This window comes from Solanum pennellii, chromosome 10, assembly GCF_001406875.1.
Source record: "Solanum pennellii chromosome 10, SPENNV200".
NCBI lineage: Eukaryota > Viridiplantae > Streptophyta > Magnoliopsida > Solanales > Solanaceae > Solanum > Solanum pennellii.
In genome coordinates this window covers 68,104,366-68,171,277 of record NC_028646.1, presented here as the reverse complement: position 1 = coordinate 68,171,277, position 66,912 = coordinate 68,104,366, and the positions used below count along the sequence as shown (strand labels likewise).

The window sequence follows — 66,912 nt, the reverse complement described above, 5'->3', positions numbered from 1 at the left end:
TAATTTTCTCTTCTCCAAATTCTCTTTGTTTTACCCTAATTATCACATAGTTTATTATGATAAAAGTAACCCACTATTAGGTTTAAGTTGTCTCCTTTAACCCCCAAATAAACAATTTATTAGCATTAACCCACTAACTTTATAATTATAATCATGAATAGTCCAAAACGCCCCTTTAAAAACTTTAGCAGAATTCCGATCCGAGTGGACTTACGGAGCCTGTGACGGTCCGTCATGACTGTGACGGTCCGTCCTGCAGGTCCTTCACAAAGGTCAGAGAGTTAATTCTGTGGAAAGATTGGTGACGGTCCATCGTGCCTACGACGGTCCGTCCTGCAGTTCCGTCTTGAAGTTCAGAGAGTCGATCTCAGTACCCAAATTTCAGATTCTAAGTGTTTTGGAACGACACCCCCTCGACGGTCCGTCGTGCCCATGACGGTCCGTCGTGGGATCCGTCGACCCAGACAGTTATTACCAGAAATAAACTCTACTGCTCAAAACGACTAAACAGGTCGTTACAGCTAACCAAGTTAAAATATGTTTCATTGTTCATAAAATAAAAAATGGGTGAAACCTACTTTATAATATTTGTCCATACCAACTTTGTGGACCGTTTCATTGTTGATATTTGTCCATACCAATGTTGTGGACCGTTTCAAAGTTTAAATTGCATTTTTGGTAGTCATACCCTTCAAAATGACATCTTTTATTTTTCGGTAGTCATACCCTTCAAAATGACATCTTTTAAATTTAGGTCGTCATACCTTTCAAACTGACATCATTTTAAATTTATGCCCAACATTCGTCCAAATAACTTTGTGGACCATTTCAAAGTTTAAATTGCATTTTTTAGGTAGTCATACCCTTCAAAATGACATCCTTTTATTTTTGGGTCGTCATATCCTTCAAAATGACATCTTTTTTATTTTGGGTAGTCATACCCTTCAAAATGACATCTTTTTATTTTTGGGTCGTCATATCCTTCAAAATGACATCTTTTATTTTAGGTAGTCATACCTTTCAACATGACATTTTCTTAAATTTAGGGCGTCATACCTTTCAAAATGATATTTTCTCAAAATTGATTTGTTATCTCAAATAAAATGATTTATTTCATATTGGTTTGTCATGCCGTTCAATATGACACTTTTTTTATTCCATTTTAAATTGACATTTTATTTAATTCATGATGTTATTAAGTTTGAATCATTTCATTGGTTAATACCTTGTTCATATGGTCATGTTTGCATAATTTATGTTATATTTGCTACTAACATTGATATTGCAGATTTTGTGATACGTCATGTTAAGTTCAAGTTGGGTCGTCCGCCTCTCAAAGAGACATGATTGGGTTGTCATCTCCCTTCAAATGACATGTTCAAGTTGGGTCGTCCGCCTTTCAAAGAGACAAGATTGGGTTGTCATCTCCCTTCAAATGACATATTAAGTTCAAGTTGGGTCGTCCGCCTTTCAAAGAGACATGATTGGGTCGTCATCTCCCTTCGAATGACATGTTAAGTTCAAGTTGGGTCGTCCGCCTTTCAAAGAGACATGATTGGGTAGTCATCTTTCTTCAAATGGCATATTAAGTTCAAGTTGGGTCGTCCGCCTTTCAAAGAGACACGATGGGTTGTCATTTCCCTTCAAATGACATATTAAGTTCAAGTTGGGTTGTCCGCCTTTCAACGAGACACGCTGGGTTGTTACCTCATTCAAAGTAACATGTTATTCGCATCATCCTTCTTTCAAAAGGTACATCATCTTCATTGTGCAATTTTGCAAGTAACATCAAAGGTATGTGAATTTTCTCAGTTTGCAATCAATCTCCGTTTTTTGTTTATTATTTTCATCCCAGTCGATCAATGTGGAGTCTTGCTCAAAAGTTCTACTAACGTCTCAATTGTTTTGTTCAATGTTTATCAAACCAAATTTGGTTCGTCAACTTTGTTTGACCAAGATCTCTTTCATCGATCCTAATCAAACAAAGGGGCAAGTTGTTGACACCAAATTTTGGTCCGATGGTTTTAAAATTAATACATTTTGAGTCAAATACAAAAAATAAATAATAAAAAAAAAATCTGCCTTTCCCACATCTTTTCTCAAACAATTTTCAATTTTGCAACAGTCCCACATCGGTATTTCATCCTTTTTGAGGATCTTTGGGTTTCTATATAAACCCACTTCATTCACTATTTTTAGAGGAGGATTTTGGAGGGGAAAACCAAAGAGTACCCATAAATTTTAAGAACCAGATAAATTTTTTTTCTTAGCCTTGTTTTATTTAATTCCCAGCTCTTTTATGTTTTCTGTTTATTATATGTAGCTTGTTTTATTTATTTTTTTAAGTTTAATGTAGTTCTAAAAGTCAATTAATATTTGTGTTTATTGTAGTTTTAATATTAGCATTATTTTACGGTTTGATGTTTATTTATTTATTATTGTTATTATTTTAAAATTGTTAGTCAACTATTTGCTATCTTAACTTTTCAGGGTTTTGTTATTATTCTATTTTAATGTTATTTTTAATTTTTATATATTACGTTATTGTTGTTTCCATTTCTAATTATGTTGTTTTAGTTTGGTTGTTGTTTTCCATATTTTCTTGCGATAAGTTTGTTATGTTTTGTTGATGTTCAGGTTATATTAAATATATTTGTTAAAATGGCCAATGAAAAATCTATCCGTCGGGTTTAGAGGCCTTTCCATGTTAAAAGACGGAAATTTTAATTTAAGTTCATATATGTTTATTTGTTAAATTGGCCGATGAAGAAATTACCGTCGATTTCCAAGGCCTCCCATGTTAATAAGACGGATTTTTATTTTTAGGTTGGTATTTCATATATTCATTTTTATTCATATTTATTTATTTATTACTAACACTTTTACTAAGTGTGTTTACAGGTACACAGAGTTGCTTCCCATGAAGTCATTCGAAAAAGCTCGAATTATATTTTTATTTCATTATTATGTAAATATTGACGTTAGGCAAATCTTAGGCCGATAATTATTATTTTATTTTATTGTGTATATTGCATGTTTATTATATTTGTATATTATTCTATTCTCATCCTCAATTTGAAAAAATGAACTCAGTCGGGAACCACATTGTGGATTTCGAAGGGTGCCTAACCCCTTCCCTTCGGAATAACTTGAACCCCTTACCTAGAATCAAATTGGTTTCGTAGACATTTCTTTCGGGTTAATTAATTAATCGGTTTCCTAGTTTTCCCAAAAAATTAGGTGGCGACTCCCTTTAATCCTTTTAAACTCATTTTACCACTTTTTAACCCCTTTTACCCGTTTTAAAAATTCAATTAACTTATTTTTTTTAATTGAGTTGCCGCGACGTTGCTCCCATTCAAAGGATGTCAACCGATGTTTTAAAGAAACATTTTAGGATGTATATGTTGCCACGTATGATATGTCTGTTGCAATTTTTCCAATAGAACGTGCATATATTGTCACATATGTCACTTCAAGGTTGACTTAATCGATAAATTGAGCGATTTAGGATTGAAAAAAATGTCAAATTGGATCAAATTTTAGTACTTTAGACCATTATTAAACAATAAAAATATGTTATAACACTTGGAGCAACAATTTATATGGGTGTTATATAATCATCATAGGCTGAACCCATAGGTAGCCCCCTAAAGTTAGCATCAATTTTCACTTAGACACTTCAACTAGACTTTGTTCATTTTAGACACCTTAAGTTGAGTCCCGCTGTGTCATTTTGACACTTTTTGCTGACTTGACATATTGTGTGTATTACACCCATTTTGAGCGCGTGAAGGGTCTTCTTTTTTGGGTACTTTTTGAATTTGTTTCCTTCTTCTTCTTCACTTTTTAGCCCTACCACTTATTCCACCTTCCACATGAAAATTCATCATAAAAAACCTTACAAACTATGAAAAAATAAAATAACAAAACTATCACACTAATTTTAAAAACGATTATAAGAACAAATTTTTAAAAATCATCACACTAATTTTGAAAAGATTTTTTAAAACAAGACACATTTTTTTCAAAAAAGTTAGAAGAATGTCATATATAATTTTCAAAATCAATTTTAAAAAAAACTAAAATCTAATGATTTTTTAAAAAAATTTGGAAGAAGAATCAAGAAAATGGTTGTAGAGTTGGGGAGGCAAAAGGGACGTAAAGCAGATGGGGTAGGGATGGGGTGATATAAAGTGGGGTGGAATGGTAGAAAATAGGTAATTTTATTTATTTATTTATTTTTTCTGAAAATTATTATTCTTACATTCAAATGCTACATGTCAACTTTTATTTAGTCATCATGACATGTCATTCGCAAGTGTGTTACACACACTTTGTAATTTTAGCTGATTGGCAAAAAGGTATCAAAATAACATAGCGGCCCCCTACTTAAGGTGTTTTAAATGAACAAAGCCTACTTGAAGTGTCTAAGTGAAAACTGGTGCCAAATTTAAGGGCTGCTGATGGGTTCAGCCAACCATCATATGAAGTTACTTGTCATGTATGATGAACTAGTGATATGATAGTCTTTGCAAAAATAAAGAGAAAAGACATAAAGTCACCACTGAAGTTGTTTCGAATTTTCAAAAAGACACATTAACTTTGCAGGTGTCCTATTACCCCATGAAACTATCTAAATTCACAATAAATATACCTTTTTGACTAATTTTAACACCACTCGTGTTGTCACGAAATTTGGGCGCGTGAAGGACTGTTCATACTGCTTCAGACCAACGTAAAATTGCCATGTGGCACTCCCAATTTGACTTATTTTGAAAAAAATACAAAAACCAATGTATTAATTTTTTTAAAAGCTTTATTAGGAATAGTTTTTAATTTTCAAATTTTTTTTCTCATCTTCCCTACCATCATTAGCTTACCCATGTTTCTTGGGCATCTATGTCTTCCTTCTTTTTTTTCTAAACTAATATTATTGTGTTCATTCTTATTCTTTTTTATTTTGAAAAAAAAAACAAATTAGTAGTGATTTTATTCCTCCTACAAATCAAGTTTGAAATTAAGGAACAGTGAAACTATGGAAAACTCGATTTGGGAGTAACAAGTTGGAGAAGGAGGTGATCTAAATGTCAGATTTTGACTTGATAATATTTTGAATATTTAAATTTTAATTATTTGACGATATTTATTTTCATAAATAAATTAATAGGTGATAGTTTGACAAATAATTAATAATGTTGTCGAAAAATTCCATCCCACAACAGTGGGTATGACGATTGTTCTTCTAGAAGAAGGAATGACAAAAGCTACAGGAGTGAGGCAAAGAAGAAGAAAGAGAACTAGAAAAAGAAGAAGAAAAAAAGGAAAAAGAAAAAGAAAAGCAAACAAATTAAATAAAAATAATTAAAAATTACTTTTAATACGTGTCAAGTGATTATTAGTGCTGACTTACAAATACTTTTGTACAAGTGGTATTGGCTGAAAAATGGGTATAGATACTATTGTGAAATTTGTTCAATGGGGTAATAGGACACCCGCAAAGTTAAGGTGTCTTTTCAAAAATTCGGGACAACTTTGGTAGTGATTTTATGTCTTTTCTCCAAAAATAAATGATAAAATTGATGAAAGTTGTTGTATTAGATCATATTTTTATGCTTAGACATGTTGTATGACTATATATTAGTGTTACATGTTGAATTAGATGACAATTTATTTGAATTAACCCCCAAAAAATCATTTTATGATATACATATGTTGCCACATATGACATGTCTTGCAATTTTTCAAACATGACATGCATATGTTGCCACATATGTCACTTCAAGAATGGGTTAATTGATAAATTGAACGATTTAGGAATGAAAAAAATGTCAAATTGGATCAATTTTAGTACTTTGGACCATAATTAAGCAATAAAAATATGTTATAACACTTGAAATAATGATTTACAAAGGTGTTATATAACTATCATATTAAGTTACTTGGTCATTGTATGATGAACTAGTGATGTGATAATCTTTGTAAAAATAATTGATAGAATTGAGGAAGGTTGTTATATTAGACTATAATTTTGTACTTATAAATGTTATAGGACTATATATTAGTGTTACATATTGAATTAGATGACAATTTAATTGAATGAACCCCTCAAAGACCATTTATGATACACATATTTTGCCACATATGACATTTCTGTTGCAATTTTTCCAACAGAACGTGCATATGTTGTTACATATGTCATTTCAATAATGGTTTAATCAATAAATTGAGCAATTTACAATGAAAAAATATCAAATTGGACCAAATTTTAGTACTTTGAACCATAATTATACAATAAAAATATATTATAACACTTGAAACAACGATTTATAAGGGTGTTATATAACTATCATATGTAGTTACTTGGTCATTGTATGATGAACTAGTGGTATGATAGTCTATGTAAAAATAATTGATAGAATTGATGAAGGTTGTTGTATTATACCATAATTTTGTACTTAGACATGTTATAGGACTATATATTAGTGTTACATGTTGAATTAAGTGACAATTTAATTGAATTAACCCCCAAAAGATCATTTTATGATATACATATGTTGCCACATATGACATTTCTGTTGCAATTTTTCCAACAGAACGTGCATATATTGCCACATATGTCACTTCAAGGATGACTTAATCGATAAATTGAGCGATTTAGGAATGAAAAAATGTAAAATTGGATAAAATTTTAGTACTTTGAACCATAATTAAGCAATAAAAATATGATATAACACTTAAAACAATGATTTACAAGGATATTGTATTACTATCATGTCAGTTGCGACATGTAAGTCATATGTTGCTACATGTCTAGCTTATATGTTGCAGTTTGTGTAAGTTATATGTTGCAACATATGTCTATTCTGTTGCTATTGAAATAACCTTTCTGTTGCTATATATGACTATTATTTGTTCCAATAGTCAATTGTTGCAACATATAGCAATCTGCTGGAAACGCGAAAGCAAATTATTGAAAAAATTGCAGGTGCCCAGATGATGATGAATGATTTCAAAGAACTATTAATTTTACATATCAAAACAATGGTGTGAGACTCTAATTATTTATGAAGTAATTTCAGTTGATAGCAAACGAAATCTGGTCCACTGATTAAATTAGTTAAATCTGATTCAAGAAGAAGAAAAGAAGAAATCTCAAGGACTAGCAGCCAAGACCAATAATGTACGAAAAGAAGAAGAAAAAGAAAAAGAGAACGGGAAGAAAGACAAGCAAGCAAGCAAGAATGAAGAAGAAGAAGAAGAAGAGGAGGAAGAAGAAGAAGAATATGACGAGAGGTGGAGGGAAAATATTTTATTTCCCCTTTTGGTACAGCTTGTTGGTGGCTTCCTCCATTTTTAATTCCCACCAAAATTGGTTAAATTAGGTTTTAGTCAATTTACCCTTTTACCCTTCATTTAATTTAATGGACCAAACTGTCAACTTATAAACTTGAGGGCAACTCCACAATCCTTAATCATTAATCACATAATTGTCATCTACACTCAATACTTAAGACTTATGTCACTACTCATTTATTTTGAAACCTTGCTATCACTTTTTTTTAAAAGTCCCAACTAAATAACATCTCATACACGAAAAATGATAAATAGTCAATGATAAAGAAGCACAAAATGAAATTTTACTTAGATAATATATGTCATATATATGTGTGTTTAACTGTTTATACACCTTCAAATTATAATTATTTTAATTCGTCTATCAATGAGCACAGATAAACGTCAATTAAACCTTGATATTGTGGGCGATCTTGGACAATAAACTTAAAAATATGTACGAACTTGTTATACACATCTCGAATGAAAATAATGCACAACAAGGATAGAATGGAGTAGAAATAAAGGTGTGAAATCATCTACACACAAGTCCAATCAAATATTTATTTAATTGCAAACTTAGTATAAAAACTAGTAAAATGTTTCTAAGCTTTTCCTTCCGATGGATGACACATAACACTAGGTAACCTTCTATTTTTACGGTGCCTACTCATATGAGGAGTGACATTCATTGATGCGAACAACCTTTGTAACCTAGATATAAAAAGCCATGTCCCGAGCCCATATCCTAGACGTGACCGGCACACGAGAATCATTTTTGATCCCCAAGCTAATCCTTGGCCTGGCTGACTACTTAGCGGAAAACTTATTCAAGTAATATAAACTTAAAACGGAATCAAATAAAACTCAACTCAAATATTTGAAAGTACTAATTGCAATAATTATAATAGTTTGCAAAGGAAATTTAAAGAAAAAAAAAGTATCGAGAGACTCCTCGATCAAAGAAGGGTCTAGCTGTTGGAATAATGGTATCCAATGCTATTTGAGTCCTTGTTGTTAGTAAAATTGGTGAATTAAGCGAAGATACGGAAAGAGAGGGATTCAAACTCAATCTATCTATAAAGCTTCTATTATTAAAGTATAGGATGTCGGGACAAGACCCACGACATCTCAAAACTATTTACTAGAAAGTAAATGTGAAATACTCCGGAATACAATGAGGCTCACCAAAAGCTAGCTGAGTGTTGAGTGATCTCAGTGAACCACTTTTTGATGATCATGAAAACCTGTGTCAGCATCATAAAAAGATGCAATCGAATGACATTGATACATTCGAGTGTCTGTATATGTAATATAGCCGAAGCGAAATAACTGAATGAAAGGATTGCAATAGATTAAAATATATTCAAGATGAATGTAAAGAAATAAAAGAGTNAATTACAAATCAAACGTCTTACTACAACTTATTTCCTAATTTCGCTACCAAACATTAAATAATTTATATAAAAAAATTAATACATAAATAATTTGCTTCTTTTGTCATACGTTCTAAAGATTATTATACCATTGAATTCTTTAAATGGAAAGTTGAAATTAAAAAGTTATTAAAAAAAGATATTTTTATAGGAACAATATTTTTTTTAAAAAAAAAAATAAACAAATTAAAACATAAATAATAAAATTTAAATGATAAAATAGTATTGATGAATTACATAAATGAGAACAACTTATTAATAGCACAATAAAATGCTAAAACCTTCGAGAGTTAATATAATTTACTTTGCTACATTGTAAAGAATAGAGATCCATTTTACAAGAAATATAAATTAATCATTGTTATCTGAAAATTTCATTCGCGCATTGTTCAAGAATCATAAATCATAAAAAATGACAATAAAGTCCTTTTTTTTATGTCGCCCCTAAAAAAATACTCAACCCAAAGCATTTAACATAGTTAAAAAAGGTAAATTTATATATCAGATAATTGTTAATTGATTATCGAATCAACTCATATTTTACTAATTAATTAGTGAATTCATATACTTAAAAACTAATAATCAATAAATCAAATCGTTAAATATAAATATATATAGAATCCTACGATAAGCAACCCCGTAAATAAGTACTTTTCTATTTTTTTGGTCGAAGGTGAAAAATTGAAATGATCGGTAATTGAATCGAAAAATTGTTATTGAGTTATTGCATTAACGATTTTAATGGTTTTACTAAAAAATAATCGGACTATTGGTTTGGTATTGATTTTTTAATATTTGGTTGGATTGTTCGGTAATCGATAACCTATAAATACTAGTAATTTACTACATTATTTGGACATAAACATTAACATATTAATCTCAATACCTTACTAGTTACTGTCTTTATTATTTAGCCTTCAATTCACACATTTAGTTCGCAACTTTATACTATACAAAATGTCAAAATCTAAAATAAGAACCTTATTTCTCTTAATTTTTCTTTGTGTTGCACTTATATAGTTTTTCATTAGATTATTCTGTGTTGCGTCAAATTTATTAAATAAGTCATATATCTGTTTGATCAGTATTTTCTTATTGGTTAAATCGAAAACCAAATTGTTATGGAGCAAAACCGATAAATCGAAAATCGATAAAAAAAATTCTTCTTGATTGGATTATTGATTTAATATATTTAAAGATCCAAAACCAAATCGATAATACCTAAAATCAAATCGAAGCGATCAATCCACACCCCTAGTTGAAAGTGGAACAAGATTATAAAGTGCTTCTCCATTTTAGTATAAGTACTTCTCAATTTTATTAAAGGCGGAATCAGAATTAAGAGATAATTTTTTCATCCTTTTTTTATTACTAAATTGTCAATCAATTTTTTCAGAAATTCATAAATTAATATCCATATATATTTATTTAATATTCTAATATAAATGTAATTTTTTTTTAAAAAAATAAACTAATAAATTCTTGAGAATCCACGAATTCCACCTTTGATTTTGGTGGATCTTGTTGATGGGGCCGTTTTAAAAATAAGGAGTGCAAATTAATACTACTGAAGGGGTAATTACCTTTTGTGATGCGGCAGCTTGATCGGTTTTCCTTTCACAAACTAATTCTTCGAAATTATCCAAATCTTCTTTATTTACTCATAATACAGACTAATTAATATTTTTTATATTTACAATTTTTAGATATAAAATAATAATAATAATAGTAGTTTATTTATCCACAAGACTAAAATAATTATAAAAGCCAAAGGTTAAAAGGGAAATCAAAAGCTAATTAAGGTTTAATTAAACCCAGAAAAGAGAAGTTGAATTGGATAGAGAAGAATTGCTTCCTCAAAACCACTGCGCCCCTTTTTTTTCCTTTCTACGGTAATTTTTGATTTGTGGTTTAAGAGTTTTGGGCACATTGGAGAAGAGAGAGTTGTTCAAATGGTGATGGAGGATACGGAGAGTTGTGGTAGTAGAGTGGTGGATACAGCGCCGGCGAACAGCCGGCAACACAGAAAAAAGTTGGAGGTATATAATGAGGTTCTTCGTAGACTCAAGGAATCTGATAACGATGAGGCTCAACAGCCTGGGTTTGAGGATGAGCTTTGGTCTCACTTTAATCGTCTTCCTACTAGGTAGCTATCTTCCTACAGTAATATATCATCTCTAATGTATCTGTATATATTTGGAATTGAGTCAATTGTGGTGAGGTTATGGTTGATATTTGTACTTATGCGGTTGGTATTTTTGAGGCTATTAATTTTTGTTTCCTTTAGCTGGTGAATGTGAAAAGTTATAGATCGAGATAAGAGTTTGATTGAAGTGTGTCAATTTGCTTTTGTTGATGATTCTTCTGGTTTGTTTTATAGATGTGTGGTTTGGATGCAGGAAGTTGCAAATTATAGTTTGTAAATAAGCTGCTGCGTAGTTTTACAATTGATTTACTGATTAATTTGTTTTTCTGCATTTAAGGTATGCCTTAGATGTGAATGTAAGTGCTGAAGATGTACTCAGGCACAAGCGGTTACTACATCTCGCGCATGATCCAGCTAATAGACCTGCCTTTGATGTCCGGCTAGTGCAGGTTAGTTCCTTTTGCAGGATAGAATCTTGGTTTCGGTGTGGTGTCATATGAATGGCCACTAAAATGTTCATTTTCCTAAAGTAATGGAATATTAATAGCTCAGATGTTAGCATATTGTTATCATAAGTTGACGCATGCTGTGTAGGAATATATAACGATTGAGCTTGTAAGGTAAAACATCTGCATCTGGAAGATTATAGTTTATCAGACATTTCATTGAATCAGATTCTATCGTCTTCTTTCATCTATACACCTTAAATGTTTAATCTGCATCCAGTGAAGTCGTTAAGTTTCAGGTAATTTCACTTCAAGTTTCATTCTAACCGGGTTGTCTGAAACACTGTCTATAGCATGCTTTTTTGTTCTTCTATTTGCCTTGTTATTTGTTTCATTTCTAACTTAAACTACTCGTAGTTGCGTGTTGAATCAAACGTGGCATTATGTAGGTTACTCAAGTTCCTGATGGAAACTCAGCAGATCCTGTTCCGTTAAACTCTGCAACCAAGGAAATTAGCCGAAGGTTCCTGAACAAACTGTCTCACATGGGACATTTTTACTGCCTTTTAGTACTGTTTATTTGATGCTTTGTCGCATCCTTCAAGTATTCCTTCAGTACAACCTCCGATATTTGATTATGCTAATATGTTCCCTCCATCTTAATGTGTAGTGTCCTTCCTCTACCTGCCTTTGGTTCTTCCCCTAATCTCGAAGCGCTTGCTCTTGAAGCTAGCAAATCTGAAGTTCAAGATGAGGATGTTACAGTCACTTGTGGAAATTTGTTACGGTATACGATCTTGAGATTTAAATTTGTTATCTTTGTTTATGTCCTGAACTATTTTATCCCTATAACATGATGATGATCCATAGAGGGCACCTGCAAAACGCTTTAAAAAATCTGTACCCACATTATTGCTGTGATCATTCTCATTGTTTTTCCGAAATCTATGTTTTTAACTCATTCACTGTAATGCGTATGCATGACCATCATTCGTTCAAAATTATGACTACATTAATTTAATCAAGATGGAGCATTTCAACTCTGTTCCCTTTTCCTGTATGCTATTTCTGCTTATATTGTGGAGCTCACTACTAAACATGGTACATAATTATGACAGGCCAATGCATGAAATTACGTTTTCAACTGATGACAAGCCCAAGCTCCTCAGCCAGGTAGTTGGATGTGCTTTATCGTTTGATATATCTTAACAATTTACTAGTCCGTTTGATAGAAAATGTACACCCATGCCGGTGTAGAGGTGGAATAAGAAGAGAGCTTTGGATTTGACAGTTAAGACTGCTCATATTTCTATTATTAAAACCAATGTCTACCAACCATGTATAGTTTTAATTGTTTCTGAATCTTAATGATTCCTTTTCTAGGTGTTGGGATTTTTGTGGGGTGGGTAGGTGTGGATTTCGTTATTTGATCAACATCTTAGAAGGTAAAGACTATTGTGGTTTTATGTCTTGATGTTTCAAGAACCATAGGTGAAGTATACACTTGGTTTGGGGGACACAATAATTCATGAAAGCCTGCTTGAAGACTTCATTTTACAATTTTAAATTTTGCACCTTATATTAGTTCACATACTTCTAAAATTTGAAAACTGTGAAGTATTAATGAATGCGTTCAATATGTGACAGTTAACTTCATTACTAGCCGAGCTTGGGCTGAACATCCAGGAAGCACATGTATTTTCCTCAATTGATGGCTACTCCCTAGATGTTTTCGTTGTTGATGGTTGGCCCTATGAGGTATATTTTCTGTTGCTTTTACACTGTTGAAAAAATTCACTTGGATCCACTCTTAGCTTAAGGTCCTATTATAGCTTTTCACCTAATACAAAGAACTCGTAGATAATGTAGCATCTTTTATCTCCATTTTATCTTATTCTTCTGTCCTTTCATGAATATGAAGTATATAAATCTCTCTAATCAAAGTTATGCAGTTGTTTCATGTAATTAGTTGAAAAGATGAATTTTGATTACTTTTCATCTTCAATCTCCAAACTAGGGAGAAGAAAGTACTGGTCCAGAAAGTGCTTTTCCTGGCTCATGGAATGGTGCATTTTCTGCAGTTGCTTACTAAGTAGTTGCTTGGCCATGTGATACTATATCAAGATATGGTATTGTGTGATGGAATTGGCCATGCGATTTTACGCTGATTCCATCTCATGATTCCATATCACGAGATGTGATACCATATTCTCCAAAAACCATGATATGGAATCATATGGGAATACCATATCATGATTTGAGTTATTTTGATACAAAAATTGATCCACGAGTTTATATTTTGTTAAAACAATCCCACATTTATATCTACCAACCATTTATCTCACATATAAATAAAATTTATAATCACATCATTACTTTTTAAAATTTGTTATTCTCACCGACAAAATTTATTATTTTCACTAACATATAGTCACTTTAACTCACACTTCACGATTGTTGAGTAATAAAATCTTGAAGAGCCCGTGAAAGGTGTTTCATTTTTACTCAAATATATTGATGAAACAATTACTTAACTGGAGAAAAAATAACTTTGTAACAATTTATTATACGGTTTTATGATTTTTTGTTTATTTGATAATATTGAATAAACAATTGGGGCTATTCTAATAATTTTAGAACTTATGGGATTTTTATGTTTATGAGAAAATATACAACACCAAAATTTCTTATCGCCGGTCCAAACAAAACTTCAATTTCATTTTATGAATCCATATCATGATACCATATCATAATTCTATATAATGATAGCATATCGCATGACCAAACGGGCCCTAAGTAAATATTCAATGTCGTATTTCAATGTTTTGGCGAGTGAGTGTTATCTTCCAAAAAGAGTGATTAAGTGGCAGTTATTAGCATTCTAAAATAAAGAGAACAAGTAGCATGATGCTTAGTTCAAATGCCAACTCTATCACTCAATTAAAGGTAAGGATGCTGATGGATGCTTGTTTTCCTGTGATTTCATTTCAGGAAATTGAGCAGCTTCGAATGGCACTGAAAAGGGAAATTCTGAAGATTGAGGTATCTCCTGGTTTTGCCCTACCTGAGTTAAGCCAACCAATACTGATGCTTCAAAACTAGAATATGTATCAATTTCATCAAAATGCTAAAAAAAATTGGCAAACCTGTTTTATTAATTGGGTTGTTCTTAGTCCATGGTCAAATTTCGTTCCTAGTAGTGGTCTTTTTATTGGGACAAGCTTTTGAATTCCTATGCTAATTTTATGTGTTTATATGTTTTAAGTTTCGATTTGCATTAGTAGGAAATGCTACAATCTAATTAATTGGGTTCTCTTTCCATATGAAGCTCCCCATAGATGTACTTGTATTTGTTGTAAAAATGTCTTGAGGTGTAGATTATTTGAGTGCTACATATTTTACTGTTGTTTAACTGGAGTAATGCGATGCAGAAATCTTCACCTAGTCAAAGTCCATCAGAATCTTTTAGAAAGGAGGACAAAACACTCATCAAATGTGAACTTGATCCTGTGACAATACCTTGTGATGGTGTTGATGTCTGGGAAATTGATCATCAGCTTCTCAACTTTGGCAACAAGATTGCTTCTGGGTCATATGGTGACTTGTAAGTTTGTCGTGCACTAAATCATATCTATGACCATTTTTGGTTTCAAGGGAACTTAATTAGTTGTCTGATTGTTTCAGATACAAAGGTACATACTGCAGTCAGGAAGTAGCTATCAAGATCCTCAAATCTGAGCGCCTGAACACAGAATTGCAAAAGGAGTTTGCCCAAGAAGTTTATATCATGAGGTTTGTTGGATATCATAGTATCTGTGGAGGTTATAGCTGTTTTAGATAAACCTTATCTTGTTTCTGTGCAGTTAGCCTTTTAGGATCCGACATCTTCATTCTTAGTTACCATTCTCTTTTCTGTCTCTAGTTTTGTTTTGTCATGAGATCACTTTTGTGTCCTGCGATGGAGCAAGATTTGATTTGTTGGTGTAATGTTGGGAGAACTGCTTTTACCTCTATATTGGGTGAGAGCAAGCATTCATTGTTTTCTACTGCTTTTTACTGCTGCAAGTACACGTGCTGACATGCAAATGTTCTCATCTGATTGATTTGTGTTCCCTTCTTTTGCTCTTAAAACTAGTTTAATGAAATAGAAGTTCTCTCATAAGAGTCACTATGTTTCAATAATACTTTAGCTATCATCCCTGATCAATCAGCCAATATATTATTTTCTACGTGTCTGTTCTATTTTCCTTTCTGGGAGGCCATAGTGTGTTGGGTACACACAGACTATATATTTCAAGATTTAATTTCTCTGACGCTTCATTCTATCTTCCATACTTGAATGTAATTGGGTGTGTGTTGGTTAGGCAAGGACGACATAATTTCAAGATTTAATTTATCTGACACTTCATTTGCCTGTGCTTGCAGAAAAGTTCGTCATAAAAATGTTGTTCGATTCATAGGGGCATGTACCAGGCCTCCAAACTTGTGTATAGTAACAGGTATATTAATAGCTTAATTAGGGAAATCAAACTACAGACAACATATGGTTTTCCTCTACTTGCCTCCTCCAAATGAGTTTTCTAACTAATGACCTTACATTAATTTGCTGAACTGTAGAGTACATGTCTGGAGGAAGCGTATATGACTACTTACACAAACAGAAGGGCAGTTTCAAGTTCCCTACTTTGCTCAAAGTAGCAATTGATGTGTCAAAAGGGATGAATTACCTGCACCAGAATAACATCATACACAGAGACTTGAAGGCTGCCAATCTACTGATGGATGAAAATGAAGTAAGATGTGCTTAATGTAGATGTTTGTTGTCTATGTTATTGGTAGATGTTTTCAGCTTTCAATTTGCAGAGTAAGATTTATTAATTGCATAATCTGTACCAGTACACCTTTTATCATTACTAACTGAATATGAGACTGAATCTTGCTTTAGTAAGTTGTTTTGTGCAACTTATATTTGACTGCAGATATGAAGGAGAGATAAATTCATAAACCGAAGGATTAGTTCTTATATTGGATAGCCATTAGAGATGTCATCGAAGAATTAATTGGACTTCTTAGCTAAAATATCTCAAACTTGTGTTTTTTTTCTGACTCATTTGCTAAGTGAAATTATGTTCATCTTATTGATGACCTCTTGAACTTGGGACATAACCAAAATAAAGATATGACAAAGATAACTTATGTTGGGGTTTTGGTGTTCCCATAGAAATTTCCATCCTTAGATTGTAAATGTGATATGGTACTTAGCAAGAAGATCATCTTTTAGTGTGAGCTTTATCATGAAATTCAAGTTTCATGGTATAGGCAGAACCAAAACTGCATGTTATTTAAAGCTGAACAAATTCCGGGGGTCTTTCGGAAGTAGCCTCTCTTCTTCCATGAAGTAGGGGCAAGTTCCGCATACACTCTACTCCAGCCTCCGTGAACCTCACTGTGTGGGACTACGCCGGGTATGTTGTTATCTTGTTCAAGAATGGGAAGGGAAAGAAAGGATGGTCTAAACTCTTCCCAACACTTTTGGGGATAGGGGAGAATGCACTTTTCTCGGTATTTTCTATGAATTTAGCAAGTAAGATGTAAGCAGTTTCGTAGTTTGAAGTTAGACAAAGAGGAATGAACTAATACTTCAAGGCTGATTATTACTGATTCACAATATACAATAACATGGAAAACTGAATATGACAAAGCAAAATCTTTACAGTCTGAAGCCTCCTTTAGTAAAAAAAAGGATTGGAATATTCAAAGAGGTTGACATGCTCCATGTCTTATAATGTCCACCAGCTCTGCCTACAGTCCTAGTCTAAAACTGGAGACGGAACTGTGTGAAACGGATTTAAGATGCCAAAATATTCTAAAGTTTGTGGCATGGTTTGCTTGGTTGTAGCATTAGTAACTTCTCTTGGACTATAGTTCGTCCTCTCAATATCTTGAAATCAGTTGTTGGTGAATTTTGAAGGTATTAGTTGGATTTTCAGTTGTTTGTAGTTGACAGTCTGTTTCTGTTTTCGGACTTATAGCATAGAAGGTTTTTTATTTTCTAAATTTCTTGGAAATGATATGCATCATGTCTCTCCGCAAGGACCTAAATTAGCTTGTCAAAGCCATGCAATAGCAAAAACTGTCATTCTTCTTGTCGGCTTTCATTTCTAAGGCCTTTCATAAATAATCAGTTTTTTTTTAGTTTCATCTAGCCACTGTGCTAACACAACATATTCTGTCCCATATCATGTTTTACCCAGTACTTCTATTATTTCAGGTTGTTAAAGTGGCTGATTTTGGTGTTGCCAGAGTGAAGGCACAAACTGGTGTCATGACGGCAGAGACAGGGACTTATAGATGGATGGCCCCTGAGGTATGCTTTGGTCATCAACATTAATATCAACCAGTATATTTGGTCTTAGAACTACCTAAGCTAGCACTGAACCTTGAGTAAGGACTGAGCTATGCAGATCTTAAATTAAAAGTGTGCATATTAGATACGACACCCAAAGAAGGTGAAGTTAAAAGAGGAAAAACATACAGAAAGGGAGATCACAAATTGGTTGAAATGCCAATGTGTGCCGGAATATGACCGAACACCTCTAATTTAGCTTTAGTCTGGTATTTGCTTCTAATGGAAAATTCAGATTTTTAAGGTAAAATTAGACTTTTAGTTCCAGAACTAACTGTGGCTTCAGTTGAATTTTATCATTTTATGTTTTAGCAGTTTCAGTACTCATATTCATGTAGAATATTCTTCAGTAACTTGTGTGTAATCCAATTTATGCAAGCAATTGTCCCATTAACCCAGCAACAATCTTTCCTTTAATCTGGTATATGATTTTTCAATAATGCTCCTCCATTAAGTTCTGGTACATCCATAGTTTGTCAACCTTGATGAATTTTATCAAGAGAGGTTCCAGCCTATAGACCAACTATGGAAGGTTTTCTTTCGTTTTCTTTAGGTCGTCTTTGCTCTACCCAAAAGAAGATGTGCATAAGCATTTTGTTCTGAGTAGGCCAAAAGTTGGGTCAATACCAAAAACCCGACATGCCATCTATTTGAGAAGTTGACCAAATACCATGTATTTTTCCCAAAAGAAAAAGTATTTTGGTGGGTTATAGCGTTAGTTAAACAGCTCCTTCTGTCAACCTGTAGACTTATATGCAGAATAGGTCTCTTTCTTGTAACCGTGGCGTCCAGAGTCCAGACCAACTTGTGGGTACCAAAATAAATTTAGGGCATAAAATTGGAGGGACTGGACGGCTTAATCATTTTCCAAGTCTGAAGTTTTGTTTGCCTTAATTTATTGTCACTGTACATGCATTTTCTTATAACAGATATTTGTTCTTGAAGATTATAGAACACAAGCCATATGATCACAAAGCAGATATTTTCAGTTTTGGGGTTCTGTTATGGGAATTTATGACCGGAAAGGTATTTATCTGTGGTTATTTTGATATTTAGTCATTTTCTGTTGTTGTTTTTCATTTTATTTATCTCTTTATTTGATTATCAGCTTCCATATGAGTACTTGACCCCACTACAAGCTGCCATTGGAGTTGTTCAGAAGGTATGATATATTATTATCAAATGTGACCATGATCGCTGGATTCATACTTGTGCTAACAAGCATGTAGACACATATTAAAGAAAAATACACACATGGTGATAGTTCTTTTCTAATGGATTTCAGGGGTTGCGACCTGCTATTCCCAAACATACTCATCCAAAAATTGCTGAGTTACTGGAGAAATGCTGGCAACGAGATCCAACATCAAGGCCTGATTTTCCTGAGATAATAGAGACATTGCAGCAAGTAGCAAAAGAGGTATATGCTTTTCTTTTACATTACCCAATCAATCCTATCTTTATTGAAATGTAAATACATACAACACGAATAATTGATAGATTACAAGACATGACTTGAATTGCCTAGTGAAAACATACATCTTTTAGACCCATAATGTGTCAAGTTCCAATGCATAGAGGTAGGTTGCATTAGTTTATTTTTTTATTCGCCAAGAATGAAGTGGGCAAAAGGAATGGTCACTTTTGATGTAGTTCAACAAATTTGACACCCACAATGTGAATTTGTAATGAGTGGTTAAGTTGAGGGTTCTCCAATCTTCAGCATCCTGATTCCAAAATCACTTTCCTTCTTTCCAAAATCTTCCATGATGGAGGTCTCAAGTTCGAAACCCCTTGCCACCGAAAGCAAGGGATTTGCCTTTTGGGTCGAGCTCGTCACACCAGGCTTGCCTAGTGCGTGTTACCTCTCCTATGTGGTTTGCGAGCTATTGCAGAGGAGTGCAGGTTTTACCGTGTGCGCACCCAGAGAGTAGCGGGCTGCTGATTTCCCTTGTCATAAAAAAAAATAAATATATCTATTTAAAAGCACCCTCCCCGCTGTCTGGCCTTCCTTGTATTATTCGGTCATGCAATACTTGTTAAATTCAAAGAAGAAAATGCATTTTGACCCTGTCGTAGTTATCAATCATTTCGTGGCACTGGGCATGGCTGAACCATCTACGATGGTGGAGCTAATGCACAAGGAAGAAACTTAGATAAAAGAATTTGTTGCTCTACTTATTGTTTCTTTGATTTTATATTTCAAGAGTTCTCGATTTCTCCTCGTGTGAAGACATGTTAAAACGTTAACATTCTATTGTATGGGTCAGGTTGCAGATGAAGAAGATGATCGCCGCAAGGAGAAGCCATCCGGAGGATTCTTTTCAGTCCTCAGACGTGGACACCACTAAGTAGATACAGTTATAGAGAATGTTGATAAAAAGTTCTAATCTGATAACACACTTCTAGCTTATTTATCCCATATTGTACAGATTTTTTCCCGTTCAATGTTGCCATTTTCACTAGAATGTTTTTCGCGAATTATTTTAAGATACCCTTGTTTAGGTGGTCATTCTTTGTTTTAGCATTTTCTTCCTTGTGTTCAAGAAGCGCTAACCAAGAAAGAAGCTTTTGGGTTTGAGCTTGTAAAACTTGAGCAAAGTTTAGCAGGGAATGGTTCGGTTCACCGCGGATCTTCCTTGGTCTAAGATGTTTGTTGAATGTACAAGAATATTGTTCTTTTTATGTCTCTTAACAAACAAAGCTTTTTCCAGTTTTCAGTCAGTCGTAGGTCCTTTGGTTTCTGTTCTCTTATAATGTGTTATTGCATCGCCAGAATACTCAGTTCCTTGCACAAAGTACCACATTAATGATTCGAACCGTTATAAAAACACCTATGTCAACTGTTTCCCTTCTCTTTTTTGTTATTGTTATATTTGTTTACTCTTCTAATTTGCAGGGAAGTCGACTGATATATTAACCTTGGAAAGAGAGATCAATTCACCCCTCTTCTTGAGTTTTGCTATAATTACAACAATAACTTACATAATAGTGACATCATGAATCTCTGTATTGAACTTTTAGTTGGGAACTTAGAGTGTGTTTAGCTATGGTTATGAGTAGGTTAAATTAGCTTATAAATATTTTTGACTTAATTATGCGTTTGGTAAACATTAAAGTAGTTATAAGTTAAAAGTCGTAAGTTGATTATACTCTAATTAGTGGTTTTATAGTTTATAAGTATTTTTTGGTTTGATGAATCATTTGTGACTTCTGTCCCTACTATCTCTCTATTCTATTCACACAATTCATCTTTTTGGAGGCATTTCTATGGCGTATGCAGGGGTGAACAAGGACATGTACGATATAATCAAGATCCGAATAAAGACATTGGGCCCACTTATAGCACTTGTCAGTTGTGATGGAGTCGCACCAATATGATCCATTTTAAAACTAATTAGAAACATCTCATAACTTGACAATTTGTGAATAAGTAGAGTTGCTACCTAATTTTTATGCAATTAGAAAACCATTTTTTTTTTTGGAAAGATATTAATGGCAACCCTATTTTGAAAACCTAAAAAAAAAAAGTTAGGGTTCCGGCATCTTACCGATGAAGATGTTAAACATTTGGGGAGATCTGCAAATGCAATTTTACTGGCAGATTTAAAATATTTTGTGGTTAAAATAAGTGCAACTTATTTGTAAAGGAAATTAGAAAGGACTTGCATGAAAGAAAATGTTGAGCACTTATTCATATTACAAATTTTACTTGCGAGTAAAAGTTTTAGATGAGGTGAATTAGCTTATTTCATTTCAATTTTAATTCATTTTAGACCGACAATGATAAAGAAGGAGATCTATGAATAATGAAATTCAAAAGTCAGGTGCGACAGTCAGCTCAGTCAGAGCGAAAGCGATCATGTAAGGTTATCATCAGGTAGCGACGTAGCGCTTGCCACAGATTAGCAAGCCAGAAAGCCTAATCTTATTTATTAATTAACTCAACCAATTTTGATTTTTGACAATTTCATATTCACTTCTCTTCATTTAACTCATGTACTCGCAAGTTATTTGCATTATCACTTATTTGTCAAAATAGTTGACAACTCCTTTTTCTTCAATTGCTTCGTTCCAAAATCCACAAATTTAATTTAAGAGAAAGCAAGCAATTGCTTTGTTCAATTACCAATTATTTTTCTTACTTTTAGCTATTCCATATTTGTCTAAATATTATTAACATTTTTCTATGCGTTGATGTGACATGATAATTTTTAGGTTGAAGATTTGAACTTGAACTAGAAAACCTTGCTCATGTGCTGCAACCCAAAATGCTAACTTATCGCATATTTGAAAGAAAAAAAACATTGGATAATTAACCTCCTCATTTATCGTTACATATACCATTTGTCAGATGCGAATAAGTATTTACCGTGTTTCTTTTTTCTTTTCTTTTTCCCATGTCAATACTATAATTAGTCAAAGCCCAAGAAAACCATATATATATATTTTTAACATCTCTCAAAATAACACACAAAAGCTTTATACCCCACCATCAATATAGGATTATAACGTTTTCCAATTGCAGCATTTGCCATAACCGAAAACATGTTTTTTTTTTCAAGCTGAAAGATTAGAGAAAATTAATTAAACCTCAAGAATACACAGGAATTATAAATCATGGATCAACTTTCTTCCTCTCTCAAGAAATCATTAACACCACATGGTTCTTATAAGAAGGTCTCCGCTGCCCACGATATTGAAAACCAACCTATATTGGCTCATCGAAGCCCAGAAGCCCCGTCTGCTTGCTCCTCCATGAACTCCTCCTCGTTGACAACAAGGTCTTCCATTGACCTTAATGACCGACGAGAGGTCATTGTAAAGATTGATGGCGGAGAAAAAAACAATGGAAACGAACATAATATGTTATGGCACGAGACGAGTTATGAATTTTGGAGAGAAGAAATGAATAACGGGCCCCAAAACAACGTCGCGAAGACACTCCAGCGAGGCAAGGACATGTCTGAGGATCCACCCTCCAGACTAATTGGACAGTTCTTGAATAAACAAAGAGCTGTTGGATGTGAAATGACATTGGACATGGACATGGAAATGGATGAGCTGAGGACTCATCCGAAACCTGAAAATGATCATAGCGCTGCTGGATCCAGTCCACTAATAAATTTCCCCCCTGATCACACACACAATCATAGTCATACAACGTCAAGAGAACTTAGAGTTTCATTTCAGGATCCGTCACCATCTAGTAACGTGGTTGACATAGAGCATGACCAACTTTATAATAATGATTCATCGAGCGATGAAGAGGATGGTGATATTAGTGATGCAACACCCAATGAGCAAAAGCATCTTAACAGAAGAAGGACCATAAACATGAATAATTCTCCAGATGACAATAATAACAGCAACACTACTTATTACACTCCTAAAAATGGTGGTGGTGAAAGTGAACAGGTGCTAAGGTGCACCTCGTTTCAAAGAAGAGCGAGTGTATTAGGGAGAGCAAAGACAAAATCAAGGCTAATTGACCCGCCGCATGATATACCTGAGAGGAGATCAGGAAAAATAGGAAAATCTGGTCAATTAAAATCTGGAGTGTTAGGAAGAACTTCGGGGATGCTAAAGCCACCAGAGGAGGAAGATGACGATCCATTATTCGATGAAGATCTTCCAGAAGAATTCAAAAAGGGCAAAGTTGATTGCTGGACACTGTTACAATGGATAAGTCTTATTGTAATTGTTACAGCTTTAATCAGCACACTTACTATTCCTTTGTTGAAGAGCAGAATATTAAGAGGACTTCATTTGTGGAAATGGTTAGTTTTGGTTCTTGTTTTAATATGTGGGAGATTGTTATCAGGATGGGTGATTCGGTTAGTTGTGTTCTGTATTGAGAGGAATTTTCTATTGCGCAAAAGGGTACTATATTTCGTTTATGGTGTTAGAAAACCTGTCCAGAATTGTGTTTGGTTAGGGTTGGTTTTAATTGCTTGGCATTCCATGTTTGATCAGAAAGTTGATACAAATAACCAGTTCTTGGGGTACATCAATAAACTGATGATATGTATGCTAATTGGGACAATGTTATGGTTGGTGAAAACTCTCATGGTTAAAGTCCTAGCATCTTCATTTCATGTTAGTACTTTCTTCGATCGAATTCAAGAGTCATTATTCAATCAGTATGTGATTGAGACATTATCAGGTCCCCCTTTGCTTGAAATCCATCGATCTCAAGAAGAAGAGGACAGAACATTGGCTGAGGTTTGGAAGCTACAGAATATTGCAGGGGCACAGTTGCCACCAGAACTTAGGCCCCCACTTGCTCCTCGATACAGTAGTAAAGGTGCAAGTGTTAATGGTGGGCAAACACCAACACCAAAACCATCAAGAACAGTAAGTATCGCCATTTCTGGTCCCTTGTCAAAAAATCCAGATGAACCGAATCAAGGGATATCCATTGATCATTTGCACAAATTGAATCCCAAGAACATTTCAGCTTGGAATATGAAGAGATTGATTAAAATAGTAAGATACGGGGTAATATCTACGTTGGATGAGCAATTACATGATACCAAAAGAGAAGATGATTCTACTACACAGATAAGAAGTGAATATGAGGCCAAAGTTGCTGCCAGGAAAATATTCAGAAATGTTGCCAAGCCTAGGTCCAAGTAAGTATTTCATAATTTCCAAGTACATCTAATTAATCCAATACCATTTTTCTAGAACTAGAAAGATATCAAACTTCTTAGAGGTTAAAATTAAGGTAAGAGAGCACATTATTTTACTAGTTTTTGAAGACTTTCAAGGGCGAAACCTTCTCTTATTTGCCTATGAGGACGAAACAAGTAGATTTATTTTTTAGCTGAAAAAAGATACATGAAAGTGGCCTCGCAAAACAAGAAAAATAACAAAAAAGAAAAGAAAAAAGGAAAAACAAACCACATCATTTGCAGTATCGCGTTATTCATCAAGTTTCCTAGCTTGTCCTGCTGCTTCTTCCCCCTCATCTTCTGCTAATACAGATAACACAAAAGAAAACAGTATAGAAAGATACATATCTGTAATTTTCCACAGTTTGTGATCCTTTTACGTATCTTTCTTGTTAAATAATAGTACCTAATATATGGAGACAACCATTTCATAGTCCTGAATCATTTCCAATCTTGGAATTACTACTGCTGTACTGCATACCAATATACAGCTTTGGTTTAGCCAGCTACCTGGCGTAGTGTGACTTCTATTAATCTAAATTCTTGAAGTTTTGATCAGTTACACTTCTCCATATCTTTTGATACTTGCTATGTCAGACAAAAGGATAATATACTTAAAAAAACAGTCAAATGGTCATATTACTTCAGTAAATTTAGTCCCAAATTTTGTTCTTCTAACAGGTTCATCTATCTGAAGGACTTAAGTAGCTTCTTGCGAGATGACGAAGCTCTGAAGACTATGAATCTTGTGGAAGGATCACCAGACAGAGAAAAGATCAGTAAAGCATCACTCAAGAACTGGGTGGTAAGAAATGATCATAGAAGCAATGGATTTAACATCTAAATCACTTTAAAGGAAATAAACCCCAATCAGTGGAACTAATATAACCTGGAAATAAGACAAGGACCCTTCAACAACAAGTTAAATTGCACTGACTGTATGCCAGTGGATACAAGATATATCCGCAAGGAGTTTAACTGTACCTTTTCACTCATTAATTCTTGATGAAGTTGAGCACATACTCTTGCGATCTTATCAAATTGCAGACACAAATAGGAGTATCAAATAACTATCCTTAATTTTTGTAGGTGAATGCATTCAGAGAACGGAGAGCTCTAGCTTTGACGCTAAATGATACAAAAACAGCAGTGAACAAACTTCATCAGATGGTGAATGTTTTAGTCAGCATCATCATTCTGGTCATCTGCCTTGTGATTTTAGGGATCGCAACCAGCAAGTTCTTGCTCTTCATCAGCTCTCAAGTCGTCGTTGTGGCATTTGTATTTGGAAACACATGCAAAACCATATTTGAATCTATTATATTCTTATTTGTGATGCATCCTTTTGATGTGGGCGACCGATGTGAGATAGATTCAGTTCAGGTATATAGCATACTTTCTTGATCTTTTTTCCCTTTGTTATGTCTATTCAACCATAATAATACTCCATCCTTTTCATTTTACATGACAGCGTCAGATACGTCATATAACTTAAGACTTTTGACACATACCAAAAGCACCATTAGAGCTTGTGACCTTAAATGTGTCACGACAATTCTATGGTTATAAGAGCATATCATTAAGGGTAAACCGGGAAGTTTATGTTAAAAACTTTCCAAATATAAAAAGGTGCCATTCTTGTTAGTGTATTTATGTATCATATAAAAATGGAAGATTGGGAACATTATTGTTAGTGTATTTATGTGTTTAGTAAGGCTTGATTTATTTATTTTTTTCATTTTTCAGATGATTGTCGAAGAGATGAATATTTTAACTACCGTCTTTCTGAGATTTGACAACCAAAAGATAATATATCCAAATAGCACTCTTTTAACACGACCTATTGGCAATTACTACCGCAGTCCTGATATGGGAGACTCGATTGATTTTACGGTCCACATTTCTACACCAGCAGAGAAAATTGCTGCTATGAAACAAAGAATGATCAGGTATATGTTTGTTCTTGTCATCCAATATAATCTTTTATCACCACTATGAATACTTTGAAGTTTGAAGAAAGTATGTAGAACCTGGAAGATTTAAACAAGTATGAGTTATGATTGGACATAATCTTTGTGGCTTGCTATTGCAGTTATATTGAGAACAAGAAGGACCACTGGTATCCCTCTCCTTCGGTGGTGTTGATGAACCTAGAAGATCTAAACAGGTTGAAACTATCTGTATGGATCAGACATAGAATTAACCATCAGGACATGGGAGAGAGATGGAACAGACGAGCTCAATTGATTGAGGAGATGATTAAAATTTTCAAAGAGTTTGACATTGAGTACCGGTTGTATCCCATTGACATCAATGTTCGTGGTATGCCTCCCATTACATCCAACAGGGTTCCCTCAACTTGGCCTACTGCTGGGAATCAAACATGAAAATCTAACAGGAATTGGCTCACGGATGCTCCAATTTCTAGAGGCGAGAGTTTTATTGTTGATGTTCTTTCATTAGAATAGGACATTCAGGCCACGGGGTTTTTGGTGTCTTACCCTTGATGGTCAAGGCCGAATTTGTTTTCCACTTTTGAAAGTAGACAAGTTTTCTACAATTAGCAGTTTTTCCCTTCTAACATAGACAGATTCAGGATTCGCGATACAAAGTGCCACTTCATCCACATAGTGATAATGGAAGTAAAGTCAGTATAAATGCATATAGGATTTTTTGAAGAAATCATGCAATTATATAAAAGATCTTGAACCGAAAGTAGTGAGTATGTCGCTATATGCCATCGAGGATGCACATCTATCAATGCCTATTATACCTACTATACACATCTATCCCTGCCTACAGAAGATGAATATACCAATCAAGGGGAGATACCAAGGATATTCTTATAATGTACAATGAAAATGGATTACAAGAACAAACAATTCGGGGATAAATTGAGATCAAGTAGGATTGTAATATTTGGAGGATTTTTTTTTAAAAAAAAAAACTGAAAAAATAAAATAAAAAATCCTCCAATATTACAATCTCATAGACGAGCCCATAAAGCGCAACATTTCTAGTAATGATAAATTTTATAGGAGCTGACTTCAGCTAAATTACTTTGAAGTGAGATTCTTTCGATTAACAGTAAGCTAGCAAGTCCCCTTGCATTGAATATCGCTTTCGCAAGAAGGAAGTGATAAGTTGAGTGAATTGCATTCAGTTGCCCACCTACTGAACATTGATCTAATATTTATTGTCATACCACGAATAAAATAATGGGACATAACTACCTGCTGACCTTGCTTAAATCTGCGTCTGGACATCAGAAATACTGAAGCACGGCTGCACAGAATTATTGTTCATGTTGGAGCTACATCATTATTGCTTCTTGCTGCGGAGACCAAGATTGTTCTTTGATACTGGTTGGAGAGTTTCCTACTTGTTGACCCAAAGAACTTGTAAATACTCCTTAGTCCACCATTGGTCTCGCAAATCTTGCAGAGTGGTGGATGTTAAATTATTGCTGACAGTTATTTGGATACCATCATGAGACAGAATAACAATACTTTTGCTACCCACTGTTTCTCTATGAAGCTGTAGACATTGTAATGTGATTAGTTAGGTAGAGCATTCTATGCTGCAAATTGGTTTTGCCCTCATGTTTATCTTCCACTATTATGAATAATCACACAAACAAGGACCTCGATCTTTAAGAATTTGCTTATAAAGCCTGTGAGAGTAATGATTTCATATATTGCTAACACAGGATATCTTGCAACAATTTGTTTCTCCATTTTGGGTGCAAAACGCTGTGATTGCTTACTTCTGAGCTGCATTGAACTGCTTATGCAGCTCAATTTGTTTGTTGGACTTCTATGCAGGAGTTTTGCAATTGTGAAACACAGGTAATTTAGGCCAATAACCAAATATTAAATGCTAGCACGGCTCATGATATTCAGCAAAATTTTAGATGCTTCAATAGCTGACGATAATTGTTCNTCAAACCCTAGCTACTCCATTTATTTTAGGTTATTAATTTGCTATTATATACAATTTTCCCATTTTATTATTACTCTATTTTATTATTACTTTAATTTAGTTCTTAATATTTTTTCAATTTATTATGCTTATAAAAAATGTTTACTTTTTATATAAAAATTTATCATGAATTAATTACTTTCATTTTTATTCTTGGCCAATAACTAAATATTAAATGCTATCACGGCTCATGATATTCAGCAAAAATTTTAGATGCTTTAATAGCTGACGATAATTGTTCAACAAAAAGCGACATGCTTCAATAATTAATGATGATTTACCTTTCTCTTATCAGCTTTCTCGCTATTGTAACAGAAAAGTGCATGTTTGAGGATATAAGATGATCGTGTTTCTACTCAATCATAACCAACTGGTATGATAAGGATCAATCCAATTCAACCTCTTCAGCTTCTTCTTGCGGTCTTTCATGATACCATCTTAATGTATTAAACATCTTAATCATGAGCCGTGATAGCATTTAATTAAAATATTAAAAAGTAACTTTACAAATAAAAATGAATAAGATGATCTATTTGAATTAAAGACGACCAAGAATAAAAATATAATTTCATTCTAATAAAATCTATCAAGAATAAATAATTCTAGCAACATCTTTTTATATATGAAGTGAATGATGATCAAAGGTAAAAATGTAACTTCATGCAAATAAAAATCTATCAAGAATAAATAATTCTAGCAACATCTTATTATTATTTGTATTACCTCATTTTTGTTTTCTCCACTTTTTATGAATTATTGTAATATCCATTTATTATATGAAAGTAAATAAATTATGATTACACTTAGTTCTTAATAATTATATATCAAGTATAATATTAGGTAAAATCAATCAAAATTAAAACTAAAATTTATATGTATATTTAAATTTTGTGTATTGAAATATTTTTTTATTTCGCGATCTTAAATATGCTATATAATAAAATTAAAATTCAGAAGTTATTTTCTTTTTCAAATGAAACTAAAAAATAAGTTCATATAAATCGAAAAGGAGGGAATCATATATTAAAAATGAAATATAATGATTTGAAAACTTTAATTCTTCATTTTAATTTCTAATTTATTACATATTTGAAAATTACATAACAAAGAAGCTTAAGAACACAATGCAACAATTTAAGATATTTTTAGAAAAAATAGTTTAAAAACATAATGAAATTTGATTAATTCCCTTATTTTATCGAAACAAAAAAAAGTTGCATATATTATTTAAAAATAACGTAAGAACTAAAAAGTATTATGAATCACAATAAAATGACAACTAAAAATATGTCAGAACCATATAAGAAATTTCTTTGATTTTCCTAAAATTACTTGTATCACATAAAATGAAACAAATAGAGTAACATATATTATTCTAAAATGACATAAAAGGTATATATAGTAACAATTAAAAATATCTTTAAAAAAAAACACATATAAAAAAATTAGTTAGCTTTTTCAAATTTCATTTGTCAAATTACTTAGCTAAATATTCTATTTATTTAGTTTAGTTTAATTATAATTCATTGAGTTAATTATTTTATTTCGTTAAGATAAAGAAGCTCATTGATTAATTATAATTCGTCTAATTTAAGTTTTAGCCAAATTTACTAATCGAACTCAATTCGACTACATTCTTAAATCTAATAAAGTACAACTGTAATTCATATGACTATTTTCTAATTACTAATATAACCATTGTCAATCCCTTTTAAATTCATTTTCAGCTTTCTTTTGGCACAATTTCATTATCAATATTAGTCCAACATTCCAATTCCAACAGTCCACAACAACAAATAATACAATTTACACTACAAGCCATATTGGACCCCCTAAAAACACACAATTTCATATGAGTTTTAGAAAACATAAAGGTCCCCAAATAGCTTCAAAATTTGAGTTCAGGGTTCAAATAGTTTTGGTTTTCGAGTTCATTGGAATTCGCCGGAGCTCATCTAGTCGTTGTCGTGGTTCACCTTCATGATCAAGCTTGTTGTGCTCACCAAAGAGGAACTATGAACGAGTCCTCCATTGGACTTTGAATTATCATCGTGCATTTCTGCTACACTGAGCCTGAATGTCTCGAGTCAGCCACGATTTTGTTTAGGAAATTGAATTTATTACAAGTCGAAGTGGAAGTTAATATATACAGGAAACAGGGGTTGTATATCGTCAGTATACGTATAATATACAAAATATACAACCAATATACACTCAATGTGTATATATATATTGACACACATCTGAAAACGGACTAGAAAAGGCCAAGTGTAGCAGATATTTTCAGTGATTAAAATAGGAAATGGACTAAAACCCATTCATTTGCAACAGAACTTTTGTTAGCTCTTTAGGATAGATGTTGGGGTCAAAGCGCAAAAGTTTTCAGCAGCAATTTCACCCCAAAAATCAGTCTATGCGGTTAAATCTTTAGGATAATATTTTGTCTTTTTTGTGTATAGTTGGCTAGATCTGCGTTGCTAGAAATTTTATTAAGGGTTTTCAAGAATAGCAGTGTGTAATTGTCAAAATAAAATTAAAAAAATATTGTGTTATTTGGAATGGTTCAAATGGACACCTAATATCACTGTGCCAAAAATATAGCTTTTATCAAGAATGTCCAACTTTAAATATATATCCTTTAGATGCAGCTACGTCACTGGGTATATGTAGAGGTTTATGTGCATATTTGGTGGGTGAGCCACCTAAACTTTCTGTAAATAGTTTTTGACAATATCAACACAATGACAGTTGATTTTTGTTAAGTGTTCTATATTGTTTTGTACCTCCTGAGCTAGCTTTTAAAGTTAGTTTTAATCGTTTTTTTAATGAATTTATTTGAAGAAGTTGACGACCTTTGACTTAAAAAGTGTATTCAAATTACAACTTTTCATATATAACATCTTGGGGGATCTATGTAAGGAAATTTCCACATAAATAGGAACACTTAGCTGCAGTTTCACTAATTATAGTTACACTTTGATTTGTTACACACTGTATTTTTTCGCGCGTTTGGAGAGAAAAAAAACGACAAACTAACTAATAGCTTGAAACAAGGAAGTGGACTTTTCTGTTATAGGAGTAGTAGATTAGCTGAAATCACTCCTAAAGAATCTTTCTGTTTCAAATTAGGGAAAATAGCCTGAAATATATCTAAATTTTGATCGAAATTACTGTAACAATACCTAATTTTGAAAAGGACATTTTACTCTTTCAATATTTAGTAGTGTATTATAAAGGTATATATATGCTCATGTGGATATCATAAATATTTCATCATTATAAATAGTAACGTGTCCACGTGGGCTTATATATACTTTTTGTAATACACTATTAAATAGTGCATGAGTAAAAGACATCAATAAAGTTTCGTACCGTAACAATAAATTTTCGACGAAAAATATTTTTCAAGACCCTTTTCCTTTCAAATTACACTCTCAAGTGATTGTTACAAAATTGATCAAATTTAATCTGTTCCTCTTCAATTATGTTTGTATTCATTTAAATTTAACTTTTTGCTTCTCACTATATACCAAAAAGTGCTCATATTGAAAAAAAGTCATACTTATTTTTCAAAATATCAAGCTCTCTGTAAGTTAAATTTTCCTAATCACATGAATTTTTTCCCAACAGTTGATTTCATGTTTTTAAACTCAGCATTTCAGACGCACAAAAAGCACCAAAGTATTTACCACGATCAACATTACCAGTAACTTTCTATTTAATTTTTAAACTTAATGATACAATTCAAACACAATATTATTTAAATATATATATATATTTCTGTCTAATATATATTTTTTATATGGATACGATGCACACATACAACACATAAATACTAAATTCAATTTTTTAAAAAAGAAAAATAATTTATATTTCAAGCTAACGTTTAATCATAGATTTTGAAAATAAATATTAAAAATTTACCTTCAAAATCTGTTTGATCATGAAATTCAATAAATCTTCTAGTAAATTATTTTCAAGTCTGACTAGTTTTGGATTTTTGAGATTACAATGTTGTTTTTGTATTTAGTTTTTAATTTCCATTAACTATTTTAGTATTCCAACTCGAAGAATTTTCCATAAACTCAAACTCCAATATATTCCAGTTATATACGTAACTCTACCCCTTACACCAAATAACTCGTTGAAAATAAGTTATTTCAAAATTAAATATTTAAAATAAGTTATTGCATCATTAGTAATATAGATAACTTATCTTATAATTATAGTATCAATGAGATAGAATAAATAATCTAAAAATCGAATTATTTGTGCAGTCACAGTCCAAGCCCCACTTTCCTCCTTTGATAAATAGGCTGCTTCAACTCACATTTTTCTCAAAATACTCTAAATCTTTTTTTCTCCATGGATCCTCTAGCTCTCTTCGCTACGGCTTCTCTTATAGCCGTTAGCCTCTATTGGTTCATATGCATCCATGGCTCCGCCGAGCAAAAGGGTAAACGCGCTGTCGAACTCTCCGGTGGCTCTATCGCCAAAGAGAAAGTTGAAGACAATTACAAACAATACTGGTCTTTCTTCCGTCGTCCTAAAGAAATCGAAACTACCGAAAATGTCCCTGCTTTTGTAGACACTTTTTACAATCTCGTTACTGATATTTACGAATGGGGTTGGGGTCAATCTTTTCATTTTTCCCCTTCTATCCCTGGAAAATCTGATCGTGAATGCACACGCATTCACGAACAGAGGGCTGTAGATCTGTTAGGTGTAAAGCCCGGAGCCCGAATTCTAGATGCAGGCTGCGGGGTTGGCGGGCCTATGCGGGCCATCGCGGCCCATTCAGGTGCTAATATTGTTGGCATCACTATTAATGAGTATCAAGTAAATAGGGCCCGACTCCACAATAAGAAAGCGGGCCTCGACTCATTATGTGAAGTTGTGTGTGGGAATTTTCTAGAAATGCCTTTTGATGACGACAGTTTTGATGGTGTTTATTCCATTGAAGCAACATGTCATGCACCAAAACTCGAAGATGTGTACAGAGAGATATACAGGGTGTTAAAGCCTGGATCTATGTACGTTTCATATGAATGGGTTACAACTGAATTATTCAATTCGGATGATCCTGAACATGTTGCGATTATACATGGAATTGAAAGGGGCGATGCTCTGCCTGGATTGAGAAAATATAGTGATATATATGAGGTCGCTAAGAAAGTGGGATTTGAAGTTGTTGATGAGAAGGATTTAGCTAAGCCACCATCGAACCCATGGTGGACGAGGCTACAGATGGGAAAAATTGCGTATTGGAGAAATCACATTGTGGTTACAGTGCTTTCATGGCTTGGAATTGCACCTAAGGGTACAGTAGATGTGCACAAGATGTTGGTTGAAACAGCTGATTATTTGGCTAAAGGTGGGGATAAAGGGATTTTTAGTCCTATGCATATGATTCTATGCAGAAAGCCTGAAAAACACTAGCCAAACAGACATCTTCAGATTATTAATTACAATTGAATACGATCGAAATTATTGGATTGGTTTATCTATGGGTTTTTTTGTTGGGCGTATTCGATTTAAATTAATTGTATTTTTCTCTCTCGTACCATTTGGATCCCCTTTGTATAATTTCTAGGGAAAATGCACAAGTACCTTTCGATCTGTGCCCGAAATCTCAGGAATACACTTATACTATACTAAGGTCCTATTACCTCCTGAACTTATTTTATAAATAATTTTCTGCCCCTTTTCGGCCTACGTGGTACTATCCTGTGGGTCAAACGCGTGTTGATATTTATTCTCAAGCTAGTGTCATTTAGGTCGAAAAGGGATAGAAAATTATTTATAAAATAAGTTCAGGAGTAATAAGACTCTAGTATAATATAAATGTGACTCTGAAATTTCGAATATAAATTGAGAAGTACTTATGCATTTTCCTTAATTTCTAGCTTGGAATCTATGCTTATGATGTAATAAGAAATAACATTTGTTATTTGTTACTTATTGTTAGTATTTCAAGGTAAAAGAGTGGCTTTTAATATCTTCTCCCTTTTAATTTGTGTGTTCTATCTTTCTTTAGTCTATTTTAAAAAGAATTATTCTTTGGATGAGGGGTGGGAATATTTTAAATTTCTTAGTCGAGAAGGAAGAAAACGAGGAATTTTGAAATTTGATAGCACAATTCTAGAAGAAATTGGAATTTTGATGTCTAGTGGGTTTTAAAATAATATGTTCCAGCTATGTGTATACTATTTTGTGGGTATTTTAGATATTTTTTGTGTGATTGATCAGTATTGTGCTGGCCAGCAAAGTTGACTAATTAGTTTTGAGATTGAGATTTTGAGAAAATTAACAAAAATGATCCCTTATTTAAGTAGATTCATAATATTATTGGAGTAGTTTTGGTCCTTTATTATTTGTTAAATTAAAAGTTGGCAACTTTTTGTTATCTCTATCGAATAATTTTCAAATTCTAATTATTAAATTTAAGCAAAATTGTAAAACTAAAAATTATTTAATGGTAATTCACATTTAATTTGAGCGTATATTTTTTGCGATTATATTATTTATTATGGTTATTTTTCAAGCCCGGTATAACTTTTATTTAGGATTTTGATGAAATGTTGTGTTTTTTTCTGATTAATTTAATTTTTTTTCATAAGTACAATTAAATTTAATAATCAAAGTTTGGCAATATCTCACGGGGATCAAAAGTGCTTACTTTTAACCATTTTTTAAAAATTAGTCAACCAATATAATAGCCCATTCTTTAATCTTTGTAGTTGTATGGTTAACCAATAACCACGTACTATCGTTGTTGTCAACGTGCATTAGTAATGCTAAGTATAACAATATTTATTTTAATTAGGTGATTCAATGATTATTGTTTTTCTTTTAAAGTTTTCACGATCAGTGTCTGATATCTACATTGAAATTTGATCATATTCATTTTGAAACTCGATTAAATTTGAACTCACATGGGGAAGTTCCACACTAGAGGGTAAAATACTCTCTAATAAAGACAATTTCATACTCAAATTAAAGGGACTCAAACTCGAAATCTTTAAATAAAAATGGAGGAGTACTTACCACTACACAACCATCCTTAGGTAAATGATCATTGCTTACCACACTTGAACAAGGTAAGTCATTATGCTCTCTCTATCCCTAATTACTTATCCATTTTTGAATAACACATATTAAGGAAATAACTATTGACATAGTAAGTTTACTATTTTACTCTTATTAATTATGAAGTAGATGAATTGAAAATTTGAGATTTTCAAGAAGTTCTACTTTTTTTAAAAGTAATTAATTGAGAATATTTATCAAAATAAACAAGTAATTAAAGACAACTAGAAAAAAATAACTAAAGACCGAAGAAGTATTATTTAGTATACCAAATTATTGGTTTACCACAATAAAGGTGACATGACAAGTGCGTATGCTTTTGTATTTGTAGTTATGAGTCATACTTTTTATACGTAGAATAACTAATGAATACATTACTCATATACTTTATTCAACATTATACTTATAGATCCTATTGAAGAATCTCTAAGGTAGCACAACATGTGCATGTACTTTGCATTTGTTGAATAACATAATCTTTGTGATCTCAATGTGGTTATGGTCATATAATTGAATGTATTAACTAATTAAAACGATATAAAAATTAAAATTATAATCTGAATAACTTATCATATATTAACTTAATGTTAGAATTATAATCGTGGGCATGCATGTGCATGTGCATTTTTCAGCCTTCTAGAAATGCATTTGACATGTAGCATCACATGAACTGCATGCTGTGCCTCAGAAATATATATAAGAAAGTCTACATGTTGGGGCATGTCATTTTGGTATATACCATTAGTTAGAATTATTATTAATTAACATATATACCTCAGATTCTTCTGATACACATTCTAGATAAATAAGGTCATGCCATAAGTATCATAATCTTATAGTGTTTGATTATCTAAATTTCATGTTCGTAAAATAATTTTTAATATTATCTCGAGAGGTAAAGATTGTTCATTATTATATAAGAATGAAAGATAGTAATTCATTTCCTCGTTAATATGTGATAATTTTTATTATCACATGCCCGTGACTAGTTAGCGGGTGGGCAACCTAACAGTAGGCCGAGGGATGGGTCTAAAGCCTTAAAAGAAAACACCATTGTCTTAAAGCTTCTAAATTTAAGGGTCTCATTTGTTTTTAACAATAATAGATTATAGGGAAAAGACATAAATTCCTTCTTGAACTTGTTATGAAAAGTCAGTTACACGTTTATGTTATTGCGACGACCTATTACACACCTGAATTACTTAAAAGTGAATTTATTTCAACCCTGACGCACATAGATCAGTCACATGATGAGAAAGTGTTTCACACTCGCGCCACATCAGCACCATGTCGCTACCACATCAATAATTACGTCAGATTTTTGGAAAAAAAAATTCATGTCACCCAATGCCTTTTTCTTCCTTCCTTATACACCATAAAAGCCACCATTAAATTATTACCATTGTTGCTATTATCATCAAATTCACTTCTCCACAACCATAGATTTCACCACTTATAATCAAATTCACCACCGGAATCTTCCCACAACCATTGTCATCATAAAAAATCGATAACAAACATTATAATTTAACTAATTAACCAACGGAACCATATCACTATCATTGAAATTCATCACAATCATAATAATAAATTCACCATCCACATCAAAATCACGAGTTTCATTGTCATTATCGAAATTAAAAGTCATACCACCACAAATTTTTCACCCATTACCAAACCCACCACAAAAAATTATCACAATATACAAATTTCATTCAAGCTCAGAGGAGAATTGTGAAAAGTTGTAATTTTTTTATTGTAAAGATTTTACTTGGACAATTGAAAAATTAGTGCTCAATTTACTATTACTGATTTTCAAATAAATATAGAGAGGATTTCTCTAAGAGTGAAGAAGGATCTATGAACATTCATTAAAAAATTGAATTTCATGTAAAAATCCCAAAAACTTTTTATACACACAAAAAAGCAAGATTTAATTTTTTTTTTTCAAATGCTCACAATCAACAAAAAGACACAAATAAATTGAATAATCCGTTCTTGACTTGATAAATTTGATATGCAAAATAATGTTTGTGATAAGAAAAAATTGAGGAAGAAAAAAGATAAGGAAACATGAAGGAGAAGGGTGGGGGTGGGAAAAGATTTTCCCTTTTTTTACTCAAACGCGTTTTTTAAATTTTATTTCCATGTCAGCTTCGAGGGTGATATTAAATTCACTTTTAAGTAGTATAAGTGTGTAATAGGTCGCCTCAATAGTTTCAGCGTGTAAGTGACTTTTCGGTACAACTTCAAGGGTGAATTTATGTTTTTTCCCTAGATTATTGTTATCTTTAAGAACAAAACTATCTTATTAGATATTTTTATCGTTAATTAAGAGTTTTTTATTATATATTGTGGAAGATACACCTACATATATGTATTTATACTACTAGATGCACTAAAATAGGGAGAGAATCGAGCGAGAGAGTTATTTATTCCAGATACATGTGAATCACATTAACATTAGATACATGTATATGTATGTACGTATGTACGTATGTATGTATGTATGTATGTATGTATGTATGCATGTGGTGTAATTAACATTTAGGCTTAAGTTATCGATAGACCCTTAAAGTTGTCCGCATAATTCACTTAAACACCTTAACTGAAGTTTGTACCTATTGAACACTTTGACTCTTCTAATTTGAACCATTTAGACACTTTGTGCACACGTGGCACAAAAAGTGTATCCTACACCTTTTTAGGCGCGTGAATCATTTAATCACTGCCTTTTTAGTTTTCTTTTTTTTTTTCTCATAGTATTTTTTTTAAAAAAAAAGAACAATCCTTCTTTCTTCTTTTTCTTTCTTCTTTCTTCTTTCTCTTTCAAAATTGTTGCTGCCGCCTGCCACCAATTATTCATAACAATAAAATCTACCATCTTACATTATTTTTTTTTATAGATTTACTTCTTCTGAACTTATGCTTAAATTTAATAAGAAATGTAAGCCCTATGGAGGCCATTTTTATTTTGTCGGAAAATATGGACATCACCATTTTTATTTTGCCGGAAAATATGGAGGCCACCGAAAAATATTGAGGCCACACACACAGCCTCAGGTTCACACCCCTTCTTTCTTTATCACAAAACAAGAACAGAAAGTAAATTTAAATCAAAACAAAAAGACACTGAAGATATTCTTTTATATAAGAAAAAATATACTATCAATTTTGAAATAGGAAGAAAAAAGAAAACATAAAGAGAAATAAAGAAAAAAAAAGAAGATAAATTCATACTTAGTATATATTAAAATCTCCATTTGGAAAATAACAATGGTGGACAAGAGGTGATTTTAGTGAAAGAAAAGGAAAGATTTGAGGTGGTGAGGGTGGAGGTGGTCACATGAATTTTTCTTTTTTTAAAAAAAATTGAAATTCTTGTTTTTTTTATTTAGATTCTTTTATTTTCAAAATTCATTTATAGAATTATTTTAAATTTAAATGTCACGTGTCTTTATTTGATTTGCTATTTTGCCACATCAGTTGCATGTGCATTACACGCACTTTCTCTTTTGACCAGGTCTTAGAAAAATGTTTGATAGGTACTTATTTTTTAAGGTTTGAGTGTCTAATAGAAAAATGGGCATGTTAAGGTGTCTAAGTGAATTTTGCGGACAACTTTAAGGGGCCGCAGATGACTTAAGTCTAACATTTATCTGGACATGTATGTATGTATGTATGTATGTATGTGGTGTGATTAACATTTATCTGGTATACAAAATACATAGGAAAGTGGTGAGCGAGAGTTAGGAACGCTATCAGAAAAATGTTAATTACATAGAGATTTTTTTGGGATTAGTGTGAATATTAGCAGGAAAATAAGTTTCATGCGGATTTTCATACTAATCCTTAGGAAAATCTCCATGTAATTCACAGTTTTCTTATAGTGGAACATGAGCGAGATTTATCATGTATCCTAGATACATGTGAATCCACTTGGATACAGTATATCTAGAATAAATTACACTTGACTTAGTCCCTATATATTCTGAATTACACGTATCTTGACGCACAAAAATTTGATAAGATTCGTAATATTACAAACCAGAGTATATTTAAGTAGTTAGCTTCTAAACTAGTGTGATTTACGTAAGTTTTCCTACTTTTTAAAACAAATATGAAGGTATTATTTGTAGAAGATGCAACTTTTCTGTATAAGAAAAGAATTATTAAAAAAAGTTTGACACATTAAAAATGTTGTATCTCAAGAAAGATTAAATAAATTAGCGATATTTTGATTGAATATAAATAATTAGAAGAAAATATTAATAACTTTGCATTCTAGAATTATAGACTTCATAACTTTTTTTTAAAAGTAATCAAAACCTCCATTCAAGTTAGCTTTAAGTCACCATTATGTCTGAGCCACCCCTAATTTGGCCTAACACTGAGAATGCTATAACATAATGTGTTTGACTTTATTGATTTTTTCGTATATTATTTACTGGAAAAATGATAAATACATATTCCAACTATCATAAACGTTATACATATATCATCCGTCATATTTTTGTGATATTGGTGTTCCTGCCGTCCATAAACAAGAGCATATATACCATTTATACTAACGGACATACACATGTCATAATCTTATCCACTGACCGACATTTATTAAATATTGAATTGACGGATAAGATTGTGACGTGTCCCTATTTAGTTTTCTATTAGAGTGAAGGACATATACGCTCTAGTTTTCGAATGGCAGGAACACCAATGTCGCAAAAATATAATGGATGATATTTGCATATCATTTACAATAGTTCAAAAGTATATTTATTTTTTTTTCCTTATTTTTATTTAAAAAGCAAGAGATATATTGATTTGTGACTTAGGAAAGAAGAAATAAATAAAATAGACATACAAATTTGGTGTCTTTATTGGAAATTTTATGAAAAATACAAATTTACTAAGAAGGAAGTCTATGTTCATTGCGTAATTGATTTAATTACTTTGTTCTAGAGAGAACCATTTTCTATGCTGATGTTGATGTTGTCCAATGGAGCAACATAAAAAGAGAGAATTGGAAATAGACACCACCTTTTCCAGACTTTGGACCATTTTCACCTCTCCATTTTCTTCTTGCCTATGTCGAGAGTGACTTTAAAATTTAAATTTTATAGGTTTAATTTTTAAATTTTTAAAATTATAATCATTATGTTTTAAAAGTTACGAATTTATATTACTTATGCTTTTTGTTAACACACTTATACTACTCAATCAAAAAAAGTTCCTCGTACTATTAATTTTTAACCTTAACAATATCAGGTGGTTTAAAAAAAATACACTAATTTTTTTTTTTGAGTTTCTTTCTCAATTTACAAAATATAAGTCTTTTAGCTAGTAAATATTTTTCTATTTGCTAGACGGTGAGGATATATATATATATATATGCACTAACTTTTTAAGAGGAAAATATTTTAGGCAAATTTAATATTTTAAACTTATGAGTCTAATAAATAAATTAATATATAATAATGATCAATAAAATATAAAGTAATATTTATTGACTGATCCTATTTAGTTTACTTTGTTATTTTGTTTTTCTAAAAAAATATGGAAAAGAGCCCATTCCTTGCCATGAAACCGGCCCAACCATTTTGTTATGAGTTCCTATAAGAAGATATATTATTATAATTTTCATTATAATTATTTAATCTATCGTAACATGTGTTGTTTTTTGGAAACCCCCAACCGCTACTAATGATTTGCTATCATACCTCTAATCACAAAATTAAGGATATATTTATGAAAAAAATAACTAATTAGATATATTTATTATTGTATATACTATTATTATATATACTTTCAAAATAATGTGTATCTTACCACTAAGTAAGAATTTCCTACCATATACTGAGGAAAATACATTTAGATACATATATTTTTGCTGCTAGATACACAAACGTAGGGAGAGAGGCAAGCGAAATGGGGAGGGAGAGACTTGAGGGAGGCGAGCGAGATTTATTATGTATCTCAGATACAAGTGAATCTATCTGGATATAATGTATTTAGAACATAATTACTCATAATTTTGACCTTATGTATTCAAAATCTGATAAAATATGTAGTATTGTAAATTAGATTGTATTTAAATAATTAGCTCCTAAACTAGTAGGATTCATTGAAAATTTCCTTATACTTATCCCTTTCCATTTTCAAAAAATCATATATGTGCATCTATCTATTATTTGTTATATTTTTACAAAAAAAAAATTGTGTAATCATCAATCAAATGGAAATGTTGTTCTCTAAGAATATATTATGCACTTCCGTTCCTTATTGGAAATGGTTGTCCAATATTGTGGCTATGCATGAGTTGGGACATACGCTTTAATTGGGTGGTTACCAATTAGTGGTCCATTTAGAGAGCACTACATGTGATCTACAATGTCTTGCCACCTTTGCACCTTGTTTGGACGGTTATTTTCTATTATATTGATAGTTTAATAAAGAATATTATTTGTTACTTAAATTTTATCCTAATGTACTAAAGTAGGTTACGTTACTTGGCCATGTTGAGTGATAATCATCTACTGCCGTCTGTGCATCAAAGTCAATTATTGCAAATAAAAATCTTCTCTCTTGCAAATGGATGAACATATATAAAAAAATATAATTAGGACCGGACATAAACACTGAAAAATCAAAATACTGAATCGAGCTGAATTTTTTCGATATTTCGATTTTGGTTTTTTAATTTTCAATAGGTATTCGATATATGTTCTTGTATTTTTTCGTATTTCGGTTTGATTCTCGGTATGTAATTTTGTGTTATTCAATATTTTGGTTTACCGAAATAGATTATATTAAAATATATATTTATATTATATTAATTATTAATGTTAAATAATAAATATTATAATTTAAAATAAAAAAGTAAAAAGTAAAAGACACTTCATTGATGTAACTAGTTTTAGCCCATTAAGCTGAAAAATCAAATAAAAAAATTTATAAATTTTAAAAAGTCCACTAAGCATGTTCATTAAAAAAATTGAAATAAAAAAATCGAACTGAAATAATATAAATCGAATCGAATTATTTCGATTCGGTGTTCCGTATACGTACAAGAACCGAAAACCGAAAAAACCACAAAAATAAAATCAAAATCGAATCGAATTACCGAATGCCCACCCCTAGATATAATGAGGTGCTGACTTATAAATATGAAGTGTACTGATAGAATATATAAAATCCTAAAAGTACTATCCTTTTAGGTTTAGACTATTTGACATATGACACACCTACTATTGAATAAATTCGAGTACGGAGCCTAAAGGGCAAAAAAAGTTGACAAAAGTTTCATAAGGGTATATCAAAAAAAAATTTAACCAAAACGGTAATTGCTACTGACGTAGCGATTTATTTTGACGGCGTTAAAGCAAAATCACTGCTCGAGCAGCGATATTTCACAATTTTTTTTTATTTTGAAATCGCTGCCAAGGCAGCGATTTTAGTAAAATTTTAATTTTTTTTTTGTGTGCCGTCAAAATAAATCGCTACGTCAGTAGCAATTTTACCGTTTTGGTTAAAAAAATTTTGATATAATCTTTTAAAATTTTTGTCAACTTTTTTTTCCCTTTAGGCTCCGAACTCGAATAAATCCTGTCGGCAATAGTTTCCTTCATAATCTATAGTTCTAGCTTTTGCATACATTAAAAGAAAAGGTACAGAAACTTAAAATTATACATAATTATTCTTATGTTTATGCTACTCAAGATGTTGAGGATCCATACCTGTCTACGCTCCTTGCCCCATCTTGCTCGTCCTGCAAAATGGAATGTTTGTTGTGTGTTGTTTCACGTAGAGGATTGTTGACAGTGGTCTTTCTCTCCTCTCTGAGAAAAAACAGTAGTACCAACAAATAATATGATAAGCGAAACAGAGGTTTATGAGGCAATTGCTTTATTGTACATCACCTAATTCTTTTTGATGATGCACAAAGTCGTATTGTATCTGGTGAGCCCAAGGTATCCTAAACCTGGAAAAATCTACTCTTGAAGTTGAAACTACAAAACTGATATAAAGATCTTTTATTCAAAAGAATCAGCTTTTAGTCCATGAAACAATAAAATTGCTTCATACATAAAAAGGGCTGAGCATAAAACTTAGAAGCCCCCCTAATGTTATTGGAATTTAAACAAAACCAATATAGGCTGCAGCATCTCACACAACACAACAGGTGATAAATTACAAGATGTGACTGGTTCCCAAAGAAATAGCATTGACTTTTAGAAACTGGAGAACCTTTGTTTTGGGAACAGGTTGATTGTTGAGCTAAAATGAGATGCACAAAGAGGAAAGCCAATGTATTGCACCAAGGAATTGCACAAGAGACTTAAAAGTATAAAGATGGTTCCTTCCTGTCAATTAGATGCATCACGGCTGTAATACTGATCCAGGGTCTTTGCTGGGATACGATGCAAAAGCTCACGAGGAAAGATGCGAAGAAGTGTCCAAGCTAAATCAAGTGACTGGAATATATTGCGGGTGTCATAAGCTCCTTGAGAGACAAACTTCCTCTCAAATTTGTCAAGGAACTCTAAGTAAAGCTGTTTAAATCAAAAAGGAGTCTTCAGTCATTTTATCATTGATTATTGATAACCTACGCAAAACATAGCTCAAAATTTATTAAACAAAAGGACTTTTTCTCAAGCAACCTACCAAGTCCTCAGAAGAAAGTGCTTCTTCTCCAACCACAGCTTTCATTGCCTGGACATCTTTTCCAATGGCATAATTTGCATACAACTAAATGTTTTTGAAATCAATGCAAAACGGAAAAATAAGCAACATTAACGGAGGTTCAAGGTATCAACTCTCTTGAAGGTATGAAGATTAATCAAGCAACGAAATACATTTTTTATCAACTTACCTGGTTGGATACATCAGCATGATCCCTTCTAGTCATACCCTCACCAATGGCACTCTGCAAAGAAATTTAAGGGGTTAATCGGAATATCACATGTAAGGCTTCCTCTAATTTCCATTAAAATGATATGACAGTATATAAAGTAAAGAGATACATGTGCTCACCTTCATCAGCCGAGATAAGGATGGAAGTACATTGATTGGAGGATATATCTGTTACAGTTCAGAAGAGAAAAAAAAATTCCGAGTCATTTCTGTTCAAAATCCAAGATGTAAAAACATTCAATAATGGCAACCTTCTGTAGCACTCTGAATTGGAAATTATCCAAATTTAAAACTCGACTTAACAAGTAAGGTTGCGGGTGTTTACATTAACTGGGTACTTCTCACTCACTTTTGCAAAAAGTATTTTTTAAATTGATCAGTTAAACAGAAACTGCAACTCTATAAAATTGCTTTATTGAGAAACAATTCTAACAAAAAGCACTTTCCAGAATAGGCCGTTGAAGATTGGCTAAACAGGCTATTAATCTAGTTTTGGTTTCTCGGGATTATTATAATTTTAGGTCTAGAACAAGTCTAGGAGGTATGGATCACCGTGAAGGTAATTATGTATTCTCCCGGAAGAATAAGAAAAATGAATCTCAGATTATCATCTTCATATGAAACAATGACAATTAAGCTATGTCTGGTGAAGGCGTGAAGCTGACGACTTCCATGGAAAAATAACACTAAAATGTGGAATGTGTACTGTTTGGCCTGAGCTAGCACTATACAAGTATAATAACTCCCTTTAAATCCTATCGGTCATTTCCTAATATTCATTTCAGTTAACAAAACCCAAATAGAAAGTAACTTAGATGTTCTAAATACTAGCAACATGCAATTCAGGAGTGGTGTAGGCAATGAGCAAGTGCAAAATAGAGAAGAAGTATGTCTTATATTAGAGTTTACGTTATACTAATATAATAAGCACGTAATTAAAGAGGAAGAAGAGACAAAATGGTTCAAGTTCCCTCCTAAGTTGATAAGTTAGCATTGTTGCCAACTTGTACTACTTTTTAATAATAATACAGAAAAGGCTCAAAAATACCCTTGAACTATTCGAAATAGCTCAAATATACCCTTAAACTTTATTTCGGCTCAAAACTACCCTTCCCGTCATACTATTGGGTCAAAAATACCCTTCTTATTAACGGAAGTTGTTAAATGCCACGTGGATGCCATATGGATGCCACATTGAATGCCAATAGGATTCCACTACCACGTAGACTAAATACAAAGGGTCAAAAATACCCTTAAACTATCAAAAATAGCTCATATATACACCCTTAAACTATATTTCGGCTCATAACTACCCTTTCCGTCAAACTATTGGATCAAAAGTACCCTTCCTATTAACAGAAGTTGTTAAATGCCATGTGGATGCCACATTGCATGCCAATAAGGTTCTACTGCCACATAGACTAAATCCCTAAATCCTAATTACTTCTCCCCTCATTTCATTATTTCAGAAATGATATATTCACCCGTTCTCCATCATTTCGCGACTAGGGTTTCATACTTTTCTTCGTGGTTGAGTTTCAAAGTGGATATTCACACTTGTAGGTTAGTAAATATTTTTTCTTATTTTATTATGTTTACGATTTCAAAGTATGATAGTTAGGATTTCACAACTTTCCCCTAATTTCGCAGCTAAGGCTTCGTAGCTTTCTTCGGGGCTAAATTTCAAAGTGGATATTCATGGTCGTAGGTTAGTTAATATTTTTTCTTATTTTATTACAGTTACGATTTCAAAGTATGATAGATAGAATTTCACAACTTTTCCGTCATTTTGCGGCCAAGGTTTCATAACTTTCTTCACTGATGAATTTCAAAATGGATTTTCGTGGTTGTAAACACAATAAAATCAGAAAAAAGTTTACTAACCTATAACCACGAATATCCACTTTGAAACCCAACAACGAAGAAAACTATGAAACCTTAGCCGCGAAATGAGGGAGAAGGGGTGAAATTGTTTCTGGAAAATAATGAAATGAGGGGAAAATGAGTAATTAAGATTGAGGGATTTAGTCAATATGGCACATGTGGAATTTACCCAACTTCCGCTAATAATAAGGTCACTTTTGACCAATAGTTTGACGGGAAAGGTAGTTTTGAGCCGAAATATAGTTTAAGGGTAAATATGAGCTATTTCGGATAGTTTAAGGGTACTTTTGACCCTTTTCCTTTTATTCTATGTGGCAGTCTATGTTGCTCGGACTCTCCAAAAATGCCAATGGGTGCGTGTCAGATTCGCCAAAAGTAGTGTATTTTTGAAGAATCCGAGACGGGTGTGGCATCAAAAGTGAAGAGTCCGCGCAACTAAGGTGGCAGTGGAAATCTATTGGGGTGCCATGTGGCATTCATGTGGCATCCACATGGCATTTAACAATTTTCGTTAATTAGAAGGGCATTTTTGACCCCATAGTTTGACGGAAAGGGTAGTTTTGAGCCAAAATATAGTTTAAGGGTATACATGAGCTATTTCAGATAGTTTAAGGGTATTTTTGACCCTTTTCCGATAATAATATTCATGTCTCATTTGTGATTAATGGACTACTAATGGTTTGAATTATATAATTTCAGGTTTTGGGAGCCTTCGAAAAGCATAAAGGATTGGAATAGCTTCAAATACTTGAGAAAATTGGACATGAAGGCCAAAATTTAAAGAAAAAGTGGCTAAAAACAAAGGAAAAAATCTGAGCCGGCCACGTGGCTCACGCACAAATAGCGGCCACATGACCTCACCCACGCAGCCAAGGAGATGAAGGGGGAGCTTTCGTCCATACAACTCACCCATTTAGCTCGGCCAAGTAATTGGTCGAGGGGTGTTTTACCCACATTTTTTGGAAAACTTCAAACAAAATTATAGAAACTACGGCGTTTTCCTAAATTCATCTTGGTATCTTTTGAGCTAAGAGAGTCACCATAGCTAGACTTTTCACCATAGATTTTGCATTTTCTTACTTAATTGGCCCTTAGCTATGTCTCTCTTTTCCTTTTCTCTTGTAATTTCCATTTCTAGTAGTGAATAGCTAAATAGTTGGGGTTGTAAACTCTCATGGTATTAATGTGAATGATTTAGTTTATCTTGTTTATTATTACTTGGGTTGTATTCTCTACTTGTTTACATTATTATTTGCCAATTTGGTGGTTGCAAACACTAGATCAAGCCCTTCACATCTATTTCTTTCTTGGAAAAGTGAAATAGATTGGGTATTTGGCAAGTAGCGAGCAAGAGCATATTAAGGAGTATATATTGCTTTTGATTGATGAAATTGAACTAGTAATAGGGAGATATCTACTTGGGTCTTTATCAATTGTCTTAATATCTTCACTTGGGTTTGAAAGAACTTTTAGGGATAAGCTTGCGAGAATTGGAAAATTCTAGTGAGTAGTGAGTGATTAGCAACTGAATCATAATCACTATTCCTATGTATTTAAGCAAGATGATACATTCATGAACTAGCAATGCCATGTTGCGTCATGACCCCGACCCCTCTCTTAATTGGAAACAAGTAATTTTTTCTTGCATTCTCAGTGTTTGATAAAGGTCATAGCTTAGTATAATAGTCTAGTTTTAGAAATAATTGAACGTTAGAAGATTACCTTAGGAATTTCCAAATTTTAATACTTTATAGACATCTCGACGCAAGCGGACTCCTCGTGGGATTGAGCACGACCATTGTTGGGTTTATTACTTCTACGACCATACTACATTTCATTTTGAGGTGTAGCATAGACGTTCCCAATTTTTGGGGAAAGAGGAAAAGGAAGGGATTTTGATAACATTTTGTGTTAAAGAACTAGTAAGTTATCCATTTTTCTGAAGCTTTGCTTGGGATCTAGAGAAGAGGAGATAAAGGAAGGAAAAGTACAATTGTTCAATATCTTTTAACAATGGAACAAAGTGTCATCAATTTTTTTTAAGACCAGGAAATCCATCTAGAACCAAACCCAGACCCCGAAACTCAGGGATAATGGGTCCGCCGCTTATCCTTCTACTGTTAAATATCAGGCTCGTCAATTTTTCTTTTCCTGTTTTTTTCTAATTGTACATTTCTCATCCTTTCCTTACCCTTCGTTTCGGAAAATAAGGTAAAAACCTAATCAGGTTACTAGACTGATTCAGAAAATTTAGAGTTAATTTTAATAAACAATTTAGAAAGGACGAAGTTCAAGATTTAGTTTCAACCCCGTGGAATGGTAATGAAGCTTGTAATTCTGTTTATTTGGCCCAGAGCTTTACCTATTAAGGGAAATGGTGTTGGTAACAGAGAAGCTTATCCAGAATTTTTTTTGTCTACTTTGAATAGTATCACAAAACATGCTTTCCTATTGTCGAAAACAGTAAAAGATTTTTTCAATTTCTTTTACAAGGAATCAACAACAATAAAAGATTGAAAAAGCAGAGAGCTTAGAATACCCACTTTAGGTAGATCAATTGCTCATTTACTGGTAAGATCTATAAAACAATTTTACCCATTTACGAGTATATATGAGCACTCAGCCTCACAGCTATACAATACCTGTCGGTTATGAAGCTGTCGGTCTATATATATTTGTCCTTCTGTGATATAGCCTGTAAGATCTGGAGTTGGATGCGTAATATCTGTTCAAACAACAGAAACTAGGGACTCAATAACAAATATAATTGAGCGTTAAGAAGCAGAAGAAATAGCCTGAAATTATTGCTCGCTGTAAGTTACCATCATTTGGCATGGTTAGAATTGGAATTTGCGTGATGGAGCCCGTCCGTCCCTCAATACGCCCAGCTCGTTCATAGATCGTTGCCAGATCAGTATACATATAACCAGGATATCCACGCCTTCCAGGCACTTCTTCTCGGGCAGCAGATACCTGTGGAAGGATGAGAAGCATGGTTTCAGCTCTCAGTGGTCTACGGAACTCAGAACATCATTCTTCTTCTTCTTTTGAATAAAGTAAATCAGAGCATCTGATAACACCACATAACTGAGATGTACTAATATTTTTTCATTTTATTTTATTTTATTTTGGAAAATGGTAATGTTGAGACGTACTAGTATTAAGTTCTAAGAGTGCTCCATATTAAACACAAACATGATTATATAAAGTTGAAAGGTCATGAGGTACACTTCATAAACAATACCTCACGCAGAGCATCAGCATATGAACTCATATCGGTTAAAATGACAAGAACATGCTTCCCACATTCGTATGCTAGATATTCTGCAGTGGTCAGAGCAATCCTGGGAGTAATGATGCGTTCTATTGTAGGATCATTTGCCTACGAGAAGTAAACATAGGAGATAGCAATGAGCTTCACCTTATAGAATTATTACTATTTCACAGAACCAAATATTCATGTGTTAGTCTGAGTTAAATCCATGCATTACCAGATTTAAGAAAAGCGTCACTCTCTCCATGGATCCATTTTCCTCAAAATCGCGTTTGAAAAATTGTGCGGTTTCCATGTTGACTCCCATAGCTGCAAAGACTATGGCAAAATTGTCCGCTTCACTGTCCTGGGACACCAAGGAAGAAAGTGAGATTATGTCAATGTGAATCTAACTCAATCACCAAAACATGGAGACCAAAATGTGTCATTCGGACCAGTTATTCACAGGTAGATTAGAGAAGGAACTAACACTCAGTAACAGCTTTTTGAAAAGGATTAGCTCTGCTCAGTTTTTCCCTTTTAAAGATATAGTTAATGAACTTCACAAGCAGAGGAAGAAAGAACATTGCAGACTCATATTTTGTTCTTCCTCATCTTGGATGCAATGTTGTGAAGTCCACTACAATGCAGTAATCTAAGGCTATCATGTTATATGACAACAGTAAAATTTCAACACATAATAAAAACACGCATTTAGGCCTAGAAAGACAATTGAAGTATTCAATGGGCATTTCAAGCAAAGAGTCATACTTCCTGTTATCAGCATATTAGACATTTGAAATATGTAATCCCTTCATTCCATTTCTTAAGACAGTATTTGACTGGGTACTGAGTTTGATACTTTAATTTGACTAATTTATTGTATAAGTGATAGTGGAGAAAATATTAAATATAGCTGAAAAATAGTTTGACAGAAAAACATCAAATACATTTAGTAATTTAATGAACTTGAACTCTAGTAATTTTGTGAAAGTTGTATAGGAATGGAATGGTGCCAAGTAGCAAAATGGAAAAGAGACATATGAGCTGAGGCGGATGGAGTACGTTACAAGAAACTACTACTAACCTCAAGAAGATTTTCAGATTTCTCCAACCTCTTCACTAAACCAGCTTGTCGGCAGATCTGAGCCGCAATTTCATTATGAGGAAGACCAGCAGCAGAGAATAGAGGAATTTTCTGCCCTCTAGCAATTGAATTCATGACGTCAATTGTTGAAATTCCTGTCTGTATCATCTCTTCAGGATATGTTCTCTCACTGGGGTTGATAGAACTTCCTAAAATTCACATATTACATATAGCAGGATATTAGTCCAGGAATCTCATGTAAGAGCCAAAGCTAAACCTGGTAGAACTAAGTACTTACCAGAAATATCCCTGTAAGCCTCAGGTAAAATAGGAGGACCATTGTCAATTGGCTTTCCAGAACCATTAAATATGCGTCCAAGCATATCGAGTGAGACAGGTGTCTTCAAAACCTGCAAACATATATATACAATTAGAAAGTAATGAAAATGATAAACCATTAGAAGCATAAGTTATATCTCCTCTAATAAAAGAATAATAGCACCCATTATGAATATTATCTTCGTTGCAGGGTCCATATCATTTCTTACTTTTCTCCCTCATTGAACAAATACAATGTTATCGTAACATGTTGACACTAACAAGTTTATTTTTCTTGACAAGAATTTTGCATGCCATATACAACACTTCGAATGCAACAGAGAGTAATAAAAGGCTAAACAAAAGGTGACTGCATGTTATTGCAGACCAATTTTTTCAGTGGCCCTTGAAAAGAATTGATGAAAACAGAGGGGGACTTTCTACAAGTGATTTATGTTAATCGGATTTAATGGAACAAAAGTCATGAGAAAATATGAGTTATAAAATATGTTGTACCTCCCCAGTAAACTGCACAGTTGTGTACTTGTTGTCAATTCCAGATGTTCCTTCAAAAACCTGGTAAAAACAAAAGAGGAAATGAGCATGCTATTGCAGATTCAATTTATTCTAGAAGAATTGTCAGAAGGTATAAACTTAAAATGGATGAAACATTTGTCAGAAGTCAAATCTAGCCATAAGTGATCCTAAAGACTAATAGACCTGAACAACAGCTTTTTCTCCATCAACTTCCAGAACTTGTCCACGTCGGGTTGTTCCATCTCCCAAACGAATATTAACAATCTCCTGGTACTTAGGTCCCTGACAAGAGAAATACAGATACACATGATTCTAGTTGCATTAACAAAAATTGCAATAAACTACATTAAGTTTAAAAAGCAAAAGCGAAGTGCACGATGATTACCTTAACTTTTTCAAGGATAACCAGTGGTCCAGCAACACCAGAGACAGTCCTGTATTCTGCAATTTCCGCAACATTAGAAGAAGATGCGGATCCAGGATTAGGAGGTTTTTTTTGAGAGCCACATTTCTTTGAACGTAGATACCACTGTCATAGAATCGCTAATTTCTAATGAACATCCAAAATTTGGCTCATCGGTAAGGGATTTTCAATCACCATTTGTCAAAACGTTAGCAATGAGCAAAATACAGCCGGACTCCATCAAAAAATTGAGGAGAAATTAGTAATTTTTGGAAGTATGTAAGTCTATGTTTGAACTAGTGTGGCACCTAAATCCTCCAAATAGGGTAAAACTCTTGGTTGGTTTGCTCAACTATAGGCTTCAATCATTGTTCTTCTTTTCAATTTATACAGACAAATAAATCAAATAAAAAAAATGTAACGATTATAATAACATAGCGCAAAACAAAAAATTGATCCAACTTGTGAGTTAAGAGTGAGAACAAACAATTGTTTTCAGTTCCATTATTAAGTGGTTATGACAACAAGACAAGCATCATCATTACAGGGAGAGAATGAACTTTTAAGTTTAATACAGAAGAAACAATCTTCTTTTATTTTATATATACTTAAAGTGTTATAAAGATGAGACAAAAAAAAACTAAAGAATCAATTAAAAAGAGTCAAGCAGCATTTAATTTTAATGAAGAATAGTTTTGGTCAAGAGGAAAAGAAAAGAACCATAGAGAATGGAATACTTGTATGTGTATCTGTATGTATCTCTATTGCTTCAGCAAGCCTAAAATTACTACCTATTGGCAGAGGGATCCGAACTCCCAGTGCTTGGGAGAAACTTTAAACATTTGCTACTGGCACCTTTGCCTAATTTGTTACTACAGGTAGCACTTTATCTATTTCTACTATTCTTCAATATATACGTATAAATACAAAGTTTCAACTAAGCTTGTGGATCACATGGTACCCCATAGATCTTGCCCTGATTAGAAGTCACCATGAATCTTCTAAATGGAACTTCTAAACAAATTCCTGTGTTGACTCAACTATAAAATAAGATTGAGAGCCAGAAAATATATAGTTTATTATTGATGATCCACTGGAATTTAAGCAGAAGGTACATCACACTCTATTCATAATTTATACAAGTACTTGCCAATGAAATCTTCTAACTACTAAAATCAAGAAATAGAAACTCCGCTCTCATTTGCACATGAACTACACAAAACGAAATCCAAAGGGTCTTTAACTACAGTTATCTCCCAACTTGAAAAGCTCTATCAGCAAAACTAGGACTGTAACTTGGCTCTTGTTTATATCATTACAAATCATAAATAAACTTCATTCCACAAAACAAAAGGTACCACATGAACTTACCCATTCCAACCTCGAGGGTTCCTTCCTCCATGTCAATATTTTTTTTTGCCTTACCCATACTTAACCTGAAAATGAACAATAATAATACATCAATAATCAATTATCAACTATACCTCCATACCAAAATATTAATAACAAAATTGCGAGGTCTCTGACTAGCATAAAAATAGTACTCCATCTGTCTCAATTTTAAACTTATCAAAGGGCCAAATTATAACTAACTTTCAGAATTAAATCGAGATAGACTATCTTTTACATTTCAAATATTCGAAAAATTCTAGTTTCAATTATCCTAATCAAAATGATAGTGATGTGAGTAGAAAAACTAACCGAAAGGATGAAGATTCAAAAATGGATCTGTAAAAAGGAGCTTACCTTTTCTTCTGAAATACAGAGGAGAAAAAAGTAGATGGACCGGAGAGAGAATAAAAACCGGAATCAACGTGATGCCACGCTAGTGAAAGAGAGATCCAAGGGTGGGTGGGTCGGATTGAGTTACCACTTGAAAAATAAAAAAAGCTATACAAGAAACAAATTAATTATCCTAATAGTAGTGTTAAAAAAAAATAATGTAATAGACATATGTTATACTCCCTCAATTCGATTTATCTTGTCACGTTTTACTTTATGACTTACTATCTATTAACCGTTTATCATATTTCTTGACATACGTGCTTTTCTAACTAAGATCATATTTTTGATATGTTAATATTTTGTCTAATCATTTAGTTTCAAGACTTTTTCGATATGTCCCCTATCTCTTATCATATTCATCATAGCTTAACCTCTTACATCTCCTCACTTGAGTATTTGTCCATCTTCTCTTCACATGCATGTATGATTCTAGTCTCGTCTCTCTTATTTGTTCACCACACTCCGAATATCTTCTTTTTTAATTATATCTATCCTAGTATGTCTATACATCTATTTCAACATCCTTACTTTCGTTACTTTCATCTCTCATATGTGTGAATTGTTGATCAGTCAACACTTCATCTCCTTTAACTATTCTCACATGAATCTTCGCTCATGCGGTATATGTCCCTAATTCCCCTAATGTAAACTACAGATACACATAAACTTCAAGCATCTCCACGTAACTCTCTAGGGACCTTATTAAAAGTTTTTTTTTTTAAGTAGAAAATATCATATGATGATATGAAAATGCCGTTTTTTATATTTCTATATTGTTCAATCAATCTCCTTAGATATGAATGACTTTTGTAGTTGAACACGTTGATATTAAATCAAATTGGGTTTTAGCAATATGCATACTCTTCATCACCGTTATATGTCCTCATTACCCTCTTCCAAAATTTCATAGTGTGGCTTATATGTTTGATGACCTCTATAATTATTGCAAATTTAGATACATTCTTATTCTTGTAAATGCTCAGATATTTTTGACGTCCTGAAATGATGTTAAATAACTCAATTAACCATTACATGTTTTCTTTACATGTATATGTACACTTTTTCAACATATTATCTATGTATAACTATTGTCAGCGATACTTATTCACTCTATTGTGTATTAAGGTATTCATTACTAATATATGAAAATTTGTGGTATTATTAGTGCAATGGGTATTAATGAATGCATTAGTATGGTTAAAGACTCAATTGTCCCTATGAACCTTTTCTACATCTTTTTCTTCATATTTGTAAAGTGCATCTTTGTAAATAAATATTTTTTTTAAAAAAAATTATGCAATGTGTGCTATTTTTAATACATCAAATTAAACAATGCATAAAAATAATTTCTACATAATTAATACTAGCATAACTAATACAAATATTATTAATACGCATTATTATTGCCCTACCAAACTACCCCTAGAAGAGAAGGAGAAAAAGCATCATTATGTTTTTTGCTTCCCCTTTAAATTTATGTAAATAATTTATTTAATTTAGTTCATTTCAAAAATAAAAAATTAGAACATTTTGTTTTATCTTAACGAAAAGCTTATATAGCAAATTATTTAATATTTAAAAGTTTTATTTATTATTTTAATTTTTTTGAAATCAATTAAAAAAAATTCAAATAAAGAAGTGAGTACATAAAAATGGGTATTATTTTCAATTCATAAAAAATAATTTTTACATAATTAATACTAGTATAATCAATACAAATATTATTAATACACTTTACTAAGCGTTATTCTTGCCTTACCTAACTACCCCTAAAAGAGAGGAGAAAAAGCATCACTATGTTTTTTGCTTCCCTTTAAATTTATGTACATAATTTATATATTTTTTAGTTCATTTCAAAAAAAAAAAATGAGAACATTTTGTTTTATCTTAATGAAAAACTTTTATAGCCACGTAAACTATTTGATGTTTAAAACCACACAAGTTCCAGATCCCAAAAGTTTTATTTATTATTTTAAATCTTTTTGAAATCAGTTTTAAAAGAATCACAAAAAGAAGTCAGTATATAATTTAGACATAATACATATATTGAATTCTAAACTTGGCTTCAAATTTTAACTTTGCCCTCTAACTGTCATAATGCACAATCAGACACTTTAACGATCCAACTTTTAATTAAATAAACACATGAGTCCTACATGGTACAATACACGTAGGACAAAAAATGACATGTAAGATGACATGTAGAACATGTGTATCTATTTGTTCAACTTTATATAAGTTTAAGTGTATTTGTGCACATTCAAAGTTAAGAACATAAATATTATTTGAAGTCAAGTTAATGGGTATATGTATATATTATGCTTATAATTTATCCTGCATACCATCATTAAGGATTTAAGGATAGAGAGCCTCAAAATTAAAATGTCGTATTGACCAACAAAATGTTCATTCCAAGTAATAAACCACTTGAAACAAAGACTAGAATTGACATTTGAAATTGCATTTAATTAGTTTTTAAGGAAAGAAAGAAAAATTATAATCAGAAATTAAAAAAAAAATTATAATTTATGTAACATAAATAAGACGAGTAAAGAAACTTCTTAGCTCTTACATGCAGACAAAGAAAACTAATATATATAACATGTCTTAGATCTCTACAGCAACATGATAGGTGCATTTTTGGACATACATTAGATCTACTCTAGACCTTAATTAATAAATACTTCACTCTCGGTTCTGAAAACACCTACAAAATTTTGTGTACGCTACTGTCTTTTTAATCTTCCTTCACCACATCAAACATATATAACACCTCAGGTAAAAATAATGCCAAATGGGATAAGAATGGTAATAAGTACTAATTATTAAAGTAAAAGTTACAGATATATATAATTCGATCAATTAGATTATAAATATTAGTATACAATCAATATGGTTTCAGCCTCTTATATGCTCAATTATTGTGGATTACGCATAACTTAAACACTATGTCATGATCTTAATTGTAACTCATTTTATGTGTCTCAATATAGCTAGGATTTCATGTCAACATAAAACAACTAAGTATACTTTTTTACAGAATATTGAAAAGGGTCACGTTTCTGTGAGTATTTTTGGAAAATCAAAAGATCAAATTGTTGATCTTAACAAGACATTAAATTAGGAATAAGTTTTAAAAATAAATAAATTGATAAAAGTTACTTAAGTGCAACGGCATTGAACTCCCTCAATAATTGGCTAGAAATTGTTAAATTATACCAAATAATTCATTTCCATACACCTGAGATGTTTTTAATATTGTAGGAAAGGTCTTGAATATTGTTTTTGGAAGCGTAGAACACAAATATGAATAATTATGCAGAATGTCAGCCTATAATTTTGACTTAAAAATTTATTTAGACAACTTTATAAACGAGTAGATTTTAGGTTTAGCAAATATAAAATCATATTTGTATGTTATAGTTGTATTTTGTGTAGTTGTGCTCCATAGTAAACTTTATGTCTGCTATGGCTATCAACCTGTATATTTTGATATACATATACATAAAAAAAAATATGTATTTGGGTCTATTTGTATATTTCGGTATACAAATAGATCTTGCATTTGTATATTTTTGTAAAAAAATGGGTCTTGCATTCGTATATTACAAGTGGGTAATGCATTTGTATATATCGGTTTATTTGTAAATTTCGATATACAAATGGGTCCTACATTTGTATATTTTGATCTATTTGTATATTTCGATATACAAATGAATCATGCATTTGTATATATCAGTTTATTTGTACACTTCGATATACAAATGGGTCCTGCATTTATATATTTTGGTCTAATTGTATATTTCGGTATACAAATGCGATGGCAAAAAACACGAAATGCTTGCTGCGAATTACAAATAAAAGAAACTATCACTATAACATTCACTTTGAATTATTAATTTGCTAGTTCGTACAATTTTCCTATATAAATTAAGGAAAATGACTGTTTGGGTTTGCTTTTTTCCCTCCCTAATGGTTGATTCTTCACTATGGTGTTCGATTTCAGAGTTGAGACTATTTTGGTGCAACAAATAATCGAACTTTTATTTTAAAGTTTTTAAAAATAATTCTATGTTACTAAATAGTCATGTTTAGTAGCAACGTTTGCTGCAATGTATGCTGGCAATATAAATGTTTAAAGTCTTCTTGTGATTGATTAGACTGAATCAAATCGAATCAAAGTTTGCAAAAATCTGAAAGCGAATTTAAATAATTCAAATAAGATGCATATTTTTTTCAAAATCGGAAACCAAAAATTCAAATCGAAATGTACTAAAATTGAACTAACCGCCTGACCCTTCTTGCCACTAAATAAAAGAAATGGAAAATGAATTTTGACAATTCTAAAGTTAGGAACAGTTTGTAACTTGTAACGTATTCCCTACCCACTGCCAATTAATTTGGACTTGAAGTTAGTCCGACTCTTTTAAATTTGTGTTTGGTACTCATTTATGTAATTCTTTTGACCATAATATGGTTTTTTTTGTTGGTTAAAATAATAAGATACTGTTATTCATACACCAACACTACTTGATCACTATACTATACAACTACGATGACAAATTAAACAAGATGTTCAAATTTAGAGTACAAAAGAGCAAGCTACTACAATTTATACATGCAAATGTAACTAATCAAAATGTTTTATTTTAATTAAAAGCTGTCTGGATGGCTTCACGATGAATGATGCACAAATCTACAACGGAAAGACCAAGTTTAACTTCTATACACTGATCACGTAAAATAGTTAGATCACATAAAAAAAGAGGACACATAACAGTGAGAATGTGAGGGAAAAATAAGACATATTACCTGCGACATCATATAAGAATTATACGATCAATGCATACAAGTTAAATTCAAACCATCACTCCACTTGACACTTTGCAATAGAGATTAAAGAATAATAAAGGCATAAAAAACATTTACAGCAGCAAGGTCACATAATTTACAAAATCCAAATAAAAAAAAGGTTTGAGAGGAAGCAAAAGAAGCCTAATGGTGTAGATCTCTTTTTTTCAAGTCCCTTGAGCATAGGAACTAAATTTGTATTAGTCTCAAGTTAAACTAAGGTGTACATTAATTTTTTAAAAGAAAATTAAAATTGCAGGCCTGCTGTTATCTTTTCAGAAGCTACCTGGTATTCACAAGAAAATAGTACAACATCATTTGAAAGAGAGCTTCATCGAGTCACACGCACCATGATTAGGTTGGGGCAAGTGTGTTTCGAGGCAGACTTATCCCGCCACCTTTTACAGATACGTTTTGTACCTTCCCAGAGCTAGCCCTGCTCGCAAAATCTGAGTCGAGGAATATTACCACAACGGAGATGTCATCATGGAAATGTCGACGTACTCCACGATCAATTTTCTTCAAGTCTGAGTACCTCATCTCCCTTTTCTTTGCTGCTTCTTGCAATGCAGTTTTTACTAGCCTTTTCGCAATCCCCTGCCAAGTGGCAAAGAAGAGCTTAAGTTTGGTCCAACTGTTTTTCTTCTGTTCACAGCATATATTAGCTTTGTATTACATCTATCTAGAGCAAACAAACTCGGAATTTTACTTGGGAACTCTTCTGAGGAAAAGGCAGCAAAATAGGTTTTCTTACTATGCTAGTGTGCTTGCAGATTTGAACAAGTTCTTTATTGTTGGACAGACCATAAGGGTCTATATACACAGATCCAAGGAAGGGCTGGACAGTCCAGACCACAAGGGTCTATAATACGCAGCCTTGCGCTACAATTATGCAAGAGGCTTCATCTGACTTCTCTTGCATTTAAGAAATTTTAAGGAAGAGACCTGATGTAATCAGATTTATAGGGCACCAAGGAGGTCAACCAATCAAAAGAGCATCGAAGAGCCAAGCAATGATGATATGCATGTGCCTTTTATGGTAATATAATGTTACTATAAGGCTTTCATTGATTTCACGAATCCTGAAACTTAAAATGAAAAAGTGCTTCCCTATAGGTAGAAATTAGAATCACCGAAAAACTAAGAAAATGGCAAAAGCATGTATCAAACGAGATCTCTTACATTGCGTGGGTGATTTTGTACAATGTCAACAGCATCTTGGTTACTTAGGTGCTCCCAGAGACCATCCGAGGCAAATATAATAAACTGATCCTGAGGTTGCACCGGGTGCACCAAAATAGCTGGATCTGCGCTCAATATGGGCCTTTGAAATGGTTCACGGAGCCGAAACTTAGCATACAACGGTTCCCTGTTGAATTCAGCTTTCTTTAAGTACACATCACCAATGGATCTTGTGATCTGCAAGATGAAGTACACAGATCATCAGATTATGAGCCATGCAACAACAAAAATAGACAACGTAAATGAAATCCCTAATAGTATTCTCCTCCATTAATGGCCAAGGGTCTATGTTTCCAAAAGATTGAAATTGCTTTTGAACATCAGCCTATCATAAATATATGGCACGCCTCATGGAAACTAAACTAATTTAGTGCTTCCCCATAACAAATGTGAAGGTCATACAGAAGTTCTGTTGTAATGAAGGTCTCTATAAGGGCTGCTAATGTTTAAAGAAATGCTATACAACAGTTCGTCTCTTTAAGAAATAGAAGGTTCATATTTCCATTTTGACTAACCTATGTTGCTAACATTCGCAAAAGGAGAGCTTTATCGTTCATTACATATTTATGTGATATATAATTTGGACAGAAAGACTGTCATAGTTCATAACAAGGGTAGTATACCAAAATTTAAGAGTAACAGCAAGTGTGCAAGACCATTTCAAGCATTGGACAAGAATTTTCATCATATACATCTCTTGGGTTGAGGGAATCATAGTAAAATATCAGATCAGATATTCTAGACATGAGAAACACAAGACATGGAACTTAACAAACCCAATTTTGTCCTTGCGCTTCTATTATCAGGAACACAAGACGGCTAAACACTGCTGGAATTTGAAAACGAACAAAACGCAAAGCACGCTGCAAATATAGATCACACCAAGATGGTAGATTCCAGTTTCAAGTATGCCTCAACACTCAAGCTAATACTAGAACAAAGAGAGGAGAAGCATGACCTTCAGAGCATACTATGTATATTGGTTCTTGAATAATCAATACTCTGGTGCCAGCATAAATTAGAGCTTTAAATATTAAGAGTCGGAAGAGCAAACAAAGATCCTCAAATTGAAGGAAAAATAGATCTTCAACTTTGAAATGCTATTAGTTGAGGTAGCCACCTTTCATCGATGTAGTAGGCGACGACAAAGGCTAGTATAGTTACTACAAAGAATAATAATGTCAAAAGCAGAACCATCACAAGCTTATATACAAGTACAAGAGAATACCAACTAATTAAGGAGCAACAACAATATTCAAAGTCTATGATGATCCTCCTTGCTAAGAAACAGAATTTGTGAAATGCTATTTAAAGAATACTAAATCATAAAAGCATCAAAAATACTTAGAGCTGGAAAACATAAACAGAAGAAGCTTAGAAATGCAAAGAAGATCTTACTTGTATAATACCCTTCACACGCCAAACATTGTGCTTTAAAACTACAATTTGCGAGTCATCTGGATGCAAAGACTGCATTTCCTGCCTTACAGATTCAATACTTGCATTGTGTTCTGCAGAAAGCTGTATAGCAATAATCTCTCCAGTTGCCTTGACAAGCCTCCCCAAGACTGCTCGAGAGTCGCCAAGGTTGGCGACATATAATGTCCCACTGCAGATTACTCCAACAAGGCAGCATGATCCAACAGCAGCAATCTGAGGTTGTGTTGGCCATCGCCTTGTGACAATAGAGAGGAAACCCTCTTCTGTGGCTTGAAATGCCTTCCGGATTACCTCCACAGACATAGTTTGCTGGTCAGATGTACACCCTGCATATTTGAACCAAGTGGTTGAGTGAAACCCTAGAACATAACAACGGTTTCGAAACTATATGGATAATGGAACCCCCCCCCCCCTTTTTCTCATCTCCGCTCAATTAGCTGGCTTGCGTCTGTGCCAGAGTTGCACCTATGACGTGCTCCTAACCACACATCACGCGTTGTGCTCTTACCACTAAGTCAAAGCCCCAAGGGCTACTTCAACTTTCAATTATTGTTAAATAGTCCTTCGAAGCTAATACTTAAGACTCCTCGAATTCAACAATTTTGAAAAGTAAAAAGACAAGATTCAGCTCACCTCATTGTGAACCATCGAAATAGTATTGTTTATTCCCCCTGAAACTGAAAAAAATTGAATGAATTGTTTCGAACTGGTTATAAAAACTTACTCTTGAGATGCTGAAAGAGGTTATCATTGATGAACCTTGAAGTCTCAGGCCCACCATGTCCATCATAAATTCCAACAAAGGTACCATAAGGACCTGAATCATTCAATCCCAAACACCCTGATTCAACTTGGCTCTGATCCTCTAATAGATTATTAGCCTGAACTACAGCCATTGAGAAGTCTCCATTAAAATGTTGCCCTGTATCCTTGTACCATAGCAGCCCATCTTGACGTCCACTGGCATCAGAACCTGTATGAACGTGTCGATTGGCCCTTGGCTGAAAACAAGCCCTCAAGTAGTTCATTAATCCAGATAACATACCTCATCTCCTCCAATACACCATCTAAATTCTCCACATCTAACAGGACACACTAAATAAACCTAAACTTTGCATTGGTTCCTCCTCAAAGCAAGTACAAATCTATAAAAACAATATCATCAACCAAGTTATAATAAGCTGAAGAAAAGAATAAAATTAACAATAAAACAGAGTCTTGCAAGTTGCATATAAATAAGCCAAAATGCACATCAAGAAGTCACCTTTACTATAAAACTAAGAAACCAAAGTATCCAATACCAAAATTCAACATCAATAAAAAAAAATATAGGAACTTTGAAGTAGTCAAAATCACTTTTTCAACAAAGAACTGTCTATGGTCAGCCAGTTTTACATCAAATAAAGAAACCAACTTTCTTGATCTCCAAAATTTCAAGAATCACATAAATACTAATTAAAGATAAGGGTATATGAAAAAACTTACCTTTACTATGGAAAATGGAAGATCTGAAAGTGAAAGAGTATTAGATCTGTGGATCCATCAAATCAAAGCAAAAACTGAAGTGGGGTTTGATTTTGATAACCCTTTTTGTATTTTTTCTCACTTTTCTGGAAGATTTAAGATTGTGATGAAATAAAAAAAAAAAAGAGTGAAAAGGAGTTATCAATTAGTGCTTTGAGTTATTTGTTTCCATTGGACCAAGTGAAACTCTTTGAAGAGAAAACCCCCATTATATTATAAATCAAGAATGGAGAGCTTGAAGCCAGCAAAGCATAGGACCAGCTTTGGGCTCCACACACACATATAGAGTTGAGGATAGAGAGAGAGAAAATCTAGAGAGAAGAAAGTAGCCAATACACAGAGACACTCCAAAAGAGTCAATGAGTATTTTTTATTTTTGTTTGGATATAATAATATATTTTGCAAGTTGGAATTGGAATTTCCATGAAATATCCTCATATCAGGTAACATTGGCTGGTTATCAAGAAAATAATGAATAACATCATTTATTTATCCATCTAAACTACTACTCCATCATGTGTTCTCTTTTTCTCTTTTGGTGGTGGGGGTGGGGGTGGGGTGGCTATCAACAAATACTTTATTTTACACAAATAATTCACTATTCAAATAAATGAACAAGATAATTTTATTATAATTAATGATATGAATAAATTAGAAATTAAGTATTATAAGAAATTGACTATAATTAATGATGAGAATAAATTAGAAATTAAGTGTAAATTATCTATTTATTTTCATAAAATGGGTAAGAAAATTATTGGATATTTCAAAATAATACATTAGATAAATATTGTTGAACGGAGGGATTAATGAATAATATGGATAATATTACTAGATTTTTTCTTTGAATGTATTAAATTTAAATATTTTGGTGTATTATATATTGAATTGTTTGGGTAAAATTTATCTGCATTGGGTGTATAAAATCAATTCAATAAATGCACACATGTGTTTAAATTTATAGTTAATTTTACTTAATCTTAATTATTTAACATGTGTTTTACTTCATTAAATCACATAATAATGGAAATTGCATTAATTTAGTATAAACACTCGAGCAGATAAGGTTATTAAACGCCAAAGGTAAAATAGAAACAAAAGAATAAAATTATCTATTAATTTTTTCAATTAGACAAGTATTGTTGGACAATTATTTTTAATATAATTAATTAATATATTTGATAAGTTTGGTATGTTTTTATTCAAGAATTTTATTTTTTTATTCATATGTGATGAATTTTTATTTTATTTATTATTATTATTATATAGTATATATTACTTTAGTGTTCTCTTACAGACTTGGAAATAAAAGTAATAATAATATTTTTCTAGGGCTAAAAGAGAAACGGTAACAATTAAAGATTTAGACCCTCCGAAAAAAGTAACAAATACCAACTTTTTTGAATTTTTTAAAAAACTTAAAGAGTATTATAACTTAAAAAAAAATAATGGCTAAGATTGAATCCAAAAAAATAGGTAACAAATAATAAAAAGATTTTTCTTTTAGATGTTTAAAATAGTCTCTCTCTATAAAATAATTTTAATATTGAAAGTATATTGATACTTGTCTTTTCATAATTCGACTCTTAAAAACACTTTCTTTTAAAAAAAGAAATTGTCCAAACACAAATTACTTATAAAAAATATTTTTCAAATGAATTTATTTGAACACAAATTATTTTTTTTTAAATATACTTTTCTGAAAAACTATTTTTAAAAAGCGCTAGATTTTAACCGTAATATCAAACATGCTCTTAATACGGCAATGTTATCATTGGGAGAGTGAATTTTTTTTCTTTGACAATAATTTTGTTTAAAATGTCTAACTATAAAAATAAATTGTATTTAAAATATATAATTTCTTTATTGATTTCAAAATGAACTAATTAGGCAACTTTCACATATAGCAAACAAAAAATTCATATTTGTATGGTATAGCAAAGTTTGCATAATTGCGCTCCATAGCAAACATAAAACTGTATAATTCGCTATACATATTCAATTGTATAATTCGCTGGCCTATTTTGCTGCAATTGTATAATTCGCTATATTTCACTGCGATTGTATAATGCACAATTGTATAATTCGTTGCCTATTTCGCTGCAATATTTTTATAAAATTTGCTTTGCATACAGTTGAATCGAATTAAAATGTATGTAGATTGCATAATTATAAGTGTATAGTAAGAAGATATATGTTTTTCTCTCGCTTTATACAAAAACAGAAACATAATATATGCACTTCTGTTGTATAAAGCTAGAGAAAATTGTATTTCACTGCAATTGTATAATTCGCAATTGTATAATTTGTTGGTTTTTTTCTCTGCAATATTTGAAGTAAAATGTTTGTAAATTGTATAATTAAGTGTATAACACGAAGATATATATTTTTGCATGTGTATATACAATTTTCTCTCGAACAGAATTTATACACTTCTGTGTATAAAGCGAGAGAGGCGAACGAGAATGGAGAGTGGCGAGCGAGATTTTGGGGAGAGAGACGTCTGGCAAACTTTAGCTGACGTTTGCTATGGAGCACAATTAAATCAAACCCTAGCTACTCCATTTATTTTAGGTTATTGGTTTGATATTATATATAATTTTCCCTTAAAAGAATCATAATCATGTAGAATTAATAGTTTTTGTCCTAGTTGAAACAAATTTTGTCATTTCTTGAGTGGAGATTGTAAATTTTTAGAGGGGAGAGTGTTGTGCTAAGCCAATCCATAAACATTTTTAACATAATGTGATTTTATTCATTTGAATTAATTAATATATTTTAAAAGATTTTTTCTATTACATGATTGGAATAAATTCTGCATACAATATTTCATTCTTTCTAAATTTACTCGTCAAATTATACTAGTATATAATTGTTATCATTAGCAAGAAATCCATTATATCTATTATTTTTATCAATTTTTATATGAAAATTTGTTCGTACGTCAATAATATAGCATTAGTGGCCTAATAAACGGTAGAGGGATAGGAAGCCATTTTATGTTGTTACAAATTATCTATTAGGGGTGCACTGAGCTTTAATTAATTAATTAATGAGTTTTTGGAACTTAAAGGCCGTGGTTTTTCATCTACTAATTGGTTTTTGATTCATTTGATTGATGTTAAAGTGGTCTAAATGTTAATAAAAGTATTTTTGTGTTTGGGATAATTGTATAGAATGATAAACTAATAATGTAAAATAAATACAATAGTTATCATTTGATTTATTTGTGTTTCATAGCAAACTGTTCGTCAGTTGTCTCTTTTCCTCATGTTTTCGTTCGCTCCCTGTCGCTCGCCTCTCTCGCTTTATACAATAGAAATATAGAAATTGTGTTTACGTTTGTATAAAGCGAGAGAAAATTGTTAGACACATGTAAAATACGTATATCTCCATCCTATACACTTATAATTATACAATACAAATATTTCTTTCCCAAGTCTCTTTTGTCTTTCTCTCTTTCTCGTTTATTACAAATTCAAATTGTATATAATTTATCTCTTTCTCGTTTTATACAATTCGATTCAATTTTATATTTCCTGCCCAATCATATGGTGAAATAAGCATAACTTTCTTGTATATGTTTTTTTCTCTTTCTCGTTTTATACAATTCGATTCAATTGTACATTTCCTGCATAATTGTATAGCGAAATAGGCATAACTTTCAGTTATATATGTATAGCGAATTAAACATATATATATATATATATGTTTGTTATGAAGAGCAATTATGCAAACTTTGCTATAGTATACAAATTTAAATTTTGTTTTTGCTATATGTGAAAGTTACCCATTATTTTTCTCAAATTTATTTAACATTTAGACCACTTTCTCCTTTTTATCTCAACTTTCCTTCTTCATAGGAGCCGGAGCACGTACTAAACTATATATGTAAGTAAGCATTAATTAAAATTGTAAGCATATAATTACAAACATAAGTTTTTTTAATCATGAATCAATGAATAATTTGTGTTATTAGATGACGGAAAATAAAATCTTACTAAAATATTAAGAAGCTTTCTAATTTTTTGTGTGAGAACACTTTTTTTCTTCACTGGTTCAATCAAAATATTTGTAAAAATAACCATTAAACATTTTCTAGTGAGAAATAATGATTTTTTATAGTGATAGTAGACAAATAGCGGTGGTTATTTTTTGA

The 66,912-nt window shown here is 32.3% G+C and overlaps 5 protein-coding genes across 10 annotated transcripts; 3 read left to right on the top strand and 2 right to left on the bottom strand.

Annotated features, from left to right (window-relative positions):
• The first annotated feature begins 10,534 nt into the window (after positions 1 to 10,534).
• Positions 10,535 to 20,493, top strand: LOC107002556 (serine/threonine-protein kinase STY46-like). Of its 2 annotated transcripts, XM_015200618.2 has the most exons (16): positions 10,538 to 10,917; positions 11,255 to 11,366; positions 11,813 to 11,886; positions 12,034 to 12,150; positions 12,482 to 12,536; positions 13,011 to 13,121; positions 14,355 to 14,405; positions 14,795 to 14,967; positions 15,048 to 15,155; positions 15,789 to 15,862; positions 15,981 to 16,156; positions 17,635 to 17,730; positions 18,715 to 18,795; positions 18,878 to 18,931; positions 19,055 to 19,189; positions 20,040 to 20,493. In XM_015200618.2, the coding sequence occupies exons 1-16, from the start codon at positions 10,724 to 10,726 to the stop codon at positions 20,118 to 20,120; spliced, it is 1,692 nt and encodes a 563-aa protein (XP_015056104.1). In that variant the 5' UTR covers positions 10,538 to 10,723; the 3' UTR covers positions 20,121 to 20,493. The 2 variants fall into 2 exon arrangements, 1 of the variants encoding a protein (XP_015056104.1); XR_001454526.2 differs by lacking the exon at positions 20,040 to 20,493 and having other exon boundaries at positions 10,535 to 10,917; positions 18,699 to 18,795; positions 19,055 to 19,142.
• Positions 20,494 to 22,188: 1,695 nt separating this feature from the next.
• Positions 22,189 to 27,053, top strand: LOC107032282 (mechanosensitive ion channel protein 6-like). Of its 3 annotated transcripts, none has more exons than XR_003574923.1 (5): positions 22,189 to 24,404; positions 25,128 to 25,251; positions 25,536 to 25,829; positions 25,918 to 26,075; positions 26,193 to 26,279. XR_003574923.1 is itself a non-coding variant. In XM_015233870.2 (5 exons), exons 1-5 carry the CDS (start codon positions 22,390 to 22,392, stop codon positions 26,831 to 26,833), a joined length of 2,931 nt encoding a protein of 976 aa, XP_015089356.1. In that variant the 5' UTR covers positions 22,191 to 22,389; the 3' UTR covers positions 26,834 to 27,053. The 3 variants fall into 3 exon arrangements, 2 of the variants coding, with proteins under 2 accessions (XP_027768414.1, XP_015089356.1); XM_015233870.2 differs by lacking the exon at positions 25,918 to 26,075 and adding an exon at positions 26,539 to 27,053 and having other exon boundaries at positions 22,191 to 24,404; positions 26,193 to 26,395; XM_027912613.1 differs by having other exon boundaries at positions 25,918 to 26,316.
• A 5,540-nt stretch (positions 27,054 to 32,593) lies between these two features.
• Positions 32,594 to 34,384, top strand: LOC107002277 (24-methylenesterol C-methyltransferase 2-like). The gene has a single exon (XM_015200232.2). It carries the CDS (start codon positions 32,793 to 32,795, stop codon positions 33,864 to 33,866), a length of 1,074 nt encoding a protein of 357 aa, XP_015055718.1. The 5' UTR covers positions 32,594 to 32,792; the 3' UTR covers positions 33,867 to 34,384.
• A 9,135-nt stretch (positions 34,385 to 43,519) lies between these two features.
• Positions 43,520 to 53,807, bottom strand: LOC107002276 (V-type proton ATPase subunit B2-like). 2 transcript variants are annotated; one of them, XM_015200230.2, is made up of 15 exons: positions 53,658 to 53,807; positions 53,283 to 53,347; positions 51,894 to 51,949; positions 51,692 to 51,790; positions 51,488 to 51,547; positions 50,952 to 51,063; positions 50,654 to 50,862; positions 49,805 to 49,933; positions 49,558 to 49,695; positions 49,136 to 49,286; positions 48,956 to 49,038; positions 44,550 to 44,597; positions 44,389 to 44,442; positions 44,181 to 44,264; positions 43,520 to 44,068 (listed from the first exon to the last, which is right to left on the bottom strand). In XM_015200230.2, the coding sequence occupies exons 2-15, from the start codon at positions 53,338 to 53,340 to the stop codon at positions 43,883 to 43,885; spliced, it is 1,467 nt and encodes a 488-aa protein (XP_015055716.1). In that variant the 5' UTR covers positions 53,341 to 53,347; positions 53,658 to 53,807; the 3' UTR covers positions 43,520 to 43,882. The 2 variants fall into 2 exon arrangements, with proteins under 2 accessions (XP_015055716.1, XP_015055717.1); XM_015200231.2 differs by having other exon boundaries at positions 53,613 to 53,751.
• Positions 53,808 to 58,585: 4,778 nt separating this feature from the next.
• LOC107002412 (probable protein phosphatase 2C 60) lies at positions 58,586 to 63,182 on the bottom strand. 2 transcript variants are annotated; one of them, XM_015200429.2, is made up of 5 exons: positions 62,715 to 63,182; positions 61,954 to 62,374; positions 61,188 to 61,555; positions 59,730 to 59,966; positions 58,586 to 59,144 (listed from the first exon to the last, which is right to left on the bottom strand). In XM_015200429.2, the coding sequence occupies exons 2-5, from the start codon at positions 62,270 to 62,272 to the stop codon at positions 58,902 to 58,904; spliced, it is 1,167 nt and encodes a 388-aa protein (XP_015055915.1). In that variant the 5' UTR covers positions 62,273 to 62,374; positions 62,715 to 63,182; the 3' UTR covers positions 58,586 to 58,901. The 2 variants fall into 2 exon arrangements, with proteins under 2 accessions (XP_015055915.1, XP_015055916.1); XM_015200430.2 differs by lacking the exon at positions 62,715 to 63,182 and adding an exon at positions 62,494 to 62,663.
• Positions 63,183 to 66,912: the final 3,730 nt, after the last annotated feature.

Bases quoted from the DNA above. Each gene is read 5' to 3' on its own strand.
- LOC107002556 (XM_015200618.2), top strand. From the start codon at position 10,724: ATGGTGATGGAGGATACGGAGAGTTGTGGTAGTAGAGTGGTGGATACA. The intron at 12,151-12,481 runs GTATACGATCTT...TAATTATGACAG, and splicing joins ACTTGTGGAAATTTGTTACG to GCCAATGCATGAAATTACGT. The intron at 14,406-14,794 runs GTATCTCCTGGT...AATGCGATGCAG, and splicing joins GGGAAATTCTGAAGATTGAG to AAATCTTCACCTAGTCAAAG.
- LOC107032282 (XM_015233870.2), top strand. From the start codon at position 22,390: ATGGATCAACTTTCTTCCTCTCTCAAGAAATCATTAACACCACATGGT. The intron at 24,405-25,127 runs GTAAGTATTTCA...TTCTTCTAACAG, and splicing joins GTTGCCAAGCCTAGGTCCAA to GTTCATCTATCTGAAGGACT. The intron at 26,396-26,538 runs GTATATGTTTGT...TTGCTATTGCAG, and splicing joins ATGAAACAAAGAATGATCAG to TTATATTGAGAACAAGAAGG.
- LOC107002277 (XM_015200232.2), top strand. From the start codon at position 32,793: ATGGATCCTCTAGCTCTCTTCGCTACGGCTTCTCTTATAGCCGTTAGC.
- LOC107002412 (XM_015200429.2), bottom strand. From the start codon at position 62,272: ATGTTATCTGGATTAATGAACTACTTGAGGGCTTGTTTTCAGCCAAGG. The intron at 61,556-61,953 runs GTAAGTTTTTAT...TCAAATATGCAG, and splicing joins CCTCTTTCAGCATCTCAAGA to GGTGTACATCTGACCAGCAA. The intron at 59,145-59,729 runs GTAAGAGATCTC...GCCACTTGGCAG, and splicing joins TACAAAATCACCCACGCAAT to GGGATTGCGAAAAGGCTAGT.
- LOC107002276 (XM_015200230.2), bottom strand. From the start codon at position 53,340: ATGGGTAAGGCAAAAAAAAATATTGACATGGAGGAAGGAACCCTCGAG. The intron at 51,950-53,282 runs GTAAGTTCATGT...CGGAAATTGCAG, and splicing joins AACCCTCGAGGTTGGAATGG to AATACAGGACTGTCTCTGGT. The intron at 44,069-44,180 runs GTAGGTTGCTTG...TGATTTAAACAG, and splicing joins CACTTTCTTCTGAGGACTTG to CTTTACTTAGAGTTCCTTGA.